General features: G+C 34.1%; 3 protein-coding genes and 1 long non-coding RNA gene across 7 annotated transcripts in view; 2 read left to right on the top strand and 2 right to left on the bottom strand.

Moving 5' to 3' along the window:
- The window catches only part of LOC111425685 (glucose dehydrogenase [FAD, quinone]-like), a 17,618-nt gene extending 14,807 nt beyond the window's left edge, over window positions 1–2,811 (bottom strand). The window contains exon 1 of the mRNA XM_023059890.2: window positions 2,423–2,811. Coding sequence (XP_022915658.2) covers window positions 2,423–2,731 — 309 coding nt within the window. The 5' untranslated portion in view covers window positions 2,732–2,811. The remainder of the gene's footprint in view (window positions 1–2,422) is intronic.
- A 14,139-nt stretch (window positions 2,812–16,950) lies between these two features.
- Window positions 16,951–19,394, top strand: LOC111425667 (uncharacterized). Of its 2 annotated transcripts, XR_011640937.1 has the most exons (5): window positions 16,951–17,078; window positions 17,129–17,259; window positions 17,324–17,575; window positions 17,765–18,277; window positions 18,346–19,394. It is a non-coding gene; the product is annotated as an uncharacterized lncRNA (long non-coding RNA). The 2 variants fall into 2 exon arrangements; XR_011640936.1 differs by having other exon boundaries at window positions 16,952–17,259.
- A 780-nt stretch (window positions 19,395–20,174) lies between these two features.
- On the bottom strand, window positions 20,175–48,133 carry LOC111425610 (homeobox protein orthopedia-like). 3 transcript variants are annotated; one of them, XM_023059739.2, is made up of 5 exons: window positions 48,013–48,133; window positions 43,973–44,262; window positions 27,026–27,212; window positions 26,692–26,847; window positions 20,175–21,819 (listed from the first exon to the last, which is right to left on the bottom strand). In XM_023059739.2, the coding sequence occupies exons 1-5, from the start codon at window positions 48,035–48,037 to the stop codon at window positions 21,533–21,535; spliced, it is 945 nt and encodes a 314-aa protein (XP_022915507.1). In that variant the 5' UTR covers window positions 48,038–48,133; the 3' UTR covers window positions 20,175–21,532. The 3 variants fall into 3 exon arrangements, with proteins under 3 accessions (XP_022915507.1, XP_022915508.1, XP_022915509.1); XM_023059740.2 differs by lacking the exon at window positions 48,013–48,133 and adding an exon at window positions 47,589–47,815; XM_023059741.2 differs by lacking the exon at window positions 48,013–48,133 and adding an exon at window positions 47,593–47,815.
- A 3,845-nt stretch (window positions 48,134–51,978) lies between these two features.
- Window positions 51,979–57,090, top strand: LOC139430339 (uncharacterized). Its single transcript, XM_071197167.1, has one exon. It carries the CDS (start codon window positions 51,979–51,981, stop codon window positions 57,088–57,090), a length of 5,112 nt encoding a protein of 1,703 aa, XP_071053268.1.
- The last annotated feature ends 14,999 nt before the right edge of the window (window positions 57,091–72,089 follow it).

Here is a 72,089-nt window from a genome sequence, read left to right as displayed (position 1 = left end):
ATCAAAGAAAGTAGTAAATTGTTGTTGCATGACTGGTCCGGACGATCTACGTTATAGCTATAAAGCGTACATCACCGCCAACGCCTTTACCGTTTGCCACGAATTCTGCGTCGAAATGGGCAAATAAATTCCTCTGCAGCTAATCCGAATCAAATGGAAATGCAGTCAGGTCGACTGCATTTGCTCCTTTGCGTGTTCACGATGTCATTTGCACTTCACAACGAATGGAATGCCAACGAGTTGATGAACCGCACTAAAAGTCTGTGCAAAAGCGCTTAAAAATTTTCACTGCTGTAAAAGTCGAAAACCATTCATTCCACACCAAGAATTCAATTGACGAATAATGAATGGTTAAATGTAAATAAATCTGCAACTATTTGAATAATAAGCCTGTCGTAAATTCGTGGATATGTAAACTAATGCAACTCACAAATTTTGCTAACTAGAGCGAAATTTGCTATTGACATTGTGTTGTGTAACAAACTGTTATGAAAATTACTCCAGTAAGTGTTTAAATAAAATAAAATATAACTGGGTTATTGATTTCCGCATACCTATGTTGTACAACATACAGTGTGTCCCCGAATTGTGTCCCCGTAAGGTATAATTGACGATAAATTTTTGAATTCAAATTCCATCTTTTGCAATTAATGTCTGGATGTCATAAAACGAAATATAACCAAGTATGTGTTAGTGTTGGTGGTGATATCATTGAATAAGCTTTTATGTTAATTTAGTTTAGATCCAAAATGTTTTGTTAATCTTATGATTTAAAAATCTGCACATTTTGCTTTTATATCCTAAATTAATAAAATATGGCATATCGCTATAATTTAACATAACAAACATTTTATCTTAATCAACTTTTGTTGTACATTGCTCAGAAAGACCACTTTACCTGCAACGGTTAACAAACTTCTTGCGTTAACTTTGGTACTTTGAGGATATTTGACGTAAAACTTGGTTATATTTCGTTTTATGGCATCCAGACTTTAATTGCAAAAGATGGAATTTGAATTCAAAAATTTATCGTCAATTATACCTTACGCGGACACAATCCGGGGACACACTGTATATAATATTTTAGGAATGTGTAAAACTTACACCATCGAAATGATAAAATAATTGATCTTTTTGTATCTTATTTTGACTTAAATTTAAACCCAAAGAACTAAATGTTAATAAAAATCAAACAATAAACTTTAAATGTTGAATAATGCAATTTCACTAACTTATTCACTTTCCCTTTTTTCCATAATTATAAAAGATAATAATAAAAACTTCAATCGGTTCAACCAACTTTAATTTCTAAGAACGAGAATAGCTTACTTGTTTATTTGTAACATAAACAATAATTCTTCGTTAACTCTAAAATAATTTTTGGCTTTTCTCCGTGGATTAAATAAGTATTATTTTTATCTTCACCACATAAATTTGTATTTCAAGCTTTCTATTTAATAGTAATAGTAGAATTTGTTAATTTTGAACATAACTTCGACACAGAGTTGTTTTCAAAAAATATAACAATTTGGTTTATAGGAATTAAGAACCTTTTATTATTTTAAAACTGGAGCAAATTTGCCTTAAAATGTTTGTTATTTATAGAGAATTGTATTTAAAAAATTATTACAGCCAAATTAATAGGAGTACAGAAATTATTTTTACAGCATTAAAACTCGAATAAATTTTCTTCAAAGTTCTATATATTTCATAGTGATATCTCAATTAGTCTTTGAGATACGATTTTTTTGATTTCTACTATATGTTATGGCGTCCACTTAATTAAAACATGGGGAAACATTTAAAAAATCATTACACTTACGATAATAGAAATAAAGAAACAATTTTTACTAACATAAAAATAGAATAAATTTGCTTTAAAATGTTTTATGTTTGATGCTAATAACACAATTATTCTTGCAAATACAATTTTTTTAATTTCTATCCCCTCCAATCTTATTTATGTAAAGATAATATTTAAAAATTTTCACCCAGATTAATAGGAATGTAGAAATTGTTTTGACAATACTAAAACTCGAATAAATTCACTTCGACATGCTGATAATTTTATAGCGGTATCTCAATTAGTTCATGAGATATGATATTTTTAATTTCTACATCTTTGAATATACAGAGTTTTATTCAAATAATTAGTACAGACAGGTTAATATCAATAAAGTAATTATATTTGTTGACCTTAAACTAAAATTGTAAAATTGCTTTAAAATGTATTAAATTAACTTCAATTGTATTCAAATTTTGATATAACCCAACCGATTTCGTCAACTACCCATCATCAGAGGTTATTCAAATTTTGATATAACCCAACCGATTTCGTCAACTACCCATCATCAGAGGTTATTAAAATTTTGTAATACATCGATCATACAAACAGATATCATTATTGTTAACTAAAACTTACATTCCATTCTGGAACTTCTGTTAACCGATTAGCTACAACGCATCCTGCACTTCCAGCTCCAACAACAACAAAATCGAATTCTTCTCTATCGTCGTATCCTGGAGCTCCGTGGTTCCACTTAAAATGGCTACCGTACTCATTTTCGACGTTCTCGTTGGAATCCACCGAATTTTGCGAGAAAATATCATCCCTCGATCTGCCAAAGAGTCCTGCTATGAGTTGCAAAAAGAGCAGTGAAGACGGGGAACAAGTCGTCACTGTCGTGTACACGGCACACGTTTGCGACAAGTCTCTCGGAACCCAAGACATGGTGTCGATCGTACGAAACGCACGCGAACGTTCAGAATGAGCTTTACCCGTTTCGTTCGCGAACCCGAGTGCCCGAGGAGAACGAAAGTGTACCAGATTTACATTTAATTTTTTTATTCTATACAGTGCAAATGCAATCGCAACGTGCATAGGCTGGGCATTCTAAAGCTTACCACCACCCCACCTCCTTTTATTAGATCGGGTTTAAATATTTTCTAATCTGTGATATACGCGGGTAGCTTGACAATGTCCTTGTGCTTTTTTGCATTCGATTCCTTTCCAATTGGTCTATATGTGCGTTCGTGCACACGTTTACTTCCAAGTTAATTAATAGGTTTATAACGGAAATAAATATAATGTTATGGTATAGTTATAATGGATATGTTTTTAAACAATATAACAAGAATTTGTAGTCACCCAATTATATATAATTATTACACGAATAAATTTATAATCAATAAATCAAACAACCAGTTCAGGTAATTAGTCGGTATTTATATTTCTGCTGCGGATTGGAACGGATTTCGCATTCTTCTCATATTACAATGGATAGTGACAAGGAATTTGTTATAAAAAATAAACTTGCGTAAGAAATGGCTTTATTGTAATTAGGTATTTCTTGCACGTACTAGCAAATTACTATTCAACATTTAATATTTTCATTGTTTTACATATTTTTTATAGAAAAGAAACCGGTTTGTTGAAATCGTTCGATTTTACCACATTTTGCAATCCAGATATAGCTGATATAAATGTATCGCAAAAGGATTGTTAATTATTTAACACGATAGAAGTTTTACACAATTTTAATGGCTAATAAAGCGTTCTATTATTGCATTAGAGTATTTTGTGCATTCGAACATTATTGCTTTATTAAATATCTAGTATATATAGTAATAATAAGGTAGTTTTAACTGTTATTTACGTTAGATGGTTGCATATTTTTATTGAACTAGTAGTGTAAGTAACAAACCCGAATGTTGCTTGTTCTAGGTTTAGTGTTAGTTCCAATGCTAGTGTTAGTTCTAGTTTTAGTTGTGATACGAACGGCCCATCGAGCAGTGCATCTATTCCCGGGATGTAGTAGTCCTCTTAGATTCTATCATCCTTGGTATAAAGATAAAGCCACGTAGACTGAACGCAACGATGTGGATAGCTGTCCGAATTTGTGTGCATTAAAATGATTCATATAACGGACTTTTGGTTATAACGGACACTCCGTATTAATCCGATCCATTCCCTAAGGAGTTCATACAAGATTATTTATTACCATCCTTCTCATTCATCCAGAATCGTTTGATTATTAAACAAGTCTTTTAGAACTCAGTATAGCATAAATAGACCACCAATTACATAAATTATCGTCTCGAAATTACGTATAATAAATTCCAGCATCAAATTAATTGCGTCGCTTGCGGACAGTATTCTCGCGTAAATTATAGCTTGGATATCATCCGGAATATATGTACGAACGTTCCCGTAATAATTTCCTGGCAGCGAACTTCGGCAGAACGCAAATTTACTCTTGCGAAGGGAACCGCAACCGAACTTTCGCGTGTAATATGCGCAGCTAGAACGCCCTACAACCCCAACCAAACCAATCGTATAGATAACTTTCAAATTTTACGAAATGGTCACAAGTACCACTGGGAGACTAGAATCGAAAGCCGGACATTATGCTGAACGCTATGATCGTCGTCGTCCAAGAAACGGTTCTATATTGTCGCAATGTCTCCAATAACATTACATTTAGTGTGTTTCCATTATAACGGAGGTCAGTCGCGTACCCACTGTAAAAGTTAAGATAGAATGCCTCGCGGAGAAGCTTTTTTGTGACCCACTTTTTGCAACGTTCACTTATCACGTATGCTATAAAATTAAATTGGATAACTTTCTTTAAAATAATTCAGTAATAAATATGTACTTTAACACTAACTCTCTCTGTCTTAAATTGTATAAATATCCTATAAGGATGTTACGAGATAATAACGAAATCGAAATTCTTATTTTATGAAACCTTCAAAGAAAGAAAACGATAACTCTATTAATTCTCATAAATACCACTTATAACTATTAATAAACATAAATTAAGTTTAAATGCATAGGTAATATTAATAACATTAACCCAAGCATATTGATGTAGGCAATTATCTAGGTACATTAATGGATTGTATTAAAACAAGTAATTTACCTAAGTAACATTTTCCTTGATTATTACTCTAGTTTTGTATGAATTATAAAAGTGTTTAATAAACTGATTTGTAAACTAAATAAATTTATGCAAACAATTAGGCAAATACGAAGGATAAATTATTTCAAATGAGCGAAAAATAAAACACAAATAACAACAAACTAGAAAAATAGACAGAAATCGTTGAGATTTAGGATGCTCCTTCAATTATTAAACCCTTCGATTGTGTAGGAACCGATACAGATTTGATTGTACTTGGAAAAAGGATGGAAAAAAGCTCTTTGTACATTTTTGTTTGGTGAATAATGAGACCCTTATATCAAAGCTTTATATTATAGACATTGGTTTTATAAGTAGCTCTAACGAGAAGGTATTCTGTAATCAGTGTGAGTTGTAATAAACGGCACAATGATCGATAATTGTATATTACTAAAACGAAAACATTTATTGAATTTAATTTATATATTAATAATATTCATCGAAAGTACATGTTTATAACTAATATTGTAATAAACAGTTCAATATCAATGAAATCGGTCAATTTTTATTAATATATCTATTGAGTCGTGGTTAATTCAATGTAGATGTATTAGTAATATCAATTGGTTTTGTGATATATAATAATATGTATTAAGAGATATGATATGAATAAATTATCAGAAGGATTACTTCTATATGTCATTTTTATTTTCCTCATTGTTAAAAACTTCACTCATAATCCACTATCTATATATTACTGCGAATAGATTTTGTAAAAGAACACAATACTGCAAACTAACACAACTAATTAACCCAGATCTTAAGAATAACGATTTCATTTTGATGCTCTGCCATGAATGTAGCGAGGATGATAAGCTTCAACAATTTGCTGCGTCTCGGTAATTGTTCTCCAAATATTACCAAGTGTAAATATTTGGCAAAGCAATTTTAATTGTCTCGTTTGTATTATAATTGTAGGTAAAGTGTATTTGCTTTTCATTCTCAAACAATAAGCATTTGTTGATTATCATTACGTGGCTACAAGATTGAACATGGAATAAACGAGGTCGAATTATTGCTGAAGACGTTATTTCCATAAAGTTTCTATCCCATCCTTTTCTTCTCTTGTTAATATTCTTTCTTTAACAGTCACTTTTGTGTCTCTTGCATCAATTACCGGTCTAGTTCTAATATTGCTCTATGATCTCTCTATTTTCTAGTCTAGTCTTTCTATCTCTGTCTAGTCTCTGAGTAGTTCTTTTCTGTTACCAATTTCTTTCCAGTCTTTCTTTAACCCATCCAACCCAACCCTATGCAACTCAACTCAACTCAACCCAACCCAACCTAACCTAACCCAACTTAATTCCTCGCTACTTAGTATTTTTATTCTCTGTCTAGTCTCCGAGTAGTTTTTTTCTATTACCAATCTCCTTCCAGTCTCTCTCCTTTCTATATCGCCTTTCTGCATCTTTTCTTTCTAATCCCTTTCGGTCTCTTCCATCTAATACAGCTTCTCAGTTTTGCTCCTCTTTGATTCCTCAGATTTTTCTGAAACAGCATTTTAAAAAACAGTGATGCTACTAATAATGATAATCAACAGTACAATTTGAAGCTGGATGCCGACAAGTTTCTACAATTGGTTTTTCTTCAAATAGTATATTTTTTCTAAACCATGGATGATTGGCTAAAAAATTGGACAGTTTGTGACAACATAACTTCGTATACTTATAATTTCCAAATACGGAAAATAAGAGACCAGCGTGAACACAAGCAGGAGCGGTGTTGTCTTGGATAAATGAGTTGGATGTAGGAAAATGTGACAGCTCTATTAATCTAAATGAAGGCTGGAAATCTAAAAAAGGTTACAAAAGATGAGAATTTATCATGCAGCTCAGAAAAGAATTGATTACAGCTAAATAACGCAGAAAAGTATTTTCGATGTCACAAGAACGGTTTCAAGAAACAAAGCCGGAAACGAGGTAGGCGTTTGGAATTCCGATAAAGAATATTCAATGATACATAAAAACTGATTGAGTGAATAATTGAATTTCTTATTTTGATTATGAATTAGTATGACGTAAACCTAATTAAAGATTTGAACAATACCTTTTAGTGAACGGAAATTTTAGCTAGCTAATGAGGTTCTTGAAAGAATTAGCATCATTAGTGGAGTTTTCAAGCTTATTGCATCTACAATTTTAACCGCAGCCTTAAAAACATATTAACACCAATTAAATACATTTTAAAACATTTTCCGAACGCAGTTCTTTAAATATTGTTGTTGCAATACACGCATTAGCCATTATATAGGCATGTTTAAATTCAGTACTTGCAGCTATCGTTAGGGCCTTGGGCTAAATTCATTCAACTTCGTGTTAATTTAATTTTTACGGTTGCTAATTGACATTTTCAGTATGCAGCAATCGTCGCTGCAACTAGGGTACAGCAAATCGATTAAATAATGAATAAATGCCTGTTTCGTGCCAATAATATTACGCGTCGCTGCAACCTGTCTGCCTTTTTCAATTTGGAACACACACACCGAGAGGGGCAATGCGGTTCGTTAGTATCGGGGGCGAATTCAATTACATTCCGATCGTGAAAGATGCAATCGTTTGTCTCCTCGAAACAAATTGCTAACACACGCCACAAGAGATACTGTTATATCACGATTTTGCAAGGTTCACGCTAAACGCGGTTGATAGTTAAACGAATTTATTATCAGAATAAACTTTTTGGTATTTCACGCCGAAACTTTCACGTCTAAACTTTTAATATAAAACGTAACGTAACGATTAATTAGCGTTGTCTTAAAATGTCAATTTATGTAACCAATAATCTGCACCTGGGGTTTCTTATAGGTACTGTAACGTTGGAGGGTTGAAAGTAGGGCAACAATCCAAATAGAAAAAGGGTTGTTAGGGGGGGAGCAGGTAGTTGTCGGAAAATTTATATCGAGTTTCGGGGCGGACACAATAGATATTATTGCAACAAAATGTCAGCCATAATAGGCCGTTTCGTTTTATGAAACCCATTATGACCATCCGATAAATAAACCGACAACGGTGACCGTCCGAAAGGGGTTGCAAACGGCGAAAAAACTGTTTAATCAATATCGCCATATAATCCTTTCGCTAAGCGACTATTAACCCGCAGAAAATATCCCGATAAATCATTGAGGTTTACCGATATTTATGGAAGTTGTGTTCGCAGCGCCGCTGCTCCTGCCGCGTATCTTTTCCCAAGCCTGCCTCATATTGCTGAAATAGGACGACCGTTCCCACTATATTGTGTATTGTGTACCATACAAATAATTGGCGATCCCGGGTTGGGTATAAGAAAATAAAAATTGGATAATTCGGTTGTATAACATTAGAATTGCTATTTGAATTGGTAAGTAAACAGAATTACCGGCTTATAGCACTAAATCCGATTAATGTAATTCAATGAATAGAGATTTGGTTGTTATTTGTAAACAAATCCTTTGCAAAAAAATACATATCTACATATTAAGTACAAATATTCCAAATTCCTAACCTACTTTTCTTCCTTCAAACACACCTACTTTTGATTTCCTTTATATATAATGTTCTACCGCAATAATTAACCTAATTACATAATTCTACTTTGCAATGTAAATATCTTAAAAATCGTTGCATTAATTTTTGAATTCTATTTTTTCGGGGTAGATATATTTATACCTTTAACCACGAAAGTTGCATAAACATGTGGATACTGTGTTATGTAGGAGTGCCTTTTCAGGTTATTAAACCTAAAAAATTAAGCTGTAACAAAAAGTATTTCTAATTTGGATTAATCGAATATTTCATCTTTTCTAAATTACTATCTGAATTAAAAAAATTTTGTTTTAAAACGTCTTCAAAAAAAAAGTCAATATAAAAAGTTTCTTGTAATGTCAAAGCAAGTTCGGGCGCAATGAAAGGATTTATAAGGATTTGAAAGGCGTAATGAAAGGAATCAACATTAAATTTACCGAAGTATTCGGCAAACCCATCGACAATTGAACGCCCCGAGTAATATTCGAAATCCCGGTATTTCATAATAGCTGACACTCGAGTTGAACTATTTATAGATTTTATGGAAATACGTTTGTAAGCAGCGCTTTTCGTACAAAATATATTAAAAATAGAAATGCTATCGAGCAATCTGTAATGTAAGTAAATGGAAAAATAAATAGAATAATAATTAAATCTAAAATCTAACTTAAATGTAATTATAGAACCTGGATGTATAACATCTATTTGTCACTTGCAAAATGGTTCTTTCTGACAAAAAATGAAAATAAGGCAATAAGAGCTTATAATCCAAAATGTGTGATTAAATAAGGTATCTCATAAGTTTAGAAGTACTCAACCAAAACCAATCTAACCCAACCCAACCTAACCCATAAACGTTTTACTAGAAGCAAGCAAATTGTGTGTAGTCATATTTTGAAGTTATCATGTCATTGCTACACAAAATTAAAATTCAATCATGACGAATAGAGTCGAAAGGCACATACTTTTTCAAGCTGAGATCGACAATTTCTACTGATGGCGCATACTCCACAAGTCTTGATACAACCATCATTTTTGTTTAAGTTTCGGATACTTTTGCTATCAGCAAAGACTAGATCCCTAATACAATGTCAGAATATAAATTCCAGCAGCTGCGATTTGAAGCTACATACAACTCTTGAATACGCTTCAAGTGTGTTGCAAAGAATCTTGTTTAATAAATAAAAATAATTAAAGTGAACTTCGATTTACAAGCAGATTAACAGATATCAATAAAATTTTGAAAAACATCCTACCATTTCTCTCTCTATACCATTACCATATCTAATAAGGATAGGAATTCGCAAATCAAAAAAGGTCAAGAACCAAAAACGTGCTGATTCGGGCAAAGATCAGTACTTAGCCCATAGATATGGAACGTTTTCTATGATTATGTAATCAATATATTATGAAAAGATGATAGCTAAGAGATATTGCTGCTTACCACGTCGAATGCCGCTGGTCTAAAATTTTCTAGAAGTAGAAACGGAAATTACAGCCAAGATAATCAAATATCTAAAAGTAACATTGGACAACAATGATGAACCTTACTAAATCAGTGATGTTATCAAGCTGATACCCTTAAACGGCTAATTGCCGTTCACAAAAAAGGGGCTTTTTCGATCGCCTAATGTAAACTTATGTCAAAACCAGTTATTTGCTTGATAGACAGACAAAACATTTCTGATACGAAAAAGCATACCAGAAATACGCTTGTGATGCATAGCAATAGATAAAGTATGAGGAGAATAGTGTCTGAAAAACTATTGGGTTGACACCGATTATGGCGAGCTTACCCCTATTTTTAACTGAACACGGTTCTTTTCGGAAATACCTATGGAATATTGCTATGAAAGCAGTGCTGTCTGCCCTTGTAATGAGGATGAGGGACATTGTGGGCGTTGTAAAATACTTCCAATGTGTGAGAAATGGAAGACCATGAAAGACTAAGTGATGGCGGTAATTGATTGCTGCGAACTTATCGACTTCAGAATCGTAATTTTCATATCACAGATCATGAGCAGAAAGAAAAAATAATGAACATGATTTTACAGCATACATTTATCTACGTAGGAAGAAGGAGGGGGCTAAAATGCAGGTACTTTTTTTCGACCTGAAACATACTCGGATGTTAATGCAGTAGAACCGATAAACGAAGACAGAAGCGAGATCCTCGATGGCACGAAGGACACACCATTAAGTACTATTTTATGATTGCTTAAAGCTTGTATAGCTGCATCTCCATTATTGTCCTTATACCAACAATCGCAGCATCATTTTATTGTTTGTTTCTGAAACTATGATCAAATCTAACTGTGGATAAACTAGTTTCTCTATCAAACTAGCCATCAACTCAACACTCATAACTGATGATAGCCACGTTTCTCTTTCTGTTTAAAATAACAGGTTTTGTATTTTCCAATAATATTTTAAGTTGACGATCGTCTTTCCACGAAGACTGTAACAGTATGAAAATATCTCATGTTTCCCTGATCCTGCCAGATTCAGACCATTTTCCTTCGACTTTTACCTATTTGGTCCTGCACAGTCCTTCGACTCATTGTAGCCTATTTGAAATACTTTAGCTTAATACGATTTTCGATTCTACATCTTAACGTGTCTACAATGTCAATCAGATTTTTCAAGCTTTATATGTAAAGTGTCCGTCTCGTGCCTAAGATTTCGGAACATGCATCTGCAATCAAGAGTTACATCAATTTCTGACTGATATAGCTTATATGTATAGTAAATTAAAGTATAGATAATGTATGGAAGACTGGCGGATTTTGGTAGCGGATCTAAGATGTAGATATGTTATGATTATTGTTGATTAAAAGACTGCTGTTGATTATACTAAGGCAACGTTGTTCTAGTCTCTATTGATGTTTTTCTGCTCTAATTGGAAGTGCTAAGTGCTCCCAGAATGGTTATGTAGGTTTCATAACACATACTTGCAATTTATTTACTAAAAACCTACAAGTAATCTCCAAGAATTGAAAAAATACCGTTAATTAACCTGTAACTATTAATGTAACATTCGAATAACAAAAATAATTTTTCCACATAAATCCAAAACTTACCTGGATTGCCAAAAAGAAAGCTTGTATTTTAAAAGATTGTTTAAAAGTATATTTAAATGAACATTTATCCAGTTCTATTAAAAAAGTATATAAATTTGTATGCTAAATATAATTGGATTTTAAAATACTACACTTTTAATAGCTTGGATATTGCATAAACTCCGGATCCAATCAAAACTTGAATAAAAACATCAAATAATCCGATAGATATTTCAATAAAAAACTGAAGTAAAATAAAATTGAGTTTATTTTTACAATAAAAATAATCTACTTTATAATTCCCAAAGGAAGAAAAGTGCTTCAAGTGTTAAATTACTCTAGTAAACAAACAAGCGAAAAAAACATTGTTTCACTCAGATAGATTGTTTGTTTGGAGAATTTCTCGAGATTTCTATCAATTGCAGTGGCGATTATTTGTGGTCAACCACCTCTAAGTATATCTAAATTGCTACTGTTTATATCCGTCTGCATGTGTAGAATAAAAAAGAGGAGATACGATCTAAAAAGGTTTGTTTTGAACGTGCAAACATTTTGGTTTGACAGTCACGAAAAAATTTTAATTTCAAATGCCACTCTGTCGGAACTTGTTTTGTCATAAATACGTTTTTCAATGTTCATACATACACAGTGTAGTACAAGCCACGTGAAAAATTCGTAATAGGTCCCGAAAATTTTTACATTTTTCCAATTTCCAATTAAGTCCCGTGAAATACGCGCGTCTAGGTCAACACGAACCTTTTTTTTTGTTCATGAATCGACCGACAGGGTGAAAACGAAATGTGACAAAATTATGCAAATCGAGAACTCATTAAATTATTCATGAACAAACCCGTTCTCGGTTAGAAAACGGTGTTGGTTAGAGTTCGACGACACCAGCCGTCTACTATCATCAAAATTGCATATACCTTGTCCATGTTTCCAATTTATGAGGTATCGAGACCATTAGTCTTTCAAAGGGTTTATATATAAATTATAAATACGTTAATTTTAATAAATAATTATTCTGTTTAAAATTGCACAATCTTGTCAATAAGTTATCTGGTAAGTGCTAGTCACCAATACTGTAGTTATCGACCTTGCAAATACAACTCGGTATAAGAGTGAAAGTTACTGAGCCGTTGAATAACCTAGTACTTTCTTTAGTTTAGGTACACTTTTATGCCCCGATACAAGTAGTACGAAGGTTGTAAATCGAAGTGGCCCCTTAGATCTATGATAGCGTTCCAAATGGAGCTGTTACAGCAATACCCATATAATTGAATTGAATTTATCGGTCTTCATTCTCTTCCTGGACGGTTAACATTCGAAAGGTTTTTTTTGTAGTTACATTAAAATCATTAAACAAAGAATTGAAATTATGTTAAGATATATAAATAGTTGTAATATATTTTAATATATCTGGTTTTAATTATTTATTTTCGAACGATCATTGCAGAATTTCTCGTTATATTAGGCAATCAATAATTGATGAGGCGGTGGCGTCTCTAATGAATGATAAACACGATAGCAGCCACACATTCTCCAATAGACTCTAAATTGGGGTAACTGTTAACGACTTGCCAGAACTAGTTGAATACGAACTTGAGATAATTACTGCGAAACGCCTTGGTGAGGAGGTAACTATTTCGAAATTTCCGTTTAGTTCTCTTTAAAAATGTGGAGAGGTTTATAATCAACATTCTTGCGTAGAGGATTTTTACTTTATTTTATTTGATAATTATAATTGGAATAATGGTTACGAAGTAATCAAAACCAACATCACCCTGAAGCCAGCAAAATGTCTTTAAGAAACGCCCATGTTTCTTATAAGAATGGAACAATATGACAAGGAATTAACATTGGTCCAGAAAAAAATGACCTGCTAGAAAATCGGAGAAAAGATCATTCTGCACAAAAACCTCGAGGATACTAAAAAGATTCTAGTGAAAGCTTTAACCAAAGATGATCAATTTTTGATATATATCTGTATATCTGCGAGAAGTTTCTTTATCTGCCAGAAGAAATATAAAGGAGACGTAGAAAGCACAAATGATAACAACTAAACGCAATGCTTCGATATCATTTAAGCAGGTCGTTCCTAGTCAGCATCCAAATGCAGGCAGAATAGAATAGGTATAACAAACCTCTATGGCTTCCGGAAATAGTAACAAGATTCACCACTAACTTTACACTGAAAAATCGGCAGAACTAGTCACGCATAATTAAGTAGTTAAGTTAAAATTGTCTTTATAGTTTAGAAATGTACTCATCTATTACTAACATAAAAAAAACACCTATATATATAAATTTGTAATTCGCATCAGTATTGGTATAATACTGTAGAATACTTGCAGCTTGGAATAAATTTATTGTTTCCAATCCATTGCACCAACACAATGTGGAAAATTCCATTTATTCTGGAACTCTTGTGCTGTAATTTTTCATTTACTGGCATTAACAACGAACTTGTTTTAGGTAAAGAAGATTTTTCAGCAGGGAGAGGAGGAAAAAAATATATGTTGATCTTCAACATATTCCAGCAATAGAAGAATATGAAGGAGTTGTAGAAATCCAAAATTTACCCAAATTTGAAAAAGATATGTAACTCGATCTTTCAAAAGAATACGTCAATCTTAATGTACTACCTGTATTAAATGAAGCTATAGACATTCTGAGGTCAATACAGTTCAAGAGGCAGGAACAAGATGAGCTCGGAATATTTGGGGATCAGATTGGCATCAATTTTCTAAAATTAACATCCCCACATTCTAGATTAATGGTGCAAAATATAATTACTAACACCCTATTTGAGACAGTAATAGGCGAACATGATAGTGTATGATAAATTTAGTTCTGTTTTTCAATGTCAACTGCAATATACTTGCCTGCACCAAGGTGCACATTCTTTCACCTTCTTTTCAGATATACCAGCCCCAAGAACCTCAGCAACGGAAAGCGTTTTGTAAATTGTGAGTCATATTTAAAATATATTTTTGCTATGAATAAAGCATGATAGATACGCTTGCTACCAACATTACTAGTAAACTTTCACTGTCTGGTATTGCCTGTCTAAATTTTGTACCTTCTTTGGTAATTCTGGGTTTCATCATATTACATAAATCATCAAACTCTTAACTCGTCATTAGAAAAAAATTTCAGAATCCGACATCACATCTATAATCCAAGTATATATTATTAATGTCGTCTAATATTAATTCTTTTATTAAATCACTTCTGTGATATTAACTTCTGCTTCGTCGAATCCAATACCTTTTCATCAATGTAGCACGCTTTCTTGTATCGGAATCAATAACAATAATTGCAGCGGCAGCTGCTACTAAAAATCGATACTTCGTGAGCCATTTTTATGTATAACTAAAAACAAAAGTAACACATTTACTCTCGAACTATGCTTAACATGATAATCATAATTTTTCAGCAAGCCCCTTTATGAAATGTATAATAGCTGAGAACGCCAAACCCTTTGGAGGTTTTACTATACTTTCACCATGACTTGGAATTTTTCACCCCCAGAATGGCTGTTGCACTGTGTAATGAATGAGACGGCAACCAATAATCGTGTAATATTGTAGTGGAACAAAGGAAATTTGAGTGGTAACAAGCATCATAACTGCGGAGGTGCTATTTGCAATAACGAGAATTTCTTTCCTTTCTAGCTCCTCGTATGAACGAATGTATCGAACATATAATTCAACAAAAAGTTATATTAAAATAATATCCTTCTTGATGAGTCCTGTTCTGATAGACTGATAATCCCAATTTGAAGAACTTAACAGTGAAGTATTGGAATCAAGCTTCAAAAACTCATTAAAAAAATCCATAGATTGATATATTCAGAGTACATGCATAATTTTTCGATAAAAAAATAATTTAAACTACTGTTAAAAATTCAGTACATAGTAATTAATCAATATCAACTAATCACAAATGGACTTAGTAGGTACTTTGATGAATCTCATTGGTATTGGGATAATAGTTAATCAAGTGGCCTGACCAAGTGGAGAGTCCCACCGAACGGAACGGTATTTGTTCATGAATGACCGTTCTCTGTTCGTGACGTGTCAAAGGATGTCGAGAGTGGATTGCGTTTGGAACGGTTCAGAAGGGTTTTAATATAAATTGAATATTATTTGATCGGTTTCCGGTTAAATAGCGTGTTCGTGCTGTCGATATTCCGATTGATTTGGAATTGTGCGACGATTCCATCCGCCACGGCTTTTCTATTAAACCGCGAAGCGAAATGTTTCTAGTTAGGTCTAATTCCGCGTCAGATTGTATTGCTGCAGATTATTTTTGTGTATAAAATGAACGGGATGAACAGCCGTCCGATCGATAAGGTTTATATCAACAAGGTAGTGGAGCCGAGCGCCCAGCGACGCTGTTGTACGCCGAATTGACATACACGGTGATGAGTGTTGTCGGGTAATTGCATATTGGCTTCGGGAGAGGTCACAAATGCTGTTCGGATTGTTGTATTTCATTTTCCCTAAATGTACAAATAACATTTTCATGTAAACATATTTTCCAACGAGGTTTTAATACTTTTCAATAACATCGCTTTATAGAAAAATATAAAACGAAAACAATTTGATTCAATTAAAACATTAAATAAATACAATGTGAGTTATATTGAATTTATTGTGCATATTCACGAAAAGGGGAACGTCAAACATGTTGCGGTCTATAAATGAACAGATACACAAGACAACATTTCCATGTAATGTGTCCGCTGTTATTGGTGTACTGAATATATTAGAATTAATGCAGATGCCGCCGGTCTGATGCCGGTCCTGTATCCTTCGAAGCAGACGCCCGGACTGCACAAATGTGACCCAATAACGCATGGAACAGCTTCTAATGATCATATCGATTCCCGTTTCGCCTATTTGGAACGCTGAATACTTTAAATCGTTGTGCAATTGAGGGACGAATAAGCCGAATTTCAATGCCCTAAGGATTACAATTGAGGATTTCTGCACAATATCTAGCTACTAATATCAAATACCACCAATTTTAAGCACGATTCTCTCAACCGACGCTTTACCAACAGAGATATCAAACAATTGGAATAAACAGAATATTTGGAATTGATTTGGACAAAAACTTTAGGATTATAACATTATTGATTTCAATCTTTATGTTAAAAATTTTAGTTAAAACTTCCAACTAAATGTATTATTATTAAATGGTTTATATATTCTAATAAATTTTTCATGTAAAACTGAAATATTTTCGAAACAGGCTTCCGCTGCCATCTGGTGATTATTTGCTAGAGCTACGTTCGCCGAGTACCTATTCGTTGAGTTAAGCTTCCTGCAAACGACTAGGTTCAAAACTTTCACAACAGATGTTACAAAGAAATTAGTTTCTATAGAATACTATGCAGTTTTATTGATTATATCTTAATGGTAACACTAAATATCATTTTATTAAAGTGATCTTTAAATTTCTAGATATAACTTCTAAAAGAGTTCTGATACACAAATAATTATACATAGCACAACTCTTTGTAACTAATTTCTAATTAACCCACACATCAGGTGTGAATTGATTTTTTAGCTAAATCGGTTATTTAAAAAATATAAATTAGTTTTTATTTATTGAGTATAGGGAAAGCGTGCAAAAGTTATGAGTACAAAAAGTTCAAATTTTGCTAAAAATGAACAATTAACATTGATGGCAGAACATAGTTAACATAGCTAAGAATCATGGAATATAAAGGTACTGTATTTCCAGAAATTATGAATAAATCGTTTTTTAGTTGTAAAATTTCATTTGTTTTCAGATGAAAGCATCCAACGAGAATGAATAAGGATTTAATAAAAAAGCATCTCTAAAAAGAACCCTGCAACAATTACAATCAAAATATGAAAATTAAAAAAAAAACGATGCTCGTAAGACTTTATTACAATAAACATTAAACAAAGCTAATGGAGTATCCAGTGATTTGAAAGATAATATTTTATTAGCGGTAATAAACCTTATGAATACCAAAGCAGCAATTAAACTGAAATCAGTGCCTGACTCAAACATAAAAGTATGTCTTGTTCTTTTTCAGTAATGATTTTTATTTTAAATTTTTTATAAATGTAATGTAACAAGTAAACGTAAAAATGGCAACGTTTAATAAAAAACTATAACAAATTTAGGTTTGATGTCAAATTTTATTTTGATTTTTTAAGATACAATATTATATCTAGAATAGAATTTGATTAATACATTCTAGAGATGCACTTCAGCAAACTTAAACAAAAGGAAAACCATAAATGCGAAAATTCTAAAGTTTCGAAAACGTCAAAGATTTTACTTGGAAGGTAGAACGAAAAAAGAGGAAAAGAAACAAAGGATGGTGTTGCTAAATTTTGAAATATAAAAGATAAAAATGGATGGCTTATTACTATAGTGTTTTATCATAAAGTTTAGATATATTCAATATAGTATTTTGGTTTAGAACATTGTTTTAAATTATTACCCAGCAATAATTTGAACAACATACAATACAACTATCATACCGTGTAACAATCTTACAATACCACAACCATACAGTACAACAACCATGGTGCTATTGGTGGCTGCAATATTATAGTGAAGCAAGTCCACTTTTATCCACTTTTCCAATAATGCTATAGTCAAACCTGGATAAGTAGGAATTCTAGGGGACATCTTTAAACCCCATTCTAAAGAGTTAGTGTGATAATATAAAATCCCAGCTATGAAGACCTCAATCCTATACACAGAGGTTTTTATGATAAAAAAAATGAATTTTTCTACTTCAGTTTTGGTTACTCCTAGATTTTGTATTTTTAGTTCTTTGACATCTTGTTCCAAGTATCCATTAAGAAAAGGTTTTAATATGTCATCATCACTGTCCACATTTATCACATACAGTGATATTCACACCTTTTCTTAACAATCGCATTTAATTGATGGTTGTACATGATCTTTATGAAATTCGTCAACATCAATTTGTTTGATATGTACCAACTTTACAAAGAAACTGTTGATCAGCCAGTAGGACGAACGTTATATGAATCTATATTTCGTACGTTGAATTTATCACTCAAGAAACCAAAAGCAGACACTTGTCAGAAGTGTGATTCTTTACATGTAATTATCTCTTAGTAGTATGCTTGAAGAAAGACACACGATTCAGACCGAAAACTGTCAAAATCAAGGCTAAAGAAGATCCAACGTTTATCGCTCTGGTTTATGATTTACAACATCGTATTTACAAACAAGTATTGCATTTTATAAAAGACAATTGTGGACCTTCAATTTAATCATGCACAATTTGGAAGATGATCAAGCAACATGTTACATGTGGCATGAATGTATGGGAGGTCGAGGAGAAAATCAAATTGCTTCTTGTTTGTTTAAGCGTTTAAATAACTTGGATCTCCAAATCAAATACATTGTCTTGTACAGTGATACATGTGGAGAGCAAAATAAAGAAACTCATGTGGCAGTGATGTTTATAATGCTTTTGCAACTAAAGAATAATATTGAAGTTATTGACCACCAGTTCATAGTTTCGGGCCACACACACATGGAATGTGAATCGGATCATTCTTTAATAGAAAGAGCTAAAAAGCCTGAAAGAGCTAATACCTATGAGCCAAATAAAAAAAAAAGATTTAATTTCTCTCTTGTCCTTTATCCATACATAATTCCATGATTTTTACAAAAACTTACCAGTTGATAATGTACCAAATATTGATCCAGATATCGAAGAAAGTGAGAATGAGGATGTAGATTTATAAAATAGGTATGCAATATTTTAATTATTTTGTTAAAAACATATTTATTTGTATATTTTTTATTGTATAACGTAATATAATATAGATTAATAACAGCAATCGATTATTTTTTCAATATCTTGCATTTATTTTACCATGAGAAAAAAGTCATATGTATCATCATTTGTTCGGCCAAAAGTCATATGTAAGTCAATCAAAATTCAAAAAGTGTTTTTCAAGCTGGAATTTTTAAATTCATCTTTCTTGAAACAAAATCCTTTTCTCCCTTATTTCAAATCAAACCTTCCTAACAAAACAATTTCTTCTTCCATGTATTTCAATATGTGTTTCACTACGAACTTATGATAAAAAACTTTAAAATTTTAGATAATCCCGTCAAGTGATTGACCTCAAACCTGTTGTGTTTGCAGGAAGATACAAAACTTTGATATTCTTTAATTTAGGAATATCGTTATGAGTTGAACGATTAAGAAACAATAACGTTTCTTTTTTGATATCATTTCTTTATCTAAAACAAGTAACCAATCTCGAAGGATAGTAGAAGTCATCCAGGAGTTTTAGTTACTCTTACAGTTCACTGGTATTGACTGTTTTTTCACACGTCGTAGTTTCTTTGATTTTCCAATCAACAGATACAGTAGTGTTTTTCCGATCCGCTCATATTGGCGCATAACAATACGTCTTCTTTACTATGTTGGTATACATGGTAATTTTTGAAACAAATAGTATTAGAAAGTCATTTCAAAAATAACCTATTCTCGTCGGAATGAAGTTTGTTTCTTTCATCTTGAGTTATATTGGTACAAAGAAAATCTCTATACCTGAACATATCATACTTCAAGGACAAATCAAAAACAAAAAATAAATAAAAAATTAATATACTTCTATACATCATGTTTTCCTTTATTGTACACATAATTATACAATATACAACATAACTATTCATTTCATTTCCGTAATATTTATATAATACAGACTTGAATCGAAATAAGATTCGACTTGAAAAAGTTACCCTTACATCATCTCAATATCAATAAATTATAAATATATACTTATCCGCTAAGTCCATGATTAAATTATTTTAGTAACAATTAAGAGAATTACTTTAGCTATCACGGAATAATAGCGGTTAACCTTGAAATTTATGTCTCATCATTGAAAAAAAATGTTTTTTTTTTCAATTTTATTTGAGGTAAACCTAGACCGTATACTTTTGTTGTAGCACACGAAACGAGTATAAACTTCTTTTTTAATTCGCATCTACACCATTCGTTACTTCATCATATATCTTTGCATCTTCGTCCCGACACAACTTCTTTATACACTAAAACACGCAGGATCAACTTTATAGAAGTGTCTTTATAATGTTCACACAAAGAAATTTTACAATAATCCGACGATCACACGAGTACGGTACCATAAACTATAATTAATTAATTTCTTTTTCTGGTTTAATTAAATTACTTATGTATCTTTGTACAATAATTACACGACATCGTATACCGTTTTCTTTTGTATCATTATTTTTTTTATATATCATATAATCCAGTTATAATAATTATACATCAGTCAATTGCGACCGTAAACATTATCGTAGATTGTGTTGAAGATTTAACTGGTATACCTTTTTTACAGTTCGACCGTATACTTTGTGAGAAAACCTTGTACGAAGTTTTATTATTTTTATTTAAAAATTCTAGAGCACTAGAAATTAACGTTATTCCTAATCTACACACATTATTTACATTAAAGGGAATCTCGCAATTTCATTAGAACAAAACATTTAATTTAATGCGCACATTTGGAAAATTCTATATCAAAAATTAATTGATTACTTTTTGTTGAAACATCTTTATCAATAACTCCGTCTTCAACTTTTATTTCCTTTTTAAATCTCAAGAAGCCACTTCTCCCCGATTTTCCAATTGCGCTCATCACTCCCCCTCCCCCCGATCATGAAAATGAAAAAAGCGCGACGGCCAAATACAAAACAAAATCTCAAACTCGCAAAGACAGACAACAAACGACCGACGAAACAAATAGAAAATAACAAAACAAAAAAGAATCATCATCCGAAAGGGGGAAGAGGGAGTTCGGGGGTGGGTGGGATACAAGCGAAAAGTTACTAAAAACAAAGAAAACGGATAAAAACGAGCCGAATAAGAGACGACGCGGATGTGTCCTCCTTGGCGTTGCGACGCCGCCCACCGAAGCGCGCGACCTCTACTGGGGGGCGCTCAGTAAACGGAGGCGTTATTGTGCGTGTCGTAGTTGATCTGTAGGTACGAAGGAATGGCGGCGTTTAGTTCGGAGGCCCGCCGCCGAAGCGCCGCTATGCTGTGCCCCCTCCACATGTCTCCATCGTCGTCATTGGGCGATCCACCAGCCGCCCCCACCACCACCGGAGGGGTGGCGGCATTCGAACAGGGGATCTGAGGAGGCGGCGATGATGCCCCCACCTGACCTCCACCTCCACCCGCACCACCACCACCCGCATTGTTGCAGTACGTCATCATGGTGTCACCTGCAAAATGAAAAATAAAATAATGTTACTATTTTACAGTAATAGTTAAGTATAGATTACTAGAATATGTATAGTAAGTTAAGGAGAAATGTAATATTGAAGTGCTATGCTAATGTGTCTAACATCTTAATGTTAATAGAATTCAGCCAAAAATAACTGTCGTTCTTGACGACGTAAACATTTCAAGTTTATAAAGTTATATTTCAAATCTATCGATTAGCAGTGCTTTAAAGAATACAGTTAGGGCACAAATATAAAAGAATAAAAGCTCAAACTAGATTTAGCATTCAAAGTTATAATATCATATTTCCAATTGTATTTGCATGTGAGATGTGATACAAGCTTTGACTTTAATTTAGTGCCGAACAATAAATAAGTTGCATAAATTCTGACATTTCATGAAGTAAAACGTGAAGTTAAAAAATCACCTATTGATGAAGATCATGCATTTCTGAAGCTGACACAATCAAATGATGTCATGATCAATTGGGTGAGACAGGAGGATTAGGACACTTAAAGACAGTTGTGATGAACCTTATATGTGTGATTGTTTAAACGTTGGCCATTCGTTATTTATGGATAACTTTTATAGAGCTATACTTTAGCTAAAAATTTATTGAAATAGAAGATGAGCTTATAAAAGATTCTGTAATGATACCAAATTTTGACGAAAAATTGTGGATGAGAGAAATTTGTACAAAAGTATTTAAGATTGAAACGAGATAAAGAAGGAAAAGCTGCCTTCAGTTTGTGGAATCGAAAGAACATGATTCCCATTTTTTGGAAGATTTCATTAATGATATTTAGTCTTGGGTGTTTGAGTGTGACTCAAAAACCTAGCATCAAAGCAAGAAATTGTATATAAAGAGTTTATGGATCTACACCAAATGGTCAAATCAAGCTCCTCACTCCCAACAAACTGGGTTTCAATACTACAACGAAGATTGAAGGAGGAATTATCTCCGGCAATGTGTCATACATCTTGTAGAACCTTCACAAAAAGAGTTAAAGAAGCCACAGTAACATATATCATTTAAATTTGCGATGGTGGACTTTCTGAGAATATGGCTTAATATGTTTTGTATTATCTCAGTGTTTTTTTAGCATTTCTTCTTTTGGGGCAAGCACAGTTAGTATCAGTTGTTGCACATAAGTTTTAAATTGTATGATATGCACCATGAGCATTTAAGCTATTGTCTGTCTAACGCATTCCATTATGCCATTATATTTTGAATTTGAAGAGCTTATCTTGTTCATTGAATCATCGAAGTCTTTGAAAAATTGTATGTAGTTACTTCCCTTGTGTGTTCCTGTTGCTACAATATTAGTTGAGTTAATTGAGGTAACACAAGCAATCCTATATATTATAACTCTAAGAAAGTTTTTTTTTTCAGTTAGACCAGATATCGTCGTTTTTCTCTATCTTTTGTATTTTTCGACAGACTACTCATTATTATACGTCCAGAAGTGTAGAAAATTAATTACTGGTAGAAATATAGATATGTACATAGTTGATAGCACTGTGAAATGGAAACCTTGAGGTGTGTAAAATCTTACCGTTTTGTAGGTAAACATGAATTAGTGAGACAATCAGTTGTGTACTTTCGCTATAGACACGTTTTACAAAAACAATGATAGCTTGGAAGGTACGCAGAAGTAGTACCGTTCAACTTAGGAAAAAACCTTGGAAGAAACACTCATAGGGTCCATGGATTTCTGGACAAGTTGTAGATATGTCACAACTTACGTGAATAAGCACCTTTATCACTCTAGGAGTACTTTCTAGTTTCACAGTGAATATCACATCGATTCGCTATATTAACATGTTGCAATTACATGGAACAATTTTCCACAACTTTGCAAAATGTGGTTTCATATATCGGAAATAGTTCGGTAATCGCGTCATATCAAGCTTCGGTAACATTCCTTGTCCCTCACAATTACCGAATTCCATTCTGATGTTTTGAAATAAAGAATTCGTATCGTGTTATCTTTGTTGAGATGTTGTTGTAGCGATCGATGAAGAAACAAACCCAACCCAACAACACATGCATAGGAAAGAATTCATACGTATAGAAGGACGTCATCTACAGGCCATTATTTTCAAACATTTATAATAACCCATAGTATTGCTGTCTCTTAAAAGGCATGTCGATTAATTGCTATTATTATACTTTTTCAGATTCCTCTATTTTTATTGTATTTATCGAAAGTTCCTGCTTTTGTGTGTACAATACAGGAGTTATTGCTTCAACAGTAAACTTAATAACAGGAAGTTCAAACAATATCTCGTAGAAATTGAAAGTGAGTTTGATGATATAGAGTTTTTACTGTAATCAAATGACTTGGCTTAGCACGAAGGATTAACACCACAGCGGGTACTGAACTTAGTTGATGAAATCGATAATTTTTTGATGATAAAGAAAACTGAGTGATTTAGCTTTCCTGGTAGACGTGACAAATCACTTAAATGTTTTAAACGCGTGACTTCAAGGATAAGATTGATTGACTTTCCATCTTACCACATTTTATGTTTTCAGTGGAAATTGATGCGTTTTAGATAGCAAATAAATTTATGTAATTTCGTTCATATTTGTTATAGCAGAAAACATAAAGTTTGAAATCAGTTTTAAATGTGGCAGCAAATAATCTGGAGGAAAATATCAAAAAAAATATTAACTCAATGCAATACCATGCAGGCTTATTGTTGTGACACCAGGATGTAAGAGTTTTTTAATAGATGCTGTTATATTTTTGAAGACTCTATAAGATAGAAGCGATATAACTGGTAACATTCTATCTGGAATATACCTATGAGAAGTAATTAATCAAATTTTGATCTTTCCACCATGATGTCAAAAAATGGTGTGATGGCAGAGAAATGCAAATTGAGAGAACAAAGTGAAAATGGCTAAAAAAAAGTAGATTGAAATGTAAATGTAAATTTCAAAGTCATAGGAGTTCTTTTGAACTGAAGAACTAGATACCTTCAATTAAATCTATGAAAATATAATAAATAGATCATGAATGTGAAAAATACCAATCATATAATTTATGCCATAAATTAATTTGAATAAAAAAATCACAAAGTTTACTAAAGTATAATGGGTGAAAATAGAATTGTAGAAAAAAAATAATATTTGCAAGTACTTATTACGCTAAAAAGTGGTCGTTAATGTGATGTCGTCAGAAGCGAACAGAATAACGCAGAAAGCAGCGTGTATGCGAATGAGAATTCATAAACGTTGTTATTATTGCAGTTCGGTGGCGTGGCTGCTATGGGCTTATATAGCTGGTTAGCAAATAACTCACGGACGCTACTCAAACATATTAACAGTTCACAGGCAAACAGTGAAATTTTAAAAAGACGCTAATTGAAATAATGCACCACAGTGCTGCGGTTGGCGTCGACAATGTCGTTGGCCAAAATAATTCGGGGTTTGGTTCATGATAGAACTTGACAACGTAACGAGCCCCATAAATTATTCGCATTGATATTTGAGACGTAAATATTTTATAGTTGTGGTGACATAAATATAGATAGTTCATTTTTTTATGTAATTTAATCGAGAAGGTTTTGGCGGTAATAAGGCAATCAAACTTGAATCACATGATATAGTGAAAATACTCTATGATAATTGTATGCCGTTACTCGTAATTCGTTAGCTCGTGAATGAGTAATCGTATAATTGCTGTAATTTCGTCCAATATAATTTGCATTTATAATGGGAAACGCGCCATATTTCAAAAATCCATTTCAATTTAGGACACCTGTATGAACAAGTTTATAAACAATTTTATTAGATAATTCCTAAAATTGACCAATTATTTATTATGAAATAAAAAAATATATATATTTTATACACACGCAAAATCATATTGACAACATTACAACAGAATTATCATGTGTTAATCATAAGCAATTAAAACCCACGACTTGTGAATGAGTAACAATAAAAATTGCTATAATTTGTCTTCATCCTATAAAATTTTTATATTTCCATTACATTAAAATTCTATCACAAACGAATAGTTTCGACGTAAAATTTTCTCATACCTACAAGACTAACAACTTTGATACACGAAATATATACGCTAGGTAAAAGGTGCTAATTGTTTTTAATAACTTCTTCTGCCCAAACCCATACTACGTGAGTTTTTGAAGCAGGGAAAAAGTTGACGTAACCGGGACTACCAAAAGGTTCACAATGGTTCGGAAAAAAGGTGTCGGATCCAAAAAACGAACTCTGTCCGAGGTCGTGTAATAAAAAAAAAGAGCCATCCGGACGCGGTCGGTGCATCTCCGCCGCACACAAAAGCAAAGAGCAAACACGCCGTGCTGCGGCGTTTACTTTTGACACCTCCCGGCTGAAAGTAACAAGTTCGTGCTGACTCGCCAGTGGCGTAACGGCCGGTGAACTGTACCGAACGGCGAAAATACACAATTAGAGGTGATTAAAATGGGAGCCCGCTACCGTAGTACGTCCAAGCGACACTAATATCCTCTGTACACACGTAAAATTAGTACGGTGCGCCCCCGTTCGAACAAAATAAAAATCGGTCGTTATGAACACGTCAAAAGAACGCGCGCACGAGTTCTTGCGCAACTCGAAACAATTAAGTCAGCGGCTGTGCTACCGTCCGTGTGTATTTGAATTTTAAATTGATGATGGCACAGCCTGGGTTTTTATTACCCAAAATTACGACGGGGGATTTTCTCACCTAGGGCAATAGGCTCCGAGAACTGTCAATAGCTTTATTGTGGCTCGGAGCATCACTCAAACTAGCAATATGTTTTAAAAGTTAGAAAAAGTCGTCGAGTCACCAAAATGCGTAACGAGAAAGTATCTAATTTTAGTTTTAAACACTCACCTAACGAATTGAGACCGTAATGTGCTTGGTAAACTGTACTGGCGGCCGCTGTGCTGATAGGTAATGCAGGGCTTAACCCCGAACTTTGGTTTAATTGTCCTAGACCCTGACCGAATCCACTCATTGACACACCTCCTTGTCCTAATTGTCCTAATCCTAAATATAACAAAAATACGAATATGTGTTAATAAAAAACTATTTATTTTCGTTATAATATAAAGTTTGTTAATTGTGACACTTAACATACAGTGTGTTGCAATACTAATACAGTGATATTGGTTGCATACTTGCAATGATGACGATGATAGATAATTAATTAGTACTAAAATATTACCTGAAGCCATTCCCGCAACTCCCCATCTAGATTCCGTCGTACTGAACATACTAGTGCCGCACAAACCATCTCCCATAGCTCCAAAAGGAGGAAGGCCGTGCGAAGGTAAAAGGGCACCAGGTGTTCTAAAAACATTCGTTGTCTTCTTACGTTTCTTCCATTTCGCCCGTCTATTTTGAAACCACACCTACAAGAAAAAATCAATTTTTAAGTGAGAAAACGTCCAAAAGTTTTATTTAGGGTTGTATTAAGCAAGGTGAAAAGGAGGTAAAGTTTTGCGGGGGGAAATAAATCTCGGTGGAGATATATGGTCCCAAGGGCCAGAACGGACCGTCCGTACAGCGAGGATCGCTAATGGTCCTGGATTATTTAACAGCTATACGTCTCCGAGCGATGGATAACCAATGTCAAGCTTCCCCTGGAGGTTCCCAGTGATTCCCTGGTTGCCACAGAGAGGAAAGTGCTAAAGTCTGTTTACGTGGGGTCAGTCAGTTTTTGTGTGTTTTTTTTTTACAACAGTTTTATTGTTTTACTTAACAAAATTTCAAACTAAATTTTCAGTTAGTTTCCGTTTAGAAAATACATTTAAACTTTCGTGACACTTTCACCTGTTACAAATCTATTCCTTTAAATTATTAAATAAATTTTGCTTTCGTACAACGTTCTCCTAGTCGATAGTAGCCGATGTTTTCCAGCAACCTCATTGCGCAAGCGTAGGGCGGCGACCCCAGCATGATATTGAATGCAAAATCCCTTTACGAGCACCAGCAAGCACTTCACCGAGTCTCGCTGAATTTCTCTTGGACTGTTTCAATTTCCCACACGTTACGTCTGGTTGCAATTTCACATCATCAACTCTACAACTTTATCACTACCAATGGTTTTCAATACGTACAACTACAATTTCTCTTCGAAAACATAAAAACAAAACATATAGTTTTAGAAAATTATTTTGTTTTTAAAAATCGCTTATTATAAAACAAATTCTGTAGATAGAATATATAAAAAGTTTTTGTGATTCATTTTATCCCATTCTGACATCATCAATTCTAAAAAAATCGATTTAAAATTTCTTTAGGTGTTTATAACAATGTGACGTATAATTCGTGCCACCTGTGCAAAAGAAAATTTGCAATGCAAATAATTTGGGAGGTGCAATGTCATAATGTTTAGTTTGTAAAGTAGAGACAACATCACATTGGGCAACGACCTAGCGTTAGAGAGAACCCGAAATTCTGAATGCAAGAAATCCTTAGACTACGATCTTCGAGTCAGATATACAGTTTAAATATTTGTAGACGATAAATTTCATTTTTACAGTTGTTTGATGTCGATGCGGTGACGGTGTATTGGTAAAGGCTGGTAAACCGGTGGTCAACCGCTTCCTCTCTCTGCAAACCGCAACGGTGGTGGTTTGATGTTCACAAAACGAAGGGGTGAATTCCACAGATACATGTGAAAACTACCCCTGCTGCCTGTGTGGCCTAAAGGGCCACCACGAAAGGAAATGTCGATGAATAATGGATGAAAAGATTAAAAAGAAAAAGGGTAAAGTTTAAACCTAAAAAAGGATGAACCCAAGAGAACATCGATACGCGTGTAGTCGCCGCGTAATAAACGAAAAATTTAGCACTTTTTTTTAAGCGACGCTAGTATATAAACAGACGCCGCCGGCTGTTCTATAGCCATTTGCATTTTACGACGGTGTGTTTTTCTGGTTTCACCGAGACAGGTTTGTCACAAACGTTTGATAACTTTAAAAAAAGATAACTACCGTTTTACTTTCTGACTACAATAGATTACGTTGTCACTTTCTAAACAGTACAACGTATTGTATATTGTTCATACAACGTGTATACATATTATTTCCATTTTAAAGTATAGCATTATATGTTTATCTATGGTTTAATTCATCGCGGCAAAATACATCCACCTTCTGAAAACCAATAATAGAGAACCGGCGGGCAATATTTTTATTAGGGAGCTAGACCTGGGTACAGCACACTAAACCAGGGCAATAAATATGTTCGGCTTAGCGTCCTGGCTCCGGTACTATCTCACTTCATTCTAGTCCATAGTTGGGACAGGAACCGACGAAGCCAGCGCTTCGCTTCCAAACCTTCGTAATGAAACCCCTGCGAACACTATTTAGAACCTCTTTGTGACAGCATATTATAAAATCGAATTCTATGTAAGATCGTTTTTATGTTCTAATAACTAAAATAGAAATTAACTTGTAATAGAAGAACTCTTAATACAACCTTTAAACCTTGTAGTTCAAAGTTGTAAAAAAAAGTTTTAACAAACTACTTGAACAAAAAAAATCCTTGCTTTAGAATACGCACGTTTACTAAAACTTAATTAAATAATTACAAATTAATTAAAAAAGAAAATTTTCATTTAAATATTATTGATTTTGTAGAGAAAAATCTTATTGATCCCTAAATGGTGATGCAATGAGGGTCGTCGACTTGAATAAGGAACGGGGCGATATTGCTATTCTAACAAATGGTTAATATGTTAACGTTATTGCCGCGGTAAGCCTGCGGGGAGTTAATTTCGGCGCTGTTGGCATCATTAATCCCTAATGGGGCGAGGTTGATGTATGATCGGTGCCGGGCCGCGGCGCTACTATCGCTTTTGCTGGGGGACCTCCACCACGCCTCGACCCCACGACCTAACTCATTCGATTTAGGTGCTGCCCCGTCCCTGCTTGATAGAACATTACAACCTGCCCAGGATCCATATTGTCCGAAAGGGACTTTACGAACTTATTATGGCCTTTTAATTTACACTCTTATTTGATTTTCTTTTTAAAAAAATTTCTTTCGAAATTTTTTTTTTATATTTTTGAGTATATGATATATATGTTATTACATGAACAGGTTGAGAATCTTTATTTAAACTTTAGTTTATTAATGTTGACATCGGGAGGCAAAATAGTTTAAAGATGACAATGTTAGGATTGTGGGATTGATGACAAAGCAGTGACAATAATTTTCTGAACGTAATAAAGACAGTCTACTCTCTTGTCTTATCAAGATTATGAAAGCTATAATAGGATTGTGTCAGATGTGCATTTTATTTCTTGCTCTAAACGTAGATGTAATGGATTGGTGTAAAGACCATTTGACAATATAATGATGTTATATTGTATTTGACTTACGTGTTCATCTGTGTGAAGCTTCCTCAATTGTCTGCATTTTTCTTTCGCAGATAGAAATATCGTTGAGAATGTGAAGACGAATTTTACTACTTTTGAAGCATTACTGCGATGTTATTTTATTTGTTGTGATGATTTGAAACAAGTTTATTGATGGAAAACTAGTTCGATGTATCGGATTTTTTAATAGGGATGTAATAATTTTATACCATTCTGTCATACATATCAGAAAGACAGGATTGAACATTGGCAATTTCGCGTTCGGTATATTCCCTGAGCTTCTCTAACGTTATTGCCTTCTAGGCATAAACCAACGACTTAACTCCATGAAAAGGAATTGAATCGTATGAGCAAGGTGATTATTATTCGGTAGAACAATTCGATTAGCCTGATATCAAATCCATCCAATTCTGACCAAAAGTAGTGTGAAAATAGCGATCAGTGACTCTTGAAGCATATGTGAGTTTGTTGCGGTTAAATAACACTTATTTGACTTATTTACAAAGGCCAAAAATGAGCTTCTTCGCTGAAGATGATTTTTGGATTAAATTCAGGTGATTCAGATTTTCTTCCAACTTTAACAGAGTTCAATTTCAGAAATTTCGGCACTACAAATCATCAAGAGGGTTCACTTTACGAGTTAATTTCATCTTGTAAGGATGTAGGCACTTACGGCTGCGAAATTTTCGGTACTTCGAGCGGTGCGTTATCTCACTGACACAGTAATATCCAATAGTGAGTATAATTCAATTCCTTGACTTGAATTTATCCACTATAGCACGCTGTGCAGTTTGGTAGAACGATTATTATGACCGAAACTTGGAGTAAGTACTCTTAAAGTTGCGAATACTGATTCAGAATTGCAGTAGTTATTTTTAATAATTTCCTAACGTTGCTGGTTTGGAAACTACATCATGATAAAAATGTTAACCTTCATTGACGTTTTGTTCCTGTTAAAATAGAAAATTGTTGTATCTATTGGGAAAGCCGTTATATGCACAAGATCAACTGTACAGAATCAGTTATAGAATAAAGACTTTAAATGGTACCCCGAGATCCACAATTTTAATGGATTCCATATCGTATTTTAACTTTTTACCATATCTTATTCAAAACAGTCGAACGCTAGAAAGATTATGGAAATGTGCAAACATTTACACAAACTTCTTCATAATCAATCAGTCTCTGAAGGCCATTTAGTGATGTTTTAGGTTTCCTAAACCCACTGCTTTTCTATGAAAAATTTACTTTATAAAACGAAATTAGGAAAAGGCTGATAAAATAACTGAAACTGTAGTTATTCACATTATAAAACCAACTTTTTAAAGTTGTCGTATGATTTTAGCCACCAATTCTCTAACTAAACAGTTTAAAATATCTTAAACTAAACCTTTTATGATATTATTATTACGGTCGCTATTTCATCGAGCGATTTGTAGGGAAAAAGAAGAAGGTAGAGATGTAATTATTCCGAAAAATCTCAAATTTAGTTTGGATACATGCCGGATCAACATATTAATACCGGTTTTAGGTATTAATATTATTTTAAAACTGGGATGCAGTATTCATCCCGGTATTTTGTTAATATTTTATAATGCCCAAAATGAAATTCTATGTACAAAATTAACTTAAAGAATGTAGTGGATTCTTTAAGTTTAAACAACTTCAGTGCAAATTATGAAAGTAGGATTCTAAAAAGCACAAAGCGCCGATATTTCATTAACACTAACAAATTTTTGTGCAAATTTGACCTGAGGTGCTTTCAAAAAAATCTTTCCAAATTCACGCTTGTCTGTGCAATTACTTCTCTCTTATTATTAGTCTCCTTATTTTTCACAGTTCCTTCTGTTATTGTTTGTTCAACACTTGTGCATTTTTTATTCGCAGGCACAGTTCTTACTGGTGTCAATGCTGCATTTAAAGCCGTCTGCAGACGTCTTTGCAATAAGTCTCAGAATGGATCAAATCGCAACTTCTGATAGTTGTACTATCAGATATAACTTCTGAAGTAGATTCTTCCTGTAAATTTGGATATATGTCATCGTCACACTCTTCATATGAAAGTCACCTAATCAACCGTGTAATCTTTTTCAAATGATCAAACGTTAAGAAATCATATCGTTGTTATCATTTAGTCCCTTTTGCAGATACTGAAGTATCTGTGACATATCTATTCGACGGTGTAAACCACATACTTTTAAACATCAAGTAGTTGTAAAGCTAATAGACTTTCTTGTTGAGAAAACATAAATTTTCAGTCTAAGAATTTTCATCTTTTCGACATAAAGTGTCTCCGTTAATTTTAGAGGGGTCAATGAGCTAATTGTTTCTAACAGCATATTAAATTTATCATCAAAATTCGTAAAACTTTTCGAACATAAACAATATTCCACGTATTCGACAATCTAATTTAAGAGCAATGACTATTTTCTTCTTCGTCCAAATCGTCGTCATATTCTTCTTCATTATTTTGTATACTACTAGCATCTAAACTTTAAGTAGATTTACATAAAACGTCTGCAATTATTAAATTTATACCATGAGGTGTTCAACAACTGCTAAAACTAACACTATCTTACATTAATAGAGAGGATTACCCTAAAATACTATATATAAAGTATAAAGTTGGATCCATACGTTTTCCTTTAAAAATTTGAGGGATTTTATGTAAAAGTATGCGCATTCGAGATGGTACAGTGAAGATTATCGTCATATTCATGAATCAGACTTATGTCAAAAACTGATATTCATTGAGAATTTTACTTATTGAATCATTTTTATCTAACAGCTTTCAACAATGAATACACACATAATGGAAAAGTTTGTGGTCTACCACTTTTTTTATTCACTTATTTTCAGCGGTATTCTCTCCTAAAGCAAAGTTTTACTGTTTAGATTTAATTTCTACCTGGAAAATGTTTCTTAGATTCATTATGTTTAAATATTTTCATAAACAAATTTTATCTCTATTGATTTTAGTATGTTGGCAATTTAATTTCACCCAAAGTAGCAATTTTTATCCACATTTGTCAATTTGATTTGCTACCAGCTAACATTTGTGAGTTGAATTTGATTTGGCTTCATTTACAATTGAAATATTCTAAAATTAACTTGATAAAATCAAAGCTATATTTGATATGTTCTAAAATTAAATTGATAAAACTCAATTGAAAATGGATTGTTTTTGCAAAATAAAATTAATGAATCTAAATTTTACATGACACTTTCTGAAATTAAATTAACTTGAACATGAACTTAAATTATCGCTTTTGAATTAAAACTAGCAAATGTGTTAAATCATCACAACATTTTTTTTTGGTTCTTTAAAATGTATTTATGAATTGTATCGTTTTTCGATTAGACGGTTTTAGTATCTAACAAAGGCTAATTTGATAATTGAAACATACATCAAACCAAACCATGATATAAATAAAACATTTAAGATTAATTTGTTATTGATGCCAATACACATGTATTCATATATGTATAATTGATCTAAGGTGTTGACTAGACTAAAGTATGTTGCGTGCAATACGTCGAGGGAGAACGTGGACGGTCACGCACGGCTCCTAAATCCGCATTAAACGCGAGCAAATCAAATCATCACTCTTCATTAAGCATTTACACAAACAGTTGACTGTATAATGAAGCGCGGTTTTTATGGTCCGCAACGGGGGTGGTAGAAAAAGGAGCGGACGAACAATGAATAGGGGCGGCGAGATTTCGACGTTCACCCCCGTTTTTCGTCTCCGCCCCAACCCTAAGTCCCTGCGGGGCGCTAAATAATATTGGCCGAAAAGCCGCCCCTGCTGCATAAAAAACTCCGTCGTGGATAAAAATAACGGTCCGGAGAAAAGTGAGAGAGGAGGAAAAGGACGACGTCGACGACGATGGGGTGCTATCTCCGCCGTGAGGGGATTGAATTATGAATATTTAAAACGTAGGTAAATAATGTCGTTGGATTTCTCGGTTAGTTACCTCTCCCCGAAAATATCATCAATAATAAATTTTTAAAAATAAGCAAAATTCGCGTTAAAAGATCATCACTATAAAATTTTTCCAATCATTAGGGCAATTGAAAATTATTTAACCCTCTAAAACTAATTATAAGTCTGAAACGGAAGGTGAGGTTGACCACCGTTATCCCTTTGGTAATCCAGAACCCTAATCCGAACGGTCAGGAAATCGATGGGCTAAATTAAGCAGATGGATGAACGCAGATCGCACCTGGTTCGGGGAGGTGGTTTGTTTCATCTGTCCCACAGGCGCGTTGGTACACGCTATCAACGCCAATTTGCCAATGATTCATGCACAACACCCATAGAAGGGTCGGTTGTTTCGGCCCCGATGACTTGCGGCGTTGAACTAATCCGCTTGTAATATGTTTGCCTGACACGTAATTCGTATGTTTAATGAAGCACACGATTGAAGTGATTAAGAAAGATCATTGAAATTGGTTTTATCCATATTCACCAAGTATTAATCAGAATGTGTATAATTAGAAAAACTCATACTAAGGTGATCAAATTTCTATTTTATTGTCTAGACCTGCCCGTCTTCGGTAGACCCTACAAAGTACATTGTTCTTCAAATAATAAGTATAAATGTAACTATTGTTAATCAAAATTAAACAATCAAAATAAAACTTACGTCAAAATTAAAAACAACAAGACATACATTTTAAAACCCAGAAATGAACAAATTAATCACATTGATGATTTCGAGGTTATAAAGTAGGTTGGTTCTCAATAGGATCAATTTAAATTTGAAAATTTAAAAATTATTAGTGGTTATCAAACAAGTTCAGGCGTGAGCAGTGAACACAAGAACAGAAATGGAATCAATGCGTTAATCGCGGTAAAGCAAATTTGCAAAAAGAAGTTACAAAATCTCATAAAACAGGGAATTAACTGGACAATCATGAACCATATTGGTACAGTGGGGCATGGAGTGCTAGTGGTGCAGGTTTGAGCCGCCTCCAAACTTAAATCTTTCTTCCATTCGCACTTACAAAACTTTCTTGTAGCAAACATTCGGTACACAAAGACGAAAACTGAGGTTGCAAAGCAGGTTGGAACAAGTACAGAGTAATAACTGAAATAGAAAAAGTTAGGCAATTAGAAGAATCGTGTTGAGCGTGGCTTAACAGTACATAATGAATGTTATACATTTCTTATCAAACAAGGATTGGATCATATAAAAATGCAAATAGGGACAGTGGGGCATGGGGTGCAAGTGGTGCAGGTTTGATCCGCCTCCAAACTCAAATCTCTCTTCCACTTGCACTTACAAAATAAGTTTTTAAGTTTTATCTTCGTTTCTTCTGGGGAATGGGTCCCTCAGGCATCCGTACAATGGTTGGTACATGGGTGCAAATTGCTCGTTTAGGCTAATCGTGTTCGTGTTGTTTCTAATGAATCTGTTTATTTCATATGTCTCGATGAACTCCATCAAGTTACTCTTCGTTAATTGGTGCAGTAGTTTAATGTGTTTTGTTTCATCAAAATTGTGATCGTTAAAAATTAGGTGTTTATCAAAGTTCGATTTTGAGCTATTCTTGTGTTCCTTTATTCGTGTTTGCAGACTCCTACCAGTTTCTCCAATATATGTTGCGGAGCAAGTTCCATATTGGGGTTGGATACGCCACTTTTAGCTAAAATTGTGTCGTTTTTTTGGAAAATTTTCTTAATCTTGTGTGATATTGTTCCTAGGAAGGTTATTGACCTTCCTAGGAACGTTGTGTAGAGTTGTTGTGTTTTCAATCTCAAATTTATTCCGGACTCTTGAAATTAACCTTTGTATGTGGTGTTGTGGAAATGAGTTTTCATTAGCTATTTGTTGAATTATTAGAATTTCCCTCTCTAGATCTTGTTGTTCAAGATGTGACTTAAATGCTCTATGTAGATAGGTTCGGAAAGCTGCTAACTTATGGGTGTGGTCACGGTGAGAACCGAAAGGAATTACCGCGTTGGTCTGTGTAGGTTTTCTGTATATTGTATATTTTATTTTGTCATTGGAACGTTGAAGAAAATTTATTTTATTGTCAATCTCCGTTTCGACTGTGAAGTTTATCTTTGGGCGTAATTTGTTGATGTATTCGTGGAGATTGGCCATTAGTTGTTGTTCGTTTCTGACGAAAACTAATATATCATCTACGTACCTAATCCACGTAATAATCTCACTTTTGTATGGATTGATCTCATTAATTATAAACTTACTCTCCAGATCATCCATAAATAAATTGGGCATTATCTCACTTAGTGGGGAGCTCATTGGCAGTCCAGCGGTATATTGGTAGAATTTTCCGTTGAATAGGCAAAAGTTCTGCTCTAAACAGTGTTTAAATAAGTTATAGATGGATTTAGATTTGTTGTTGTCTTTAAGTTCGGTTTCAATCAGTTTTTCCAAGATCTTTAAAGTTTCTGTTATGGGTATATTGGTATATAAGTTGCTTACATCAAAAGAAATCATTTTGAATTTATCTGGTAGTTTTATTTTCTTAATTAAGTCTGGCAGTTGATTGCGGTTAGTGATTGTATGTTAAGGCGTAAAGTTAATATCATTTCTAATGAACTTTTGCAACAGTTTAAATAATTTGTATGTGCTGGATTGAATAGAACTGATAATCGGTCTAATTGGTATGTTATTCTTATAAATTTTTGGAAGAGCATAGAGTTTCGGAATGTGTGGGTTCATGACAGGTTGTTAATGTTACCCAGGACTTCCCTCAGTATTACGTTAATTTGTTCATTTCTGGGTTTTAAAATGTATGTCTTGTTGTTTTTAATTCTGACGCAAGTTTTATTTTGATTGTTTAATTTTGATTAACAATAGTTGCATTTATAATTGAAGAACAATGTACTTTGTAGGGTCTACCAAAGACGGGCAGGGTCCCGAAACCAGGTCTAGACAATAAAATAGAAGTTTGATCACCTTAGTATGAGTTTTCGAACTTTAAAAGAAACATTTTACAAAATAATAAAATGAATGAGATTATGTAAAAAATTATTTGAAATATACGAGAGAACTTTTGAAATTGTACAAAAAAATTCTAATAAAATCTTCACTCAAACAATAAAAATATAAAAGCTGAAAAGCTATTTGATATTGAGTAATAATAAAAAGATTTGGTGAATGTAAATAAAAAACAATTTTTTGTGCGAAAAATTTACTCAAGCAATCGATATCAATTTCCCATTGTGCGCACATAGTCCAAGCGCCGGCGGCGGTGGAGGAGACGAGAGGTGTAGGCGTCGCGACGCCGCGGCCGGGCTGGTTAGCTGTTTACCGTGGAATACCGTATTTGTCAGGGGAACAGAGAGAGCACAGCATCCTCACCTGCACACTAAAATAAATCCTGTGTTGGTCGTCATTTTTCATTATGACCGTCGACGGGTTTCCTTTGTCGGAACACGCGATTTCATTTTTGCCCGGTAATTGACGCTTGCATTTCGGACGTCATTGTCGTCGACGCGATATGGAATCCTGTCCGTCCCTCTTTCAACAAACGAACGAACGAACGGTAACGCCAATTAATATTAACCGCCCTGAATCCGTATATTATCTGTACAAAACGGGCCTCTGACTGACGTATGCATCGCTCCTGTCGTACGCCACTGTTTTATGTGTGTTCGAATGTACCATACCGGCCGACAAACTGTTATTATAACGATGCAAAGCTCTCAGGAGATAATAGGAGTTTGATAGGATTAACGAAGGTTTCAATTTGCCGCCGTTCATTCACTCGATTTCGATTTTATAAATCAAAAATGGACAGTGACTGACTGACTGTCCACTATTTCTAACCTAATTCACAACATTTTTATTAATAATTAATGGATACGATCAAAACAATTTCAATAATACTCAAATTTTCAAATCAGTTCATTTCTATATTTGTATCTCAGAAATACCTAGTATTCTCATTTCGGTATACAGATAGTTTCACGTGAGGGTGAGTTTCTTCACAGCACTTAGGTCAGAAAACCTGCCCAATCTTTTCATGAACGTTAATACAGAACAGAAAGGCATGTTCCTTATATCCGAAATTTGGAGTCATCATAAACAATATGACTTACCGTCTTGTCTTCCATTTCACACTCTCTACAAAGGGGTGTATTCGCCAGCTTCATGTAGAACATGTGCTTACGTAACCTGCAGTGTCCGGTCAGAAAGTAGGTGAGCACCTTTTGACTTTCCTAGAAACTGAGTAGATCTCTTCCGGTCAGGGTACATCAGAGTTTTCTTTGCAAAGACAGCTACTGCTGTCTCATCCCATCTATCGCAAAAAGCTCGATGGGAAATGGAGTTTATCGGCTTTTTTGATGCAGCAATTTCTATGCATCTTTTAGTGCTGAGCAACAAACTATGGCTTCGTGAGCTACCATGGGTCTTATCACAGAAGTGTAAATCCACATTGTCACTTTCGGATTTAGTCCCCAAGTATTCTCAAAGCCCTTCGGCACTGGATTAGTACAATCGTTGCTTTTTTGGTTTTGCAACTAATGTGTGATTTCCAAGTTAGTCCTTTGTCCAAGATAACACCAAGATATTATTTCAGATATTATTATAGAAATATATTTCAGTATATATTTTGATGTATATAATCTGAACCTAACTTTCAAAATGTTTTGATGTGTTTTTTTAAATGTTCTAAGGTGTTTAACATTATTTGCTGTGGTACCTACTGAAGTGTAAGTGTAAACATGTTTGTTGTTCATCCTAACAAATTTTTTGTCTGTGTGGGGAAGTTCGCCTTAAAAGGCCATAGAAAACTTTTAACCATAAAATTATCTTCTTGATGAACAAAATAACAATTTTGCGTATATAAACTAAGTATCTTGAAAGTCCCTTTTCAGATTATTATTTTTACCTGACAAATATTTAAACAAAGATGGATATAAAATACAGTATCAAAACATATCTACAGTGCATTTACATCCGTAGTACAACTTTATCATCAATTAGGTCAGAAGGTACTCAAACTCATTCTATCAAAAGCTAAATTCTTTCTAGTCGAGAATACAACAACGAAACCTTCTAACTGCAGGGACAAAAATTTCCTGTTTCAGATTAACAGGTACTTTCGTCGATCAATATCGACATTTAGAATTCAGTTATATATTTCTGCTTGGTATGCAACATAACCGACTATTTATTATAATTGTAGAATGTCATTTGTGAACTTAGGTTTTGCACGTTTAGCCATGCCCAATTTTTGATCTTTGTAATATACGAAACTACAGAAAACATCATATCAAGAATTGCATCCTTTTTCAGAAATCTAGTCGAAATTAAAACTAATTGTCTAAAAAATGTTATCATATTTCAAGTAGGTTACAAAATGTGGTTTAGTCAAGCAATAGCGACCTGTTCAAATGGACTAGATAACTTGACAACATTATTTATGTTTTCACAAAAACTTGATGCTTGAACATTTATCATCTCCTAATCACAGATGATAATGGAATAAGAGAGGGTGAGAATGGAATCATGTTTTTATTTCGACTAACACTAAAGCCTTCCAGCAGATCACATTGTGAACAATTTCTATATCATGTAGATTTTCAGTTTAGTCTTGTAAAATATCAAAGAGTAAAACAATTGCTGCTAGATTTAATGTCTGACTGCTGCGTCTTAGGACTGATATACGAAATGATAGCCGGCCAACCACCATTTGAAGCTGATAATGACGACAATCTTTTCGAATCGATTCTTCATGATGATGTCTTATATCCAGTTTGGTTAAATCATGAAGCCATTAAATGGATTTGTACTAAAGTGTTGTAGTCCCAGCGAAAGACTGGGTATGTTACTTACTCATGGATGTGAAGCTGCAATTAGACAGCATGCTTTCTTTAAAAATATATATTGGACAGCTTTAGAGGAACCGTGAGTTTCAACTTTTGTAACAATACAATATGTCTGAAAATATGCAATATATATAATAAGACATCGAAATAAAATAGACAGTGTGCTGATGTCAAATATGATAACTAATATGACAAATTGACACACTTAACAAACATTAGTCAACGGCAATTAAGTAAGAAACAACATAGGTTTTCAAATTCAAGGAATTAAGACTGTTTGATTTGTTAGAAGGAAGTAAGAACATGATTTCATCCTAATCCTGACTTTTCCCAGCATCCACTTTGATGAAAAGAGGACAATAACCATAAATGCGTACAAGTGTCAAGTTTTTACATGAATACAAATAATATTAATAATAACATATACACATCGATTAAACATCACAGCTTATTCAAAAGAGGAGAAAACAAAAACTGCTCTAAGATTTAGCTTACCTAATAAAACTTAAGAGTAGATTTACCCTAAGACACAGTTGGATTTCGAAATTTGAAAACAATTACAAATTGAACTTACTGAAGTGTGTAAATAGTGATAGTATTAGGCTCCTCTGATTATTTAATGTGAGAAGCAGTGTCGGAGCAATCGGAGCAATCAACGATAAAATCCGGGGGATGTAATTACTAACAAAATTTAAAAAGAAAATACTAAGACGCAATATAATAACCTAGCGGCATCAGTTACTTGGCCTTACCAATCTTAGAAGTGAAAATCAAGAAAAAAAATATATATTAATAGAATTAAACATTTTTGAATGAAAATCACCATATTCTGCACCAACTAATAATTCAAGGTTTTCGTTGAATGAATGTAAAAAGTTTAAACTTTCAGCACCTATTTCATTTATATTTGTATCTTATAAATAATAAACTTTGTGAATGAGATACAAAAAAATAATACCCATAAGAAGCTGATAATTAGTGTACAACAATCAACCTTGTGTATCTATTGGAGAAAAACTACTTATTTTTAGTATCTAAATCCCGCAGGATTTCTACTGAACAATATTACTTAGGCTTATAGAATCAAGTTTATATGGTTACACAAAATATATAAGGTTAATGTCATATGTTCCTAAACACGAAGCAATTGTGAACTAAGTTCTAATTGCATCTCAGGTACATAGCTATAAACTACAGCTCAACTAAGGATTAAGTTGATGCACTTGATAAAAAATGTGCATTTTATTATATCGGACAAAACACAAGGAGGTGGCGTCAATATATTTGTATTTTATAGAATGTGTAAAAATAATTTCAGTTACCCAGTTTGACTTTAAGATAAAATTTTCTTTTCAACTTGTAAAGTCATAAATAGAACGTCATCTGGTGAACAATCATACCATACAAGAAATTGGATTTACTGTAGGATGGATTATAAATGTATTTCCAAGTAATTTGCTTCACTATCAGGGCGTATCTACATCAATATAGTAGCAGTTATAGATTAAGTAATGTATTGTAAGGTCGGTTGCCTGCTTTTCCTTTCTTCAATGTTGCTCTGGTCCCCCTAACTCTTTTGCAATTGTAAAGCCGGGTTTATACAGACGATTTAGCTGTAAATTTAAATTTAAAAATTTAGCTGTAAGAGTTAAATGTATTGAAACCCCATGTATCGTTTATACAAAGCTGTAAGATTTAGCTGTAAACATAAAGTTGGTCAACTTTTCTAAATTTACAGCGTCACACATGCGCAAGACGACCTCAATCAGCTGTATCCAATGATTGGCCGGTGTTAATAGCGCGTTATAACCTAACCTCAACTGTTGTTTATTTCTGTGCCAATAAAATGAGTGAATTCGATGGAAAATTAATTAAAATTGTTGAGAACTACCGATATATTTACGATAAAAATTTTTCTGAACATAAAGATAAGATATTGGTAGAAAATGGCAATACAAAAACCAGTAATATTTTGTTTCTTGAGGTTGCGATTCTGTAAATCTTAAATTCTGTATAAATCAATTTTTTTCTTAAAGCTAAATAAAATCCTTAAATCTAAATCTTTAAATTTAAATTTACAGCTAAATTCTGTATAAACCCGGCATAATAAGCTATCCTTTGCCTCTTTTTTCTACTTTTTCTATCATGGTCACCGTCCTGGTTCTATTAATGCTATATATTTCATATGCACTCATTTTTGATACTTTTGTATAACTTTTTCCCTTTCTCGTGTTAATATTCGATCATTTGGTTAATATTAGAGTTTCAGTTCTACGCAAGAGTCGACAGTAAACTAAGTCGTTCGGTTTCGTTTTACTTACACTAAACATTGTAACTCGGAAGTTCTTTGGCATACACATGCTATGCTAAATAAACATTATCAACGGCAAAACGTAGAGTGCATATCTGCCTTTTTTTCATTAGTGTACATTTCTTTTTATTGCTAATAACTATAAGCAAAAACAGCGTAGACAAATGATTCAATAATAGTCTCTAAATCAATAACAGAAGTTTCCATTGCAACTCTAGAAACTTGTACAAATATAATATGCATTCCTGTAGGCATGTATAAATTGAGTATCATGTGAGTTGTAACGCTTTCAAAATCTTCATTTTTCCAATTATGATCACTACATATTCTGAGTCCCTCTGACCTGAAAATGGAGTTTCTTTTAAACAAAATTGAGTTGATATTCTGAATTTTTGCCAAAGTTTATGGTAAATATGCCAAAAAGCTAATAAATCAAATACTAAATTGGATTCATTTTTTATGTGAAATTCTAAGCAAAGTTCTTCTGCATATCTTAACTAGACATTTAAGGTCTTAGTATAACGAAGAGCAATCAAAGAAGAATTAAGAATTGATTCACAGCATTCCATAATATTACCCATAATTAAATTTATTTAAAATTTCATACCCTATAAGTAATCATTTATAGTTTGGAAAAACGAAACGTTGTAAATGAATTATTGGTTTATCCACGATATGCTTTGTTAAGAATTAGTACAGACACTCCATTTTCATCTCTGCGTTTTCCTGTCCCGGAATCATAAACGACATAACTCACGTAGCACAGTAAACGGCCTAACTGTTGACACATGCATAATTCAAATTAGTCGTCGTAACTTTTTTTTTCACTCAACGAACCTGCGAGACGTGCGTACGTCATACGTGTGTCAATATTGCTTGGAGGGGCGTCACATACGGGGCGGTGGATTTATCACGTAGTTGCCACGGTGTGCGTCGAATGTCAAGTATCAATCACAGACTCTCCCTAGTGATGTGATGTGGCATTTGCCGCACATTGGATCAACGACGTGCTCCCATCAAAGAATATCTAGATCCATAGCACCGAGATCAAAGTACGATATTTTATGTATTATGGATATGAAGCTTTTTAGTTTTTTTTTATTTTGAGTGTCTGATGGAAATTTTATATGAAGAAATGTTTTAGATATTATTTAAACATTGTTATTTTAAAAATTAAAGTTGGAATATGCTAGGGTAGATGGTTTCAATTAATTTTAATTAAGGGGTGAAGTTTCGCAGAGTTGACAATCCGCCTGACTTCCGGATTAGGGTACGAAGCCGTTGTAGAGCTTCCTCGGAAATCTCCTCAAATCTATTCCCCCAGAAAACTCACCTTTACCAACCGTAAATACCCTCTTACGAAAATATTAATTCTTATGAAAATATTTAATGTTATTACATAGTTACATAACAGAATGATTTTAATTATTAAAAACCAATGTCAAAACTTTTCAATACAACAATATAACCCGTAGTTTTATATTTTGTTTACTTTTTAGATACAAAAAAATAATTCAATTTAAAATGTAAACCTCCCAGCTACGATTTTTCAATTCGCATTTAAATGGGTATCGATCGGGACAGCCCTACACATTTTTCGTTGCACAACATTTTTACTCCCCCTATTTTTAAAGTTAAAAATTGCTGCAAAATCTTCCTACCTGTACTCTAGACTCGGTCAGTCCGATTCGCATGGCGATTTCCTCCCTCATAAAGATATCGGGATAGTGGGTCTTCGAGAAGCACCGTTCCAATTCGTTGAGTTGGGCCGGCGTAAACCTGGTCCGGTGCCTTTTTTGCTTCGATGGTTTGTCCCCATCATTCGAATTCGTCCCTATTGAATTCATTGAAGGTATGCCACCGTCGCACAACCCACTTAAACGGGGTTGGTCCACTAATTTTAGTTCCCCTTGGTGCCGTTTCAGGTCCTCGCCACACATCTCTTTGATTCCTACAAAAAATTTAGTGATAGCGAAATCGTACAATATTTAAAAAATATTTAATTTAAACGTATCCATAGGGAAATCAACTCTAGAATATTTAGAACATTTTCAATCCATCTTTATTTAAGTATCCTATCTCCGTGAGTAACATGTATCCTAGGTGAAACTGTGCAATGGTTGGTTAAACACAAGGTTTGCGGATTTGTAACCGAATTGTAGTAGATATCTAATTGAACAATCGAGAATTTCAAATGTTCATCAATTTTAAAGACATTGAATCTGCTCTATTTTATCTCATTCTGCATTTTTAAAATAAAAATTTTGTGTTTTATTTTAACTTTTTGACAGAGAAAATATCGATGTGTTAATCGATGTTTCCTTTGTTTTAAAAAACTTATAATGAGAAATGAAAAATACCTAAAACTCCCGTAGAACTTATCATGTTTTATTTATGATCATTTTCACTGCTATTCCAAACATGTCACTCATTGGGAGTTTAAAGATATCACTAATTATCAGCGCAAATAATCGTTAATCAAGGTTCTATGACCAAAGGTTCGTTGTAGCACATGTACAAGCCGCACCATGCATTGCGAATTTGGTACTGCCTTTCAAGATTATAACATCAGCAGTAGTCAAACAACTGACGAACACAAATGACAAAGAGGTCTTTTGTAATTTACAGAAGTTTACATTTTTATTTGAGTTTGCTTCCTCTAAATTATGTTACTACTAGTTGTCTATACGAATATAAACGAAAATAAATTAAAAACTAACTTTTCTTCAAATACGTAAGGCATCATATAAACATTTTTGCAACCCGAACAACAGGATCAGGACAAAACAGAACATATTACGTGCAAAAATGTACAAGATTTGTAAGTAACTACAACTGATAACTGAGACCACACCACAAAATTTCTAATTTCATCTGCAGATAAAGTTAGGACAAAATGGACAGAATGACCATCGGAATATCACAAAGACAGTTCCAGAAATCGGATGCGACGGTCCTTGCTAAGGAACAAGGGAATGGCTATCAAATTTAGATAATCTGGAAATATTTCAAACAACGACTTCGGGATTTCTTGCATAATAAATAACTAGAATTCAATGATAAAGTTCATGACGGAGGAAGGCAAAGACAACCGCGTCAATCTATACACTTCGCCTATCTGCTTTGTTTTAGGCATGACAAAACGCCAAACAATAGCCAGCAAACTAAAACAAACAAAAACGCGCTATGGTCTATGTATTGGAAGATAGTCTATAGATTGTCAAATAAAAGCACGTTAAAGTGATTTTAGATTAAAAAATGTTGATCAATCAACAGTCAGCAGAAAATGTGGAAGATTAAAAAATAGAATTGGACAAGACCAGAATACCTACCAGTAACACCTATTACAACCAGAAGATAACCAGAGAAGCAATACAAATTTATCGCCATAAGAATAATGTCAATACAGAGCCATAGGAAATGACGACTATAATTTCTAATGTCCACGCCACCTAGTGAAAACGACATAAATGACATTTTGCTATGTTGTTGTAGCTAAGTAAAAAGGTCATTTTGGCGTTTATACCATTTTGGCTAGGCAGCGTCGATGTAATGTTGGTTCCTAATTTGAGCATTTTAGTTTCAATACCATAAACAATTTGCGCCATATGTCCCCAAAAAGCAGGAATACAATTGAAGTCTTAGTATATTGGTAGAAAGACAATTCGTCGCCTCAAATCAATCATTTAATAACTTCTTGTCTATGATGAAGTGGAACACCATCATCTTTTGTACATTAAACATTGGTTCCTGAAGAATGTTACGTTAAACGTTATTCTAATAAATGCACTGCTAGACCTGGTGCTAGACCCATTGCCATTGTTTAATTTCTAATTTTTTCTTAATTTCTTATTTGAGTATTTTAGTACGTTTATAATACAGAATGCGCATGATCAGAGTATTTCTGTGGCAATTCATTTGGTTTAGTCATTCAACAACTTATAAATACATATTCAGGTGTATTTTTAAAAAAAGCAAAAAAATTGTTAAAAAAATCTAATGAGTATTTGCGTTTAACGTTTTTGTACCTCAGACCTTGGTTTATGTTTGCTTTGTTTCGATTTTGTAACGCTCAAATATGATTATTATAGTAATTATTGATAACCTCTCGCGTAAAGCATGTGATATAAAGTCATTATTTTGGGTATATTGCTGCAATAATCGATTATAAAATAGTGAGCACATCCAATCTGTAGAGGTTGAACATTATATTAATGGTAGCAATGTAGAAATTCGCGGGACAAAGCTTGTCATATAAAACTATATTTTAAAAATTGTTGCAGTTGGAGGATTATCACTAACAGCAACCGTTATAGTTCCCTAATGTTCTACATTAACTACACAGGATTTTATTTTATTTTGACCTGTTTTTCGAAATTGTCGAAAGTATACGGTAGAGGGCAAAGTAAAAACTTTATCTTGCTATTAACTAACCTAATTTTATTATTAATAAATCACAACAAATTAAACTAACTATATAGTATTAAATTAATTATTTTCTACAGAGGACATGTAGGCTTGAATGTTATATAAGACCTACAATAAATATGTGGGGAAGCTGGAATTACCGATTTATTTTCGTCTTCAATAATAATACCAATATGAGGGTGAGATCAGAATAGTTGTTGATGTTATCCTATCCGGGTTGTTAATTTGACTCCCAGTTAAAAGTTAAATTTTCTTTTATGAAATGAAAGGTAATTGCAATAATCATTTATAGATCAGTGGCAGAATGTATATTTCGAGGAAATTTTTACTTAGAATATCAATAATAAGAAGTACTTGGCTTGCTAGTGATACCACATTTTCGGTGAGAATGATAGAATAGAATTCTTTATTCTTGAGTAGTTTTGCCATTCCAGTATTCAAGTTCCAACATTTTGTTCTGCTCTAAGCTTCTAGATATTAATATGATATTTTTTGAACAAACTGAAGATAGTATAGTATAACACAGTATTATCAAAATAAATTCTGGGATGCAATACACTTTTTAGATATTTAATAAAAAGATAATACTTTTATAAAATGTTTCAAAATGTTATGAAAGTTTTATGCCAAAGAATTAGGATATTTTCTTAAAATTGGTATAATTTGTGTGTATTAGCAAAAGAAAGGTGAAGAGACTAAACATTATTAAATTCATGATAACATGCACCTCATAGTATGTAGATAAAAGTTGATTAAGAGAAGAAACTCAATGAGAAGAAAACAAAAAATAAGTATCACTTTCTTGAACAGCTCTATCTTAAAGAAATTAATGGTACATTAATAACGTACCGACCATCATTGTGATGCCGGTCTCCACTGAAATCTCCTCATTGTCGATTTGACCAAAGTATTATCAATACCTCAAGCACAGCACAAATTCACAACGTATACAAAATGATAACTTGAAGACACCGAATATCGAAAAGGAAGCAAACCTTCGCGATATGAACACCGTGACGAGAAGACGAAGCGGCCGTCGGCGGAAGCTCGAGACGTACTGACCGAAGGTCTTCGGGGGGGCTCATCAACAGAAGCTTCCACCTCCACCCCCCCGCCTCAAGCAAATGCCCCCCGAGTCAAGCCAACTGTAATGAGGGCGAGGCTCACCAAATTATCCCCCAGTTTAACCCGGTTCAAGTCGCCGTCGTCATCCGCTAAAGACTTTAGCATTAATTAGCGGTAGGTTTTGCCCTCCCACCCGGACGACACTTACCGACCGAATTGAGATTGTTGAGCATGATGGAAGCCGCAGACGCAGCGGCCGCAGTTCTTGCTGTGAAGGCCTCCAGAATATAATCTTTCGCCGGAACGGTAAAGCACCACCGTGCCACTGTTTATTTAATGAGTACTGATTTGATACTGAATTGTGAATATGCCGCCGCCGCCGGCAGAAAGACCTTCCGTTTCAGATGAGAGAGAACGAGCTCGCAGAAGGTGTGTCTGGTGGGGATCCAATGGGGCCCCGAAAACCACCGGGGCGGAGCTCCTATCGGTGGGCGTCGTCGTTGATTGTAGTGGAGAAAACAGCAGTTGCCGGGCGGAATCGACTGTCAAAACTTCTTCTCCCACGGACTCGAAGGAGGGGTGGTGTTGTGGTCCTTCAAGAATCCATAGATACACGATTGCTTCTCTTCAATAACTTTTACTTCAGCTTTTAGTAATTCTACATTTTATATATTGTTGTAGTTCCTCAAATCAAATTAAATTTTGCAACAAATTATGAAGAGTAGCTAAATATTTACTTGTTAGTAATTTTGGCAAAATTTATTCTGATTATATTTATCCAAATCAAAACTGAATTCCACATTAAATTCAAGCAAAAGTTATTTATTGAATGATCGCAGAATTATGGATAAACAAAACACATATGTTGCTTTATTAGCATTTGCAGAAATTTATGATAACATTTCTGCCATTATTTCATGCCAATTCTCTTCCCAAACTGAGTAGAAATTTTCTTTTTGCATCAATGTTTTATTCTCCAAATTTTTGATTTTCTTCTTGTATATACAGTTGCCTTGGAATCAATTGATCCTCAGTTAGGCAGAGTTAGGCTGTTTGTTGTATCCATAGAAATTGATGGTTTTGTTGTAATGAAGCATAATATTCAGTTTGCATTGTGTATTTTCCACTCAAACTTTATCATTTTTTTCCGATGAAAGTAACATTATCATAATATTTCGTGTCATTTTTGTATCATGTAACTATTCAGTTTTATTTGAAAGGACCCCGAAAACCTCTTTGGTCTCTTGCCTGAGGTTGGTTTAAATAATGGCTCAGATGAATGTAATTCATCTAACCTGGCATTCCAGCTTCAATTGTCTTTCCAGATTCATGTAACCTGATGTAACCAACACCATTCTACAAGAAACCAAGATTAAACATTATGCTGCAAAAAAGGTTTGTGTGTAATTTCAAGTTTACTTCTGTTAGTGTAAGTAGTTATTGTGGTTTGTACCCTTTATGATAAAGAATGCCGTTAAACCTGGATCGAATTAAACCAAGAAGATATAATTAGTAGGTATACTACTGCAGAAGAACTATATGTACATGGATATTAAAACAAGAATCAATCAGAAATTCATTACCGGAGAAGTGATGAAAAAATTTTCATGGAAAGCTGTTATTAAGATGACCAATATTATTGATGTATTCATAAAGCACTAAGGATGAGTACTCATGATGAGGTGCAGTATCTACTTGTACAATAGCTTGAATATTTACCGATATGGTTGGCTTTTGGAAATGACCATGAGAAAGCTAACGGAAAGTGAATTAATTTGTCTATGTTAATTTTCCTACGAAAAGAAACAACATATTCTCTTATAAAGAAACAACAATGAGGTTCCGTATGCCGACAATAGCTGAGTATGATATTTGAGGCAAAACTGCCATGGAGAATCCAAGTTAAGAAGAACAGGAAGTAATTGGCTACAAATATGGAATAATGGACTAGTTGCTAGAAATAATCTTAAAGTATTCATATGACAAAACATGTTATAACATATAATACTGCTCCTTTAGAAGCATATACTGAAAATCGTTTACCCATATAGGATGCAACTATGAGGTTGTGTCACAAAACTTTACGAATGTATATGGTGGGCAAATTTGGGTGTTATTATAAGCTATCTCAGAAACTATAAGAGATATAAAAAAAGTAGGTGCCATGTCCCGGTCTCTTTTTCTGAGACTAATCCAATCCCGTAAAGACCAAATCTCTATCTTCTTTTGTTTTTAAGTTATAGCCAAAAAGTCAAATTTTAGTAATTTCAAAAAATGCTCATATTTCGTTTATTTTTGAAATTAGAGAAATGGGGTTAATGCATTCTTAAGACACTTTTTTGAGTAGAATATACTGCCGTTGAAAAATTTTTAACATTGCTGATAATTTTTGAGATATAACATAAAGTTGTATTTTTTTAAATACAAACTATACTTTATTATGATGTTACTGAAAAGAGTATATTTTTAGCTTTCCAATGATGTATCGCACGCATGATGTTTCTGCGGAAAATAAGCGTTATTTTTCAATTTTTAAAATATTAAAGATTAAAATTCAAATTTTTAATTATAGTAGGCGAGGAAAACGCTAAATACTACTTAGTTACTATAGCAACGTGAGTTTACTTGTCATTTCATGAATTTTGCGAAACGAGTTTCCTGTTTAAGAAGTTCCGCATTATCTTTAAATAAAACGATAAAATAAAATATTCTATACATTGGAGTCCGCTTTGAAGATGATACATAAGCCTTCATATCCCCATTCAAACGGTGTTTCAATGGAAAGTCCGCGCCCAGTTTATGATTCATAATTTTCCTCTATCTCACCCAATTTCAAAAGAAAAGATTGCTGATATCAAAAAACTTCTACATCTTATGTTGTGGGGAAAACTGGGAAAATACTACCGAAGATTTCATTCATTGATACCGAACTGTTCTAATCTTACAACCAGTAAGTTGAGTAGAAGAAGATGACAGTTTATGACTCCTTAGTTCCTGAAGTTGTCCATATTTAATTATTCATTAATTAATACATTTTTTGTATTTTTAATAAACAAACTTTAAATGCTAATCATTTTTTATTAGTGAACAAAGTCAGGGATAAGATGCTGAGAAATTTAAATTAACTATTCAAAGTTTTTATTCGTTGGTACAAAACCAACTTATCCTGAATAATGGTACAAAACCAACTTTATTCTGTCCTATTCGTGCAAAACCATATATTATAGCCACTAGGTAGTATTTACTGTCCGGAGCCGCCTACTATAATCAAAATTTTGAACATTAGCGCTTACTATTTTCGAATTGAAAATTATCGCTTATTTTCTGCAAATACACCATACATGCGATACATCATTGGAAAGCTAAAAATATGCTCTGTTCTTTAACATCATAATCAAGTATAGTTTGTATTTAAAAAAACACAACTTTGTGTTGTATCTCAAAAATCATCAAATATATTTAAAACTTTTCAACGGCAGTATATTCCACTTAAAAAAGTGTCTTATCAACCCCATTCCTATATTTTGATAAATAAACGAAATATGAGCATTTTTTGAAATCACGAAAATTTGACTTTTTGGGTATAACTTAAAAACAAAAGAAGATTTGATGTTTGCGGGATTGAATTAGTCTCGAAAAAAGAGACCGGGACATGGCACCTACTTTTTTCGTATCTCTTATAGTTTCTGAGGTAGCCTATAATAACACCCAAATTTGCCCACCCTGTACAAACAAGTTGTTGAGTTAGTAACATTAATATTTTTAAGTTTTGAGTACTGTTGGGTTGGTAGTATTGAAAACGGTGCACATTGCGCACAACACGAAGCGGGTGTCATGGCGAAGACGCGAGTTAACGGTCATGGCATGTAAAGATTTAATCGTTTATACTTGAATATATTAAAATACAGCAGAAACTAAAAAGTGGATTTATTCCCCAAAAACATTGGTCCTTCGAGCATGGATTAGTAATAGTGAAGACATTAAAAATAAAAAAAATTCGTGAATTGCATCATCTTGGCTGGGGTCCGGCGATCGGAACTTGGTTCTTCTCTTCGACAACGACACGAGGTCAACTCATCGGCGGCGGTCACTGGTGGGTTCCTGAAAGAAAACACAAAACGTAAACTAAGTCCTTTTTTATTTTTATCCTTTTTCGTGAGTATTGCTTCACAAAATGGAGGAACTCAAACCTCTGTTGGCAAAAAAGAAACTGCTCAAGGCACAATTAACGCGTTTCGGGACGTTTCTCGAAAAAATTACAACGGAAAAATTAAACGAATTGAAAATCAGATTACAAAACATTAAAGAGATTTTGCATGAGTTTAACAAAATACAAAACGCGATCGATTTACTAAACAAAGACGACGAGTATAATGACGAATACGAAATATTTGAAACAAAATATTATGAATTAATAGCAGAGGCGACAACATTTATTCAAGAGCGAGATAATGACACCGTATGTAAAAGCGCTATAAACGATGAAACGACCGGTTCGGCGGGGGCTGCGACGGCTTATGCACCGAGCGACGGTTATTTTCATAAAAATGTTAAACTTCCTACGTTGGATTTGCCTAAATTTTACGGAGATTATGATCAATGGATATATTTTCACGATACTTTTAAATCGCTCGTTGACAATGACAACTATGTAGATGACATCAATAAATTTCATTATTTATTTAGTTGCTTAAAAGGTGAAGCAGCGAATATCATTCAATCTCTTGAAATCACAAAGGAAAATTACAAGATTGCTTGGGATATGTTGCGTCAAAGATACGAAAATAAGGCGGTTATAGTAAAAACACACGTTAAGGCTTTGTTTGAATTACCGATGGTTACAAAAGAAGCTCATCAAAATTTAAGACGTTTAATTGATAGTTATAACAGGCACACTCGTTCTTTAAAGGCCTTAGGTGAACCAGTAGAGCACTGGAGCACGTTGCTTACACATTTGATTTTTAAGAAATTGGATGACGCTTCTAAAATGAAATGGGAGGAGCACGCGGGGCAGACATTTAATAATGATGTACCAAACATAAAAAGTATGATAGATTTTCTTACAAATAGATGCAGTATTCTGGAAACCATAGAAGGTCATAACAAAACGAATAAACATATAGGACAAAAGAAGAATGAGCGTACTATTGCAAATTTAGCCACGAACAACAAAACATGCGTTTTTTGTGAATCGGGCGATCATTTCATTTACGGTTGTAATAAATTCAAAGCATTAACTACAAGCAAAAGAGTTGAGGAAGTTAAAAAACTCAGGCTTTGCTTGAATTGCCTTCGTTCGGGACATTTCTCGATGGATTGCAAATCTTTGTCCACATGTAAGGCTTGTAAGCAAAAACATAACACGCTTTTGCATTATGATACACAAACAAATACACACACAACTGAAAAACGTGTTACAACCGCACATACCATGAAAGCATTGGAGAATACTTCGATAATTTTAGCAACCGCGCAGGTTCACATCAAAGATGCGACTGGAAAATGGTGTGAGGCTAGGGCACTTTTAGATTCTGGCTCGCAGTCGAATTTTATGACAATGAAGCTTGTAGAAAAATTGCAATTACATACTTACAATTTAAACGTACCGGTAACAGGTATTAGTCAATGCAACCTTAATGTTAAGTATGGAACGAATACCAAGATTAAGTCTATATATAACTCATACACCATTGATTTATCATTTTTGGTTATAAGAGATATAACTGATAACTTGCCAAATGTTCCAATAAACATCAAAGAATTAGAAATACCGCGACACATTAGGTTAGCTGATCCGAAATTCCATCAACCAGGAGAAATAGATATTTTAATAGGCGCTGGCTTATTCGCTGAATTGTTGTCTATGGGTCAAATTAAACTCGGAATTGGTTTACCTGTTCTACAGAAATCAACACTGGGATGGATCGTATCCGGGCCTATGAGTACAAATTTAAGACAAAAGGTGCGCAGCAACGTATGTATAAATAACAGCGAGATTCAAAGGGCCTTGGAAAAATTTTGGAAGGTTGAAGAGTGTACGGCACAAATGGTTTTTTCTGCGGAGGAAAAATATTGTGAGAATCTGTATCAACAGACGACCACAAGGGACAACAATGGACATTTTGTGGTACAACTGCCAACGAAAGATAATATTAGCGAATTAGGAACATCGTTTGAAACTGCTGAAGCAAGATTTTTAAATTTGGAACGAAAGTTATTCAAGAATCAAGAATTATGGAAACAATACTCTGAATTCATGAGTGAATATCAAGAATTAGGACACATGACAAGAGTAAATCGCGACGATACATATGCGTATTATTTACCTCATCACGCAGTAATTAAAGATACAAGCAGCACTACGAGGCTCAGAGTAGTATTTGACGCTTCGACAAAAACAAGTACTGGCATTTCACTGAATGATACTCTAATGGTTGGACCTACGATACAACAGGAATTATTTTCCATTCTCTGTAGGTTTAGAGAACATAATTACGTATTAACCGGTGACATTGCAAAGATGTATAGACAGGTAAACATCATACCTAGTCAGAGAAATTTACAACGTATTGTATGGCGACAAAGTCCTGAACATGATTTGGAGCATTTTCAATTAAACACGGTAACGTACGGCACCGCATCAGCATCATTTTTGGCAATTCGCAGTCTGCATCAAGTTGGCATAAATATTCAAAATAAACATCCTAACATAGCTAAAGTTATAATCGACGATTTCTATGTTGATGACCTTATTACAGGTTCAAAGACTTTGGAAGAAGCATTGAAATTAAAAAATGACTTAAGTGAGATCTTAAATGGTTGCGGATTTGAATTGCGGAAATGGAATTCGAATTCACAAGAAATTCTGCAAGGAAGCGATGAAACAAGCGTGGATTATCTAATAGGTGACTCTAAGGATGTAAAAACGCTGGGAATTTTATGGTGCTCACAAGACGATACACTTAAGTATTCAATTAAACCTATAGTTGAATATGGGAAATTAACGAAACGTATTATTCTGTCAATTATTGCTCAGATATTTGACCCACTTGGTATTGTATCTCCTTCTACGATCAAAGCAAAGGTAGTTTTACAGCGTTTGTGGCAGCTGGGAATCACGTGGGATGAAGCTGTACCTATCGAACTTTACACATCATTCAAGAGGCTTTATGAGGAATTGCAATATTTGGCAAAACTACAAATTGATCGACACATTTTGCTAACAGATTTTGCAATGGTAGAAATGCATGGTTTCAGCGATGCTTCTGAAATGGCTTACGGAGCATGTATTTACATTAAAACCATAAACCAAACTAAAACAAAGATTCGTTTATTGTGCGCCAAATCGAGAGTAGCACCTTTACGGAAAATTTCATTGCCGAGATTGGAACTCAATGGTTGTTTATTGTTGGCAGAACTAGTGAAAAAAGTACTTGATTCATTAAACACAGAAATTACTAAGGTTTATCTCTGGACTGATTCCACCATAGCGCTTGCTTGGATACATGCGGATCCTTCGAGATGGCAAACATTTGTTGCAAACCGCGTATCGCAAATACAAGAACTAACAGCACATGCACAATGGAAGCACGTAACCAGTGCAGAGAACCCTGCAGATTTGATTTCTAGAGGTATCGAGACTTCTCAATTAATAAAGTCTAACCTTTGGTGGGAGGGGCCGAAATGGTTAAAGAGTAAAACTTATCCTGATATTGACATGAACTTTCCTAAGGAGTTACCAGAAAAGAAAAAAAATAAACTAACTTTCCATTGTACAATTACATGCGACATTTTTGATAAATATTCATCATTAAATAAATTAAAAAGAGTTGTTGCGTATTGCATGCGCTTCTACAATAATTTGAGAGAACCTAATGAAAATAAAATAAAGGCAAAATTAACTACACTAGAGTTAGAAAGCGCGTTTATGCGACTTTTGAAAGTCATGCAAAGACAGGAATTCAAAACTGAGATTGATTTATTGATGGCTAAAAAGAATTTGCCTAAAAGTAGTAAATTATTGTCTTTGAATCCAATGTACGAAGATGGATTGTTAAGAGTTGGTGGTAGATTGCGTAATTCAGAATATGACTACGACATCAAACATCCAATCATATTGGCTAAAGGACATCCTTTGACTAATTTAATTATACGTGAGGAACATTTGAGAAATTTGCACCTTGGCCCACAGGGACTTTTATCTTGCATCAGACAAAGATTTTGGCCTGTTGGCGGTTTAACTGTCGTGAAGGGGGTGATTGGGAGATGTATTGTATGTTTTAGAACTAAACCAGTAAGTCCCAGTTATTTGATGGGTGATTTACCTAGAGATCGCACATCGGCTATAAGACCATTTTATGTAGTGGGTATAGATTTTGCTGGCCCATTCAACAGCAAAGATGGGAAATTAAGAAACAGAACTATCATTAAATCATATGTGTGTTTATTTGTGTGTTTTGCAACCAAAGCAGTACATATTGAGGTGGTATCAGACCTAAGCACCGATTCATTTTTAAACGCATTCAAGAGATTCGTATCTCGACGAGGTTTATGTAAACGAGTTTACACGGATAATGCAACTAACTTCGTTGGCGCTAAGAATTATCTCAACGAGTTGAAAAAAGTAATCGACTATAACAACGATAAACTTGAAAGATTTTGCTTGAGAAATAACATAGATTGGCAATTTATTCCGGCACGTTCTCCGCATTTTGGAGGTTTATGGGAGTCTGCTATCAAATCGGCTAAATCGCATTTTATACGAATTATTGGCTGTAACGTTTTAACCTTTGAAGAGTTAACAACAATTTTTACTCAAATCGAAGCAATACTAAATTCTAGACCACTTACTCCTTTATCCACACATCCTGATGATTTCTTGGCTCTTACCCCGGGACATTTTCTCATTGGAGAACCTCTTAATACGATTCCTCAGCGAGACGTTATGGATATCCCCTTCAACAGACTGAATCAATTCAACAAACTTCAACAAATGTATCAACATTTCTGGCGAAGATGGTCTATGGAATACATCAACATCCTACAACAAAGAGGCAGATGGTCTCAAGCTGTTGGAGAAAACGTTAAGATTGGACAGCTAATATTACTCAAGGAAGACAACACTCCACCGTTGAAATGGCGACTGGGAAGAATTCTTGAAGTTCATCCTGGCAGTGATAATATTGTGCGAGTTATTAGTGTAAAAACAACCAGTGGTGTTGTGAAGCGGGCTGTTAAAAGGGTGTGCGTTCTTCCTATAGGCGTTGAAGTACCTAAAAAACTATAACATGTAATATTTAGATTTTCGTTATACTTACCTATTTTTATCTTGAAAGTTAGTACTTTCAACGGCGGCGGTATGTTGAGTTAGTAACATTAATATTTTTAAGTTTTGAGTACTGTTGGGTTGGTAGTATTGAAAACGGTGCACATTGCGCACAACACGAAGCGGGTGTCATGGCGAAGACGCGAGTTAACGGTCATGGCATGTAAAGATTTAATCGTTTATACTTGAATATATTAAAATACAGCAGAAACTAAAAAGTGGATTTATTCCCCAAAAACACAAGTTATAAAATGTTTCTACAATAAAGTATTAAGGAACATAATCGAGACTTCCTTATAATGTTACAACAGCCTTGGATGGGATTTTATCGCAAAAACTGTTTGGAGGACTTTATCTAATATAGTCCAACATGGAAACCACGAAGATATACAGCTCTTTGACAATTCTAATGTAGTACGAAAACTGAACATCTTGTAATCTTCTAAAGAGAACGTATAGTTCTCCTTCTTATAATCTTGGTTTCAATTTAGATTATACCGAGTATTCTCTTTGCTCCCTTTTCTTTTGATATTACACATTCGTGGCTAATACGAATATATTGTATTCAGTACTTATGAAGGATTTGATACAAAAAAATATTCACTGAAAGGCGATCTGTTATATGCACACTACAGTGTGCAGTCTGCAACTATAGTTTACAGTGAGAAGTTAAAATTTGCAGTAAGTGAATTGCTGCTGGTCAGCAGTTATAATTTATTGAGAGTTTTCTAAAGCCACATTTTGCAGTGCATAGCTTTATTCGTGTTGAAATAAGCAGGAAATGATACTATTACTTCAAATTCTTCAATATTTAGGTATTCACGAGCTCTTACAAAACGACTAGCTTTGTGGTATATTGGAGCAGTCTTCCAGAGCAAATTCCTGGGTCACCTTCTCAATCATATATCTCTATCATTCTAGTGATTTGTCAATCAGTTTCTCTTCATCAGCAATTTCTTTGCTGATGTACCGACCTTTTCAGGCTTCCTTTCCAAGACCATGCTTTTTCTTTGTAGTCTGTATATCTATAATGTATATCTGTAGTCAAAATAAAATTTTGATTTGATCATTGGAAGAGCAGATATCAAATGTATCAAACAACAATGAAAATTCGAATAACTTACTTTAGAAATTTCCACGAAATTTGTTCCAAATTACACCAAACATTACATATTATAGTTCATAATAACAATTAATTTCCTTAATAAACAACATTAATAATACCCCACCCCAAAGGTTTAATAAATAAACACATATTGATTTCTATTTATTGAAACTCAAATTGTTTTGAAATTAGACTACATCCGTGGTACGAATGAACAAAATTCGTTGGGTTGTATTGCATAGGTCAATTTTTCGTTTCCAATAATTGGACAGGGAACGGGGGAGGTTTCGAAATTAATTCCTGAAACCTCGACTGTTCGCAATTCGGACGAGCTAGTAGATCAAAGCGATCGCACTTATCAAACTAATAAAGTACAATTTAACATGGCACACGCACGTGAGGGAGTCGATACGCGATCGACGCCCAAATATTTCAATATCGCCGCGTATGTGGCATTCGATGACGGCTACCATCACCTGCATACCTATCCAGATGACGGGAATTCAACATTGATATCAGCCCAATCAATATCTATTTGAATCCCCCCGTTATGATTTCAAAACAAAAAAAATTGTATAAATGAAAAAGATGGATATTTCAATGTTTAATTTGGGAGTAAAATTAAAAAGAAACGTGGACGAAACGATTGTTTTCGAATGGCTTTAGATAGGTGTTGCAAATCTGCACGAAGCGGTGGGAGTCCAAATTGAAACTGTCGTTCACTGTGCTGCCGGGAACAGGCGTACCACCCACTATGAAAATTGAATTAGAAAAGTGCGGTGGAACTGTCCATCAAATAGACAATTCATTCCGGGCGTACGCGTTTATCCTGCCGACGTCGACGTCGTTGTAGCAAAGCAGCGTATTGACAACCGGGGTCGACAAGTGTTGTTTTCAATTTACCCGATTAGTAGACTTGGCCAGGTGCCATTAATCTTTGAAAAGAATCCAAGTACACTGTCAGAGAACTACGCTTAGAAAATGAGCATGATAATGAGATTTTGACTCCGCGGAAAAAATCTTGCTAGGTACATGCCATTAGCTAATAATACTCTCACAATTTTGAATTATTAATGGATGCTTTTCCGCTATACATTTGAAGATTAATTATTCATAAATTGACATGAGAATTTTCGGAGTAGATAATTTAGAAATTACCACAGAAATAAAACTTGTAATAAGTAGGATTATTTGATTTATACTTAATGTTAAAGTTATTTTAAGAAAAATTATATAATGAGTTGTTCTTCAATTGGTATTCGATTTTAAGAAGTATCGGACGATTGAGATGTATCACATTGCAAAAGAACTCTTTTGTAAAGATTGAACATCACAAAAAATATACAATAGTTGATAACGTTGACACTTTCTAAATATCGTCTACAACTTTGGCAATTAAAAAAAAAACGATTTTTCATCGACTAGAAAATGATTAATTACTAGAAATTTTAACCATCGTTACATAAGTTAATGAGGACCTTGATTATGGATGTTTTAGTTACTCGATCCAAATGCTTATAAGCTTAAGTGTTAATTTCCCTCATTTGGAGGAAAATTGATCTTCAGAGCATCGAAGTTATCAGTGGTTCTTCTTGGAACTCATGTTCGTTACATAGAAATAGCACCTGTGTGTGCAACCAGTATTTATTAACCAGTATTATATTATATCGTATTGTCAGATTGCTCAGACATATGGGGTGACATTGATCCATCGATTACCAGGAGCAATAGGAATCCTGTACGTATTAGAAAAAGTGTTGGTTAAACCATTTTCACATAGGAAGAAGAAATGGTTGTGAAGATTTTGGTTTCCTACTAATTGACGACTTAAGATGCTTGGGAAACAAAAGCCCCAAAAGTAAACCATGTTGTAATAACCAAGGCTATTGTTAGTGTCTGCTGCACTTGGTACCCATTACAGCAGAACAAATCACAGATGGGTAGATGTTCAAGCATTTTCAGTTTCTTTTTGCACATGCTAAAAGTTTACCTGATCATAAGGTATTGAGGTCTCATCACAGTTCAAGACACTGTCTTAAAAGGATGTAGAAAAAATGACATAACCTTTATTTGTCTTCATAAAAGCTTCACTAACCTCACTAAACATTTAGACGTTGCGCTTATCAGTCCTTTCAAGATAGCATGGAAATCGATTCTAACAAACTGGAAGAAAAACCATCCGGTTCGTTTTGTTCAATAGGTGTTGTTCTCTAAATCCTGAAAGAGATTCCAAGAAAATTGCGAATATAGGCGTTTCAATGGATACACACAGATGTAACAACAAATGTTCACTGCAGGCCCAACACCAAGGAATATTAAACGAAAAAGTTACATTTAACAGCCGGGAAAAGCGTTATAGCATACAATGATGAAGAGTCTAGTGATTCAAAGGTAAATGAGGCTACTATGAGACTAACTTGGAAAATAAAAACTTTAACTTGGAAAAGATTCGGAATGTGCTTGACGCATTAAGCTAATAAGACGCCGCGTCAGTCAACTAATTCGTCTATGTTATCAACAGCTGTTGAATACATTGACGATTTTAAATGAATAACCATTGCAGTGTATGCCCACATCCTATCTAGCTATTATTGTAAGTTTCTATAGACCCGCAATGGCGCAAAAATTTCAATTCAATATGGAAATGGTTCTGGGTGTTCTGCTATATGAAGACCTATCGTTTATCATGAAAAGAAAAAATGCAGCGGTTGGGAAGGGTGACTTCCGAAGTCTTGGCCTCGTTGCGAATAGAGTGATGTTCTTTGGGAAGGATCTGTAGCAGATGCAGCATAGTCTTGTTACAATGTGGACACATTAACCAGCCAAATCCGTTTTGTCTTTGGTTGAAGTATAAAACCTATTTCATGATACCATTTCCATCGATATGATTCTTGATATGGTATCATAGAGGGGTCACCGCTGCGACTGAGAAGGCTGAAAATTTTGTGTTTTAGACGGCCTCTGACTCGTATATGTTCAGCTGTTTATAGCCTTTATAGTCAACGACTCGCCTCTCAGACTGGCTGTGATCTGCCAACTTTTCAACATGGCTATACACCATTTCATTGTCGACGGATGTATATCTTTTACGTTTAGAGCCTTCTCTATGGATTCATAGTCGGTGTTCATGCAGGTTTCTATGTCTAGGAAAGCACATAGAGCTATCTCTTTGGTTGCAATTGCCCCCTCTAAAGTACTAGTCACAGCATAGAGAGCAGTAATTGTTGATTTTACTTTCTGGAAAGCATGTTGGCTAGGGTGGAGTGGATTAGTGACAAGCACTCCATTCCTAAGATATTGATCGATTACCTTTTCCATCCCTTTGAGGAGAAATGAAGTTAGACTGATTAGTCTGTATGCCTTGGGGTCGGCGTTTGAACACCTACAACTAGAACTTATTGGTGTAATCTAGGATGGATTACCAGCGTATCAGATCATCCAGAAAAACACTATAGTAGTCTTATTAATGCTTAGACTCAACAAGCCGCCAAGGTTTTCAGCCTCTACAATTCGATAGAACATAGTAATGTCATTGGGGATCACGCTGTAAGCTGTTTTTTAGCTAGGTGTGATTTTCTGAGGTTAAGTTTGTAAACGAGCGGAGGTATAATCCGGAAACAACGAAAAAACATCTACTGTGACGGTTTCGAGAATAGCAGTGGTCACTAGCCAACAAGGTTCAAATCCTAAGTCATTGTTGCAATGTCGATATTAGTTCAGGCCAGAAAGATTGAATGACTTTTGCAGTTTCACAATCTTCGAAATTGGTTTCTTTTACTCGTTTTATTCTCATTTCCTTCTGTTAGTGTTATTTTGAAAAATATTTTCGTTGTATTGTTAACGATTAAGAATTGTTCCAAATCTTCCATATTTTGTAAGTTCTCCACAACTACAGATGATTTAGCCCCGTTATGACAGATTATTATTAATAATCTGAGCAAATTTGAATCTTTCTCATCTTTCGGCCAAGTCATCAGGACAATCTATGTGTTGAATGGCCCATTTAATGCTGCCTTGTTTGTGTACACATTGTTGCCACATTGCTGCCCACTTAGACAAAAAATCTAATATTAAAAGATATTTCAATGATTAAATGGATTTTGATATGAATAATGATAGTTAAAGTATTATTTTTTTGCTCATTTCCATGTTTTATGTTTTTTGCTACTTTTGGTATGATACTTTATGAGTATTTGTATTTGTTCGGGTATAATATTTAAGTGACTCCGTTATAGCGCATGTCTTATGAGAATATGTTTAATTTTAATTATGTACTTAAGTTTACGGGAGATTTTTGGAGAACCGAAATTTCGAAATATACAACTCTTTAAATTGTTTGGTATTATTGTGAAGTAATTAACGTCCGAAGATGTGAAAACTCGACGAGAAGCGAAAGGCCGAAAATAAGAAGACCCGTCCGGAGGCAATTACCTCCACTCTCGAGCTCTAGCGTTAATTGGTTAATTTTCTTTTGTGTTTCCTCAATTAGCATTCGCGCACTAAACGGGCTACTGTTGTTTAATTGTTTCGTCTTTTTGCAGCGTCTTATTAATTAGCGTGTGAGGATTTCTTGTAATATGTGGCCGAAAACCGAAATAGTAACCAATTCATATCTCTCTACGAGGTATCGTATATATTTAAAGAAACAATTTTAAACTATGTGCTACAGTCATTATTGACGCCGTTTTGTTTTCTCATAGAAATACAAATTTTTTACGTTTCTTAAAAACAATGAGACTCATTACGGTAACGTTTTATCGTGGGAACCTTTTAAAAATATAAAAAAATAACTGTATGTAAGTCATTTTTATGATAATATCATAATATTAATCAATTATCACCAAGTTATTTGGCATTGAATTTTTAAAAGCCTTCTTTCATGTGTAAAAATAATTAACCCCACCAAAATCTTCCTCGTTTCTAAAGCTCATGTCGATCAAAGAGGCCGTGGGGGACTGGTAGCAGTGGAAATGGGTCAATAATGAAGTGATGCTCACGGGAGACGTTGCCCTGATCGCGTCCATTACTGGGATAAACGCGCTCCTTTTTCTCCTTGTCCCTTCTCGGTTCGCGGGTTTCTGTTTGCCACCCCTCTCTGTCAGGTTTTTCTTTTTTTCCACCAACTCCACGTGAATCTTTACTTTCCCGGCTGCTGCCGCTGCAGGATATTGGCGATCAAGTCGACGTCGATCGTGGCTGCCCAGGATACCCGGGCTAAATTAAATTTCTCGAGACGAACGTTTAACACTATCGATTGAGCTCTATCAATTGAATTGGTTTTGATTCACGGCATCTCGTAAAAAAATACTTAACTGTTTTTGTGAGATTCTTATAAATTAAATGAAATTGTTGCGTTACTTAAATATATACCTATTTTAAAGAAATAAAACGCCAAAAAAAATAATAAAATAAAGTAAAGAAGGAAATGGAAGAATCTGTATCGAGGTCGAAGTCGGCAGATGCGAATCGAGATAGTCCCGTATACATTCCACTTGTTCCCTCCGCCATTTTGCGTCCCCTGGGAGATGGGCGAGTGCAGTTTCGTGTCCGCATTACTCTTGATTTCCTGCCATGACGGCTGCTGTACCCGATTCCTGCTGCCGGTTTCGCTCGCAGAATTCCTACCCCTCTGAACCAGACACATCCCAAACAATCGTAGGGCCCCAGCGAGTACAGGCAACGCTGCCAAACCCCAGGTATACTTCAACAACACCAACTGACCGACGAACTTCTTTTAGAAAGTTGTTTGAAAGCGGAAATAATAGCAGTATGTGACTTTCCACTCAAACTACTCATTACGTTATGCACCAACATTTGAATAATACATGTTAAGCTAATTAAGAAAATATAGTTTTGACGAATATGCGAACATTTTCAAAACGTTAAAAGAAATGAAACTAATAAATAGTAATTTAATATATGAGTGAGTTCTTTTCAATGTTTAGTGGGATGATCTCAAAAACTAACGGAGATATAGAGAATGTTAAATAAGGAAAAATTGTACTTTTAGGTACTCAATATAATGCGCTTTTTGGTTTTGGATTAAAAGGCTTGAATAATCAGATAAGTTGTTAAAATAATATGTTTTTCCATTCGGCGCATATGATTCTATTGTTATTGTTGATTTTAATAAATCTATGTACTTAATAAATTATGGTTTCTATTTTTGATTTCTTATGCTATTTATTATTTGAGCAAAATCCAATTTGTCCCATCCTGTCTGCACTAATGTGCATCAGCTCAATGCCTTAAACTAAGCAGGCAAAACTAATACTTAGTTCAGTCTGAAGTGTGAATTTGCTATCTAATTATGCAAAGGCCCAGCCAATTGAACCAAAATCGGCGCAAAAGAAGTCAAAACTATAAATAAAATGTATCCCAACAACTCCTATATACTAACTACTGTGTATGTTACTCCTAACATACATCACACAAGCCAGTATATACAGGGTCATCCACGACGACCGTCCATTAGAACTTTACAGGGTTCTAGCCAATACAAAAATTTGAAAATTCAGATTTAATTATTATTAATTGCGTTCTCTTCGACTAAAATATTTTCAGATTTCTAGCACTTCCGGATATACCGGAAGTCGCCACCTACTTTATTTTTTTAAATGGAACACCCTATATATTTTTACATATTTGGATTTGTCTGTTTTCAAGGTTTATGAATAACTTTATTTTTTGCAATTTGATTCGGCCGTCCTCGAGTTATTCGAATTTTTCTAGAAAAATGTGCTCCAGCAGACATTTGTTAAAAAAATCAGAGAACACTTGATTTTTGGGATGTCAATTTAGGATTCAGAACATGCGTAAGCAACATGATGGAGTATGTTTTGGTGCCGAGTACGGCTGTCTTGATCGTTTGGTCACTTTACTACGGCAACTTAACTGTTCGAAATTTGGAAATACCATAACTTCATTTTTTTAAATGGCACCCCCCATATAGTTTGGGAGATAATTAGGGTTTTTTGAAAAATGCACACATATCATATCGATAATTAACCTAGTGTGCCATGAATACCTAGTGTGACCTAGTGTATACCATATGAACTGGCCTTTTGAAAATTTGCAGACTTCTGTGTTTGATGCCAGCTTTTTACTAAAATATTTTCAGGTTCCGGGTGCTTGCGGTTACACCGGAAGAGGTGACAATTTTCATATTTCAAATGGAACACTCTGTATTTCATTACGTTTTTGAAAATTTTGTTCAATTTTAGACCCCTGTATGTTGCAGCCGACACGTACGCGCTATTATTTGGTTGCACTCTCCATAAATTATTATCAAATTCAAATAATCCTCATTACTAAATTCCAAACGTGGCATTTCTTGTGAACAGATCACTACAAAAAGTAACCTAGTCATCACACCAAAAGAAATAAACCATAGCTTTAGCAAATGTCAAACTGTTTACTCTTTCCTTATTGATCCTCTGATAATACATAACCACAACAACATTCTCAACACAATTTTTTTTTTACGGCGGTCAAAGTAGATGATTTATAAATTATAAAAAGTAACGTTGTAGTTGATATTTTTGATTGAAAAATGTTATAAAACTCAGGGTGTTCCATTTAAAATATGAAAATTGTCACCTCTTCCGGTGTAACCACAAGTACCCGGAACCTGACAATACTTTAGTTAAAAAGCTGGCATCAAACATCACAAGTCTGCAAATTTTCAAACCTCCACTTCATTCGGTTATTCACTAGGTCGCACTAGGTATTCATGATACACTAGGTTAAATATCGATATTTGCGTGCATTTTTCAATACACCCTAATTATTTCCCAAACTATAAATGTTAGGTATAGGACATATCGGATATAAAAGATGTAAAATGAGACACCGAAGACGACTAAGTAATAAAATATGGGGGGTGCCATTTAAAGAAATGAAGTTATGGTACTTCCAAGTTTCGAAAAGGTAACGTGCCATAGTAAAGTGACCAAACGTTCTAGACAGCCATACTCGGCACCAAAACATACTCCATCATGTTGCTTAAGCATGTTCTGAATCCTAAATGGATACCTCAAAAATCGAGTGTTCTCTGATTTTTTGAACAAATGTCTGCTGGAGCAGATTTCTCTAGAAAAATTCGAATAACTCGAGAAGGGCCGAGTCAAATTACAAAAAGTAAAGTCATTCATAAATCTTGAAAACAGACAAATCCAAATATGTAAAAATATACAGGGTGTTCCATTTAAAAAAATAAAGTAGGTGGCGACTTAAGGTATAACCGGAAGTGTTAGATATTTGAAAATATTTTAGTCGAAGAGAACGCAATTGATAATACTTAAATCTGAATTTTCAAATTTGTATTTTGGCCAGAACCCTGTAAAGTTCTAATGAACGGTCGTCGTGGATGACCCTGTATAAACAGGGCAATGTCAAAAACTTGTATTCAAGAAACTTCCGTTACAGCACTCCGTAAAACCGATACGAGCCATTACCCTGATACGCCGCCGTTGGATCCAAATAAATACCTAGGTATTTAATGGGTCCCAGGTAATCTGTGTCCAGATAACGGAGAGAAAAGTGTAGGATTTGAGTTTTGGAATCGTTTAATTTAAGGCGGTTTATGGAGAACCAATTCACAATAGATTCTGTCATCATATATCATCTATAATTCTGTCATCACCAAAATATCTGTTCTGTCTCATTCTTGAGAAGCAAAATTGAAGTCTGGCTTCTTTGGTATCAATGACTGAATGGTCATTGGTCATACATACCTCAAATAATTTCCTTACTTGAAAATGTCAAAAGGTTTAAGAATACCAAGCACACAAGATGAATTAAGAATTGATCCTCAATAAAAGAATATTCTTCATCTTTGTATGTAATATTCAGACACCCTATCGTTTGTCGTTGTATATTGTTAACAGGCTTCTGACAAAGATAGTCAATATGTTTCTCCTTGACTAGTTGACACCTTTATTTCCACGTTTGCTATTTCTTTAAAGAATTCCAAAGAAGAATTAAAATCGTCGGACTATTCGATTGATGCATGGTTGCTGGTGTACACTATATCAATCCCGATCTCCATCTCGCGAACTATTAAAAATTGGCTTGGTAAACTTTATCAAAATGGGTCTTCAGAACTCATGGTAAAATGAAGTACTAATAACATACTTTCAAGACCTCTTCTTCGCGTTTTTTATATCCAGTAAAATCTCTCCGTCATCATTCATAAGCTGTATGTAAAAATCATGCGAATATCGCAGTCACTCTGCCACCGGCTCTGTTCAACAAGCCATGATCTACAATGCGTCACAGAATAACACAGAAACAACAGTCTTAAAAACATAATTACTACTAAAATTAGAATTAATACTAGACCATGGAATAGAAACTTTCGGGATTAGCCGTGATTCTCCTGAAAAAGCGTTTGACATTTCGGATGCCATGTTGCAACTTTCCCCAGAAACAAGTTCGAAGCGACGAAAGTTTCTAGTGTTAGTTCTAGCTTTACTTCAATAAACACCGAGCTTTCGTACACAATTATGATGTAAAACATTTTTGGCAGATTTGTAACAAACTTTGACAATCTCACCAGTCTTGTAACGTCCCGTGCTTTCGTTATGATTAATATCGGCGGTAGGAAATGCATCACTGCTAAATTAATAAATTTAATGATGCATTACACTTGTCTCTTCTCCTATTCTTAACCTAAGACTTTTTTTGGAGCTGAGAGATCAACTCGTTACTTCTTTTAGATTCACTTCTTGAAGGTGTACTGTTGAAATCCTATCTTAAATCTGGCTTTTCGAAGCATTTTACACACCAAATTTTAATGGTGTGAATTTGTTTAACAGGTATTGGTCATTAACATTAATCATAATTTTGCCAACTACACAAATTAATTTAATATTATTTCACAATTTTGATAAATACGATTTAAACAGTTTTAGATTTAGAATTAAGAGATTCAACAAATTTTAACATAATCTCAAAAATGTTGTAACTTCGTAATTTGTAGACTACGAAAATATATATTAAAAGAATGAATGCAGTCTTTAATTAGAATGTGAGAATTTGTAATTCATCTCTTTATTAACAATAATTAGCAAATACTACTAAATAATTGTTTGTTGTCACAATAAAATTAGATATCAAAATTAGTCTGATGAAATATGTTAAATCAAGATTTATGAATTCGTTGTATAATTAACGTTGTTTTTCGGAGAAGAAAGTTAAGTCTATATTATTTCTTAAATCTCTTCTTTTTCCGAACTTTTACTTCCTAACTCATTACCTTAAACGGTAAATATGTAGATAACATCTTAGGAGATATACTCGATCCATTGTGTAACATTGAAGTGAGTTTCTAAATTTTTTAAGTTCTCGTTACCAACCAGAAAAATGTCCAATATTTGTCTAGCTCTCTCATCCAGATCGGGAGTTGATTTGAACATCATTTTATCACATTCACAATCGGACAAACAACAATGGTCCACGTGGAAAGGCGGCACGTGTATATAAGTTAAAAAAAGTGGAACGTGCACTCGGTATCGCCTAGGATATTTACGTACCGGTAGCCATTGCATCTGTATCGGTCGGTTCGGAGCAGCATTAGAAGCCTCGGGCTAATTAAGCATTTAAAACATTCGGCAACAAAGCTGTCCTTCGGCTTAAGTAGAATTTGGTTAGCGCCATCCGTTAGCGGTGCCCTTCTAATTAATAGCTTATCTAAGCAGTTAGCGCCGCTCGTTCTATTCGTGATTTTTCCTCGGCGTGTTTTTCACTTTAAACTGGCCGGGCCAATGGGAAACGAGCGAAACTACTGACAATTTCTATTTGCGAACGAAACTGGTTCGTGTTGCCAGCAAATATTGAACTGTGAGCAAACAAGGGGCTGCTATGTTCGAGCAATCTTCCTCATTGCTACATCTGAAATTTCACATGAATTGAACTGAATGAAACTCATGATTTTTTTATTAATGAATAAAACTAATAAAATCTTGCTTCATTTTATAAGTACTATTAATTTAGAAGCAGTTAGTTCATCCACATTCTATTTCTTCATTAAATTAAAAACATAGACTGAGAGGAAAGGAGTTGGTTTAAGGGAGGAATTTAAATTACGAATTTATGAGTGGTCGCATGCGTGTCTGAGAGTAGAGGGGCGATATTAAACTCAAAGTAGTAGAGTGGGTAGAGGAAAGTCAAAGTAACGCGGCCTGGAGCTTTCCTGTTGCCTGGTGACGAAATGCCGAAGCTACGGATTCTCGAGTACCGCCAGTTGGGTCAAAGGAGAACCCGGAATTCGACTAATATCATTCGCCGTGCTCGGGCCCTCTCCAGGTTTAATGGGAAAATATTTCACCTGGTGCTTATATTGCCTCAGCTAGAAATAACCCGCTGTAGGACTGATCTCCCTTCCAACGCCAGCGAAGCTTCCACCTATTGACGAAGCGAAAATGGTACTCTATATCTTCCTTTTCGAGACACAACCACTGTTCGGTCGGTCGTTTTTAATTATTCACTTTGTACTCGGTTTTCTGGAGAGTCTTATTCTACGGTTAACGATAACGTTGAAAAGAACGGGTGCAATTCATTTCGAGTGGACGCTCTGTGTTCTTTGTAATTTGCTCGGTTTAATTGAATTGGATTTGCTCGTTCGCTACGTTTGGTCGGGAAAGCTTTTAAAAATTCGTTTGGGAACATGTAATGAAAAATTGCGGGGATCTAAAAGAAACTTAACATTTTGAGGTTTATTTTATACAATTTGTAATCACTCTCTATCGAGAATAAAAAAATTTGTTGATTATCTTAACAATAAATTCAAAAAAATAAACAAAATTTATACAGTGCGTAATTTAAAAGTTTACACGGGAAGTTGAGGAGGCGGTTGGTGTTGGGGGGCTCAGGGGGCGCGGCACCCCCGTCCACGATGGAAATCCATTAGAGAGGTGACGTGAAAAGCAGGGAGGAGCGCCTCTATATTAATTAAGGGCTACCTGTCACTACCCGTCCCGTCCCATGATGGATGACTACGTGCCTTCCTCGTTATATTCAAATATCTGGAGAAGAAAGTTTTTTTCTAAACGACGCCCTCTGATAACGCCGATCTTCCACTGCTTCGATTTTTCCAAACGCCGACTCCTCTTGATAAATCACCCCGAACTAAAATGCCCACCAAACACGTATCTCACCTTTAAACTTTCCTTTTTTTTTTGTTAAATAAAAATTTTAATTTGTTATACCAAAAGAATAATGTCAATTACATATTGAACTAAAATCTGAAGCAGATGTTTGAGGGTGAATGAATAGGGGTGCATAATCTGATTGTAATGAAATCGTAGGAGGAAAAGATCCAGTTAATAAACAAGGTCACGCCAAAGCCGATAATCTCTATTTTAGCATTCATACAATAAAATCGTTTAGTTAATCCGTTTCAAATATGTTTTTTTTTTAACTTTTTTGTTGTCTTTTTGTTGACGTTGCCGAATTTACAAGTAGTTGATTAAGAGAATGAGAATTTTTAGCGCCACATAAATTGACAACTTATATCTTCGTTAAAAAGACTCCCGCAATTTATTTGTCAAGTTCGTTAGTGAGCATTAAATTCATGATAATCACCCAAAACCGCGCTAATTTTTGATTCATATTATACCACACAACCGAGTCGATACTTTATTTACATTTTACTTTTGGTGTGTTTATATAAACATCTTAGATTAGAAAAACTTGAAACACTTTATGCCACGAAAATTACTTTTAGCTAAAAATTCGATTGCGTTAGCATTTAAAAAAGTTTAACGGCAGGTGACTTACTTCGTAATTGCCATAATTCGATGAGCAAACATCGATATAACGAAAACAGGTAAACATTCCATGAATTTGTATCGCCTGTTCGCAAAACATGCCAGCCAGAGATAAAAGTGTGGCAGTGCTAAGTGATGAAGTATTTGTTCGGTTTAATTTAATTATCTTGAGAGTTTTTATTTGTTTGCAAATTTTAGCAGAGACCTGGCTACCGGAATGTAACGTTGCAATACAGATTTATATTTATGTAATAGATATAAAATAATTTTATGATTTAAAAAATATTTTATAAACATAAACATTCTGAAATATCAATTCTTACCAATTCTTGAATAAAAAAAATCGATACGCTAGGATGATTAGAATTGCACTTCGCCTATTAACCTAAATTTAACTCAAATTCAATCCATTATAAACTGGCACTTTAATTTCAATCAAATCAGATATACAGATTCTGTAGTGCAACCAAATAATCTACATAAAAAGAAACATTTCGATTTTCTCTTACGGCGTCATTCACTCCATCGTAACAAAGTGAAGTGTATTAAAGCCATAATGAAAAATCTTAAGATATATGTTGTAGAGAAAAATCTTTCCTCCCAAATTTTTATTTTGAAATCATCAAGTTCAGCTCTTTGTCAATCTTTTGTCTGACTGGTTAGTAATGGTAGGATAAGATCACGAAGTTATATAATAAAATAAAGAACAGAATAATAGTCACTCAAATAAACGCAGCGAAATGTAATTCTCCCATCTACATTGCTCATCTGCATTAGCTCCAACAATAACGGCTGATTATGAAGCAATGATTGAAACAGGCGAAAATACAACCGCTAATATTTCGACGCTAGGCGGAATTAGACAAGGAGTCAGTTAATTCCTGTTTAATCTGATAAATGATAAAATTATACAGGAGGTGTCTTAGTTGAATTTGGACAACATAATGAGCAAGGATAAAATCAGTATGATTTGCTATGCAGACGAAACAACTCCACAAAACAAGTCAACCAGTTGAAATAACTTTAACGGGATATCTGCAGCAGTCAGTATATAGCAAAAAAACTTACAAAGCCAGATCAATAAA

The sequence above is a fragment of the Onthophagus taurus genome, chromosome 7, assembly GCF_036711975.1.
Source record: "Onthophagus taurus isolate NC chromosome 7, IU_Otau_3.0, whole genome shotgun sequence".
NCBI lineage: Eukaryota > Metazoa > Arthropoda > Insecta > Coleoptera > Scarabaeidae > Onthophagus > Onthophagus taurus.
This window is presented reverse-complemented; position numbering and strand designations above follow the sequence as displayed.

Excerpts from the sequence above, each read along its gene's own strand:
- LOC111425610 (XM_023059739.2), bottom strand. The coding sequence starts at position 48,037 with ATGCTCAACAATCTCAATTCGGTCG. Across the intron at positions 44,263-48,012 it reads CAACAATCTCAATTCGGTCG|GAATCAAAGAGATGTGTGGC; the intron begins GTAAGTGTCGTC and ends AATTTTTTGTAG. Across the intron at positions 27,213-43,972 it reads TGACCGAGTCTAGAGTACAG|GTGTGGTTTCAAAATAGACG; the intron begins GTAGGAAGATTT and ends TTTTTCTTGTAG.
- LOC139430339 (XM_071197167.1), top strand. The coding sequence starts at position 51,979 with ATGGAGGAACTCAAACCTCTGTTGGCAAAAAAGAAACTGCTCAAGGCA.